Source organism: Microcaecilia unicolor, chromosome 3 (genome assembly GCF_901765095.1).
Source record: "Microcaecilia unicolor chromosome 3, aMicUni1.1, whole genome shotgun sequence".
Taxonomy (NCBI): domain Eukaryota; kingdom Metazoa; phylum Chordata; class Amphibia; order Gymnophiona; family Siphonopidae; genus Microcaecilia; species Microcaecilia unicolor.
The window spans coordinates 248031805-248103893 of record NC_044033.1 but is presented as its reverse complement, the minus strand read 5'-3'; the positions used below and the strand labels follow the sequence as shown (position 1 = coordinate 248103893).

Below are 72089 nucleotides of genomic sequence, written 5' to 3'. Positions count from 1 at the left end.
AGTATTTTTGGAAAGAGTAAACAAGCGATTCATATCTACCCATTCCACTTCACTCATTATTTTCATATCTCCCCTCAGCTGTCTTTTCTCCAAGCTGAAAACCCCTAGCCGCTTCAGACTTTCCTCACAGGGAAATGTCCCATCCCCTTTATCATTTTCATCGCCCTTCTCTGTACCTTTTCTAATTCAGAGAAATTTGGATGCATTCTCTATGGTGGTAATTAAAATCATTTGTAATCCGTTGGGTTGGTCGTGAGCCCTTGGGCCCTGGCCGAGGCCAGCAGGGCGCCGACCCAGGCCAAGGGGAGACCGACCCACCACCGCACACCCCAGCTACACAATACCCCCTAAGCTACCCCTCCCCCCAGTCCCTCAGGAAGAAGGGAAATAGGCATACAGGCGGGCCTCGCGGCCGAACCGGAACCCACGCAGACAGAGCCACTCGTGCGAGCCTCACGGCTGAACTGGAACCCAATCACACACAGGGAGGGGTGAAAGAACCCAGAGGGCCCCAAGATGCCAGACACGCGCTGAACACCAGCAATAGGGCAGAGGGGGAAACAAAGGACCAGAGCGGGCCACGCCCACGCAGGGGACTAGCGCAGGACAGGGGAACTAACACAGCAACCCCCTCCCCACCAGGGTAGGAGCCCCAGGCAGAAGCCAGAGGAACCAAACACAAAGGAAGGCAGAAAGCCTTTGCCTCAAACCCACTGTAGACAGAGGCACACAGAACATAAAGGGTTAAGCTTGTAGAGCCAGCAGAGAGAGAGTGCCATAAATCAACAAACAATCAGAGAGAATGCTTCCCCTCCGGAGAGGGAGTGGGGCCCATCCAAACAAACACACTGGCAGAGGCAGGAATACAATACACACAGTACACAAAGGGTTAAACTCACTGAGCCAGCAGGCCAGGACACTGGGAAGAGAAATCCTTAAAAAAAGCAAACAAAGGAGAACGCTCTCACTCAGCCCAGAGCCCTGGAGGCTGAGCAATGCCCAGCCCCCACTAAACAAACGAGCAGCTGACCCTGATTACAGAGCTACGCACACGCACACACACACACACACACACAGCAGCAGCTAACCCAGAGGGAAGGAAAAGAATACTCTAAATCAACACAGATCCCTGTCAGAACCTAGAGCACGTTCTGAGAGAAACCTATCAGGCTTTCCTGTTACCACCAGATAAGTAACGCAAAAGCAGAGAAACTCTTCAGCTGCAGGCTAAAGTACTATCCCCTGACGTCAGCACAACCCCTGGCAGCCAATCAGAAGAGACGTCCCCCCTCCCCCTCAGCCAAACCGGCAGAATCATAACATCACCCTCCCCTTCAAGGGCCCCCCCTACCCCGTCCACGAGGTTTAGGTTTGTGAGGGAAAAGGCGATGGAACCGTCTGACTAGGATTGGCGCGTGGACATGAGTAGCGTCCTTCCAGGAATTGTCTGCCGGTCCATATCCCATCCACGCAATGAGATACTGGAGATGTCCCCGGAAGCGCCTTGCATCCAAGACATCCCGGACTTCGTATTCCCCCTGGGAGGCTGAGATGGCTGGACTAGCAGGCAACGCGGGCAAAGCCCCTTTTCTCAGAATCACAGGCTTCAGCAAGGACACATGAAAGGTGTTATGTACCCGTAATGTAGGTGGTAACTTTAGCTGATAACAGACCCGATTCACTTACCTCACAATGGGATACGGGCCCACAAATCGAGGTGCAAAGCGGGAGGAGGGAATCTTCAGATGAAGATTACGCGTGGACAACCACACCAAGTCGCCAGGCTGGAAGTGCGGTTCCACTCTGCGAGACCGATCCGCTTGGCGTTTCATACGAGTGGAGGTCACTCGCAGCGCTTTCTGAACTGATGACCAAATTGCTTGGAGCGAGGTCACCGCATCAACCGCTGCCGGGACATCCAAGTTGGTTTTCAAGGGGGCTGGTATCCGCGGGTGTCGTCCATATACGATGTAAAAGGGCGACGCGCCCGTGGCCGAGCTCACTCGGTTGTTATGAGCGAATTCTGCCCAAGGCAGCAGCTGACTCCAGTTGTTGTGGTGCTCATTGACATACATCCGTAGGAACTGCTTCAAGCATTGGTTCACTCGTTCTGTTTGGCCATTGGATTGTGGGTGATATCCCGACGAAAAGTTCAGCTTTACTTCAAGGGCCCGATTCAGGGCTCTCCAGAACTTTGAGACAAACTGTACTCCTCGATCAGAGGTAATAGATTCTGGCAGACCATGGAGACGAAAAATAGAGCTGATGAAATACTGTGCCAGCTTCACCGCCGAAGGAAGGGTAGGCATGGGTATGAAGTGGGCCATTTTAGAAAACCGGTCCACCACTACCAAGACAACTGTGTGCCCTTCAGAGTTAGGCAGATCCGTAACAAAGTCCATGGCAATGTGGGTCCACGGTCTCTCAGGTACCGGTAAAGGCATCAGCAACCCCTGGGGTCTCCGACGGTCAGCCTTATGCTGGGCGCACTCAGGACACGCAGCCACAAACTCCTGCACATCCCGATCAAGTGAAGGCCACCAATACTGCTGGGAGATGAACCGCTTGGTTCCCAGGATCCCGGGATGTCCTGCCATTCGAGAGGCATGCCCCCATTGGAGTGTCTTTTCTCTCAGCCGGGGTGGCACAAAGGTCATACCTGCAGGTACTGCTAGCGTCATCGCGGGCACAATGACATCAGGTTTAATTACATACTGCAGGGGTTCTTCCTCCAGGTCAGCCTCCATGGACCTGGAGAGGGCATCTGCCTTGATGTTCTTCTCCGCTGGACGATAGGTCAGAATGAAATCAAAGCGGGAGAAGAATAGTGCCCACCGGGCCTGGCGAGGATTCAGCCTTCTCGCTTCTCGTAAATAAGTCAGGTTTTTATGGTCCGTGAACACCGTGAAGGGCTCCTGCGCCCCTTCCAGCAGATGACGCCATTCTTCCAGGGCCAATTTAATGGCTAATAGCTCCTGATCCCTGATGGCATAATTCTTCTCGGCAGGGGTATACTTTTTAGAGAAGAATGCACATGGGAGAAGTTTCCCACTGGGGTGGGCCTGGGACAGCACTGCTCCTACGCCAACCGATGATGCATCCACTTCCACAAAAAATTTATTTGTCGGGTTGGGATGGCGCAACACTGGAGCTCCAACAAATGCCTGTTTCAGATTCTCAAAGGCCTGACACGCCTCAGGCGACCAATTGCGAGCGTCAGCGTTCTTCTTAGTCAAGGCAGTAAGAGGGGCAGTCAGGGACGAGTAATTCCAAATAAACTGCCTATAGTAGTTGGCAAAACCTAAGAAGCGCTGTAGAGCCTTAAGCCCCCGTAGGTTGCTGCCAGTGCAGGATGGCTGTCAGCTTACTGGGGTCCATACGCAGCCCGTGGTTAGAAATGATGTACCCCAGGAAGAGCAGTTCGGAGCGATGGAATTCACATTTTTCCAATTTCACATAGAGGTGGTTCTCCCTCAACCGCTGCAATACAGTCTTCAGGTGCTCCTGGTGCTCTTCCTCAGCCCTTGAAAAAATCAAAATATCGTCCAAGTAGACCATCACAAACTTATACAGGAGATCCCTGAAGATGTCATTCATGAAGGCTTGGAAGACGGCTGGAGCATTAGCAAGTCCAAAGGGCATTACCAGATATTCGTAATGCCCGTCGCGGGTGTTAAACGCCGTCTTCCACTCATCCCCCTCCTTGATCCGCACAAGGTTGTAGGCCCCCCTGAGATCGAGCTTGGAGAAGATCTGGGCCCCCTGGAGGCGGTCAAACATCTCAGAAATCAAGGGAAGGGGGTATTTGTCCTTCCGCGTGATGGCATTGAGTCCCCTGTAGTCAATACAGGGGCGCAACCCCCCATCCTTCTTCTCCACGAAGAAGAATCCAGCCCCCGCGGGTGATTTAGAGGGCCGGATGAAGCCTCGAGCTAGGTTCTCTCGAATATACTGGGACATGGCTTCCGTCTCTGGCCGGGATAGCGGGTATACGCGGTGTAAAGGGGATGGGGAAAACCGTAGGGACCTGGGAGAAACAAAAGGAACCAGATCCTACAACCCCCAAAAAGCCACAAAGGAGATTCTACCTTACCGGCCGCTTTTCCCCAAGAGACAACTTAGGGGTAAGAACTACCAATCCCAGCAGCCACCTTGGGAAAAAGAGAGACAAACCCGGGTGCATTCACAAGAGTCACCAGAAGGGGGCTGCAGGAGAAGGAGTAATACTAATTCTCCAACCTGGGGGAAAGAGAGGTGGAACAGGTGGGAAAAAGAAGAGAACAAGCCCGAAAGGGTTAATGAGGAAAATGAGGAGCAGCTGGGAAGAGGGTGGGGCGAGGAGAGTATGGACTGGGCTCCTGAGAAGGAGAAAGAGGAGTTTGGGCCTTGGTCCATGGAGCTGACAGTACCCGAGCCAACCCTGGAGGAGCCCATGGATGTATCAGCTCTGGCCCAGAGAAAGCCACAGAAGTAAGACAATCCCTGGCTAAGCAGGCCAGAGAAAGAAAGGGGTCATGCGGGAGGAGGTCAGAGAGTAAGTAAAAGTCTGACCAAGCGGGTGGGACCCCCAGGCTTTGAGCCCGCGCAAAGCCAGAGGAACTGTGGATTTGAAAAGCCAAGGTATAGTGCTGTTTTGAGCGCTTGGTTACCTGAACTGTGTATTTAAAGAGCCAAGTTATATTGCTGGTTTTGAGAGCATGGTTACCTGAACTGTGGATTTGAAAAGCCAAGGTATAGTGCTGTTTTGAGCGCTTGGCTACCTGAACTGTGGACTTGAAAAGCCAAGTTATATTGCTGTTTTTTTTGAGAGCTTTTCTTTTGGACCCAGGCTGTATGGTGCCTGGGTTATAACAGCCTGGGTGGGACTGAATGAGAGCTTCTTTCTTCTGGAGCCGCTCCGCCCCAGGAAACTGAAAAGGGGAACCAGCGGCTGAAGCCTGGGCTGAGTTCTCCCAAGCTGAATGAGAGAACAATAAAAGGGCAAAGTTTGTATTGGATCCTGATGTGTTTTTTTTTTTGTTTGTTTCTTTATTGAACAAGACTTGTATGCTACAGGCTGCTGAGAAGGGCGGACAGCCCTAGGGGCTGACCCACGCCCAGCAACCTATTACAATTGGTGTCAGAAGTGGGATCAAAAATTTTTTTTTGGAACCTGTCGCTCGAGGAGGTCGAGACCAGCCCAGCAGAGAAGCCCGACGGAGGGGCCAACGCTGATAAAGGCGCAGACCCATCTTGGGTTCCGGTAAGCGGGGCCTAGACAGGTGGGGGCCGGAGGGATCTTAGAAAGACCCAAGGAAGTGGGGGAAATCGCACTTGGAGTGGTCCTCTGTTTTTTTTTCTTCCAGGAGGCGGTTCGGGAGCCAGAGGATGGATCCGAAGGAAATCTTCGCATGGATGACCATGCAGTTCCAAAAACAGCAGGAACTAACAGCTAAGATGGTGGAGGACTCCTTGGCGGCGGCGAGAGACCAACAGCAGCCGGTGCTAAAGATGCTCCAGGAGTTCTTTCAGAGGGGGATCCCCGCTCCAAGGGACATGGACCCAGCAGCCTTAGGACCATGGACTGGAGACAGCGGTGCGGTAGGAACATTATCCATGAACACACTGACCTGGGGAAAGTTAACAGAGCAGGACAATGTGGATGATTTCCTAACAGCCTTTGAAAGGGTGGCCGTGGCTGCTAGTTGGCCACAAGAACAGTGGGCCATGCGTTTAGTCCCTTCCCTGGCAGGGGAGGCCCTGGCCGCATTTAGGGACTTGTCTCCAGGCGATGCTGCCCACTATGGAAAGCTGAAAGAGGCCATTAAGGACCGTTATGGCCTTAGTACCCAGGCCTATAGGCGGAAGTTTCGCGCCACTAAGTGGGAAAAGGGAGAAACCCCGAAAGCTGTGGCCAATAGGTTGATGGACTTATTAAAAAGATGATTAGAGCCCGACCACCACACTATCCAGGAAATTCTCCAAGAATTGGTGGTGGAGCAATTCCTCCAAGGCCTACCCGGAGAAATAAGAGCAGAATTGGTAAAAAGAGGCTGTAAAACAGTGGAGGGAGTGACGGCCGGGTTGGAGTGGTATCTGGAAGCCCAACATTGGGGAGGACCCGAGAGGGAGGGGGGAAAGCCCCGACCCCAGGGGGGTGGGGGTACCAAAAGTTGCTCCTCAAAGATGGGGCAAAAGGAAGGGATACCGGACTCCACTTGGCTGGGGAAAAAGAAAGGAGGGCTCCCATGGGAGGAAAAGAAGGTGGCCTCTTATGGGGTACAGCAGTGTTATAAGTGTGGGAGAACGGGGCATTTCAGGAAGGATTGCCCGGGTCGGGAGGGATGGATCTCCCAGGTTAACGAGGGATTTAAACCCAGGTATACGGCCTCTTTAGAGGTGGAAGGTTTACCGGTAGTGGCCATGTTAGACTCTGGGGCAGACCAGTCCATGATCTCCCGGCGGTTATGGGACCGAATAAGAGGGAGGAGGAATGGAGGACGGGATACCTATGAGGGAGCGGTAGCCATACAGTGTATCCATGGGGCCAGTACACGATACACCCTCCATAGAGTGAACTTAAAAGGGCCCACAGGCGACATAGAAATGGCTATGGCTGTTCTTCCAAGGTTACCCCAGGAGATGATTTTGGGAAGGGATTGGCCCCCTTTTTCCGATTGTATTAGAGAGAGAAGAGTATGGGTAACTACTCGGGCTCAGGCTCTTCGGGACCTAGAGGGGCAAGAAGAGGGAATAGAAGATATCTTTCCTTTCCAGGGCGAGGTCTTAGGGGAGCCGGGAAAAGAGAGAAAAGGGAAGGCCATGAAAAAAAAGGAGAAGAGGGGTAGACAGGAGGCATTGGAGCAGGTGAGGGCCGAAAGCTATCTACCGGTAGCCCCAAAAGAACTGAGGGAACAGTTTCCTCAATTTCACAGGGAACAGGCAAATGATCCAACATTAGAATATGCCTGGGGGAGGGCCCGACAGGGGGAAGATCAAGAGGCTCCGGGGTTCCGGATAGAAGGGGACATCTTATATCGGCAAGTGCCAAACTGGGAGAGCCCGGAGGGGGGGCGACAACTGGTAGTTCCCCAGGCTTTCCGTCCCCTGGTCATAAGGCTCGCGCATGATCACCCGTTAGGTGGGCATAAGGGCACCCAAGCCACCTTGACTCAGATTTTGGCTAGATTTTATTGGCCGGGAGTCTATAGGGAGGTGGAAAATTATTGTAAATCCTGCCCCAACTGTCAGAAGGTGTCAGACAGGTTCCCGCCCAAAGCCCCTTTAAATCCTATTCCGAGGGTGGAACAACCGGGGAAAAGGATAGCAATGGATATTATTGGCCCAGTCACGAAATCAAAAAGGGGTTTCTTATATGTGTTGGTGGTAATGGATATGGCCACGAGATACCCCTGGGCTGTGCCTTTAAGGAGCATATCCGCTAAAGTTATTGGCCGGGAGCTAATAAAAATATTCTGTGAGGTGGGTTTTCCCCGGGAGGTGCTGACGGATAGGGGATCCAACTTCATGTCCAGGACCCTAAAGCAAGTGTGGGAGGCGTTTGGGATACAACATCTCCGTACAGCGGCCTACCATCCCCAAACCAATGGGATGGTAGAGCGGTTTAATAAAACCTTAAAGGGCATGATAAAAAGAGCTCTAGGGGAAGATAGGACCAGCTGGGACCAATTGCTACCTTTTGCGTTATACGCTTACCGAGAAAAGGTGCACGACTCCTTAGGAGTGTCCCCTTTTGAACTCCTGTTTGGCAGGAGGCCCCGGGGCATTTTGGACATACTGCAAGAACAGTGGGTAACCCCAGAGGCCACTGATCAGTCAGTAGTCGAGTACTTACAGGATCTGAGGGCAAGATTGGGTAAGATACAAGAATATTCCCAGGAGAGGTTCGAAGAGAACCAAAATCTCCAAAAGAAGTATTATGATAGGGGTACTAAAGAAAGGGAGTTTCAACCAGGGGATAGAGTGCTCATATTAATCTCGGAGGACCCGCATAGGTTCGCTTCTAGGTGGAAGGGCCCCTGGGTGGTGAAGAAGCGTCTAGGTCCCCTCACGTATGAGGTAGAAAACGAGAAGGGAAGAGTTCAAACGTTCCATGTAAACCTGATAAAACCCTGGGTAGCCCGGGTGGGCTTACAGGCTAGGGTGGAAGAAAAAGAGGGGGAGGAGTTGGGCCCCCAAATAAGGGATATCTTCCAGCCTGGGGAGCCGGGGGTTAATCCCCATTTGACCCCGGTACAAAAAAAGGAGTTAGGGAACTTACTAAGAAGGTTTAAGGACGTATTAACAGCTTGCCCTGGAAGTACCCAGCTAGTGCAGCATGACATAGTAACGGAGAGGGGAAAGATAGTACGACAAAAACCCTATAGGCTTTCACCCATGAAAAGGCAAGAGGTAATAAAACAAGTGCAGGAAATGTTAAACTTTGGGGTGATTGAGGAATCCAATAGCCCCTGGTCCAGCCCCGTGGTGCTAGTACCCAAGCCCGAGGGGGAGTGGCGGTTCTGTATCGATTTCCGCCAGCTAAACACCATTTCTCGGGCAGACGCCTATCCTATGCCTTATATTGAGGAGCTGGTGGATCGGTTAGGAACCGCCCAATATCTCACCACCCTGGACTTAACAAAAGGGTATTGGCAAATCCCACTTACTCCCGGGGCTCAGGCAAAGACAGCTTTTAGCACACCAATGGGCCTGTACCAGTTCAAAAGGTTGCCTTTTGGCCTGAATTCAGCAGCTGCGAGCTGTCAAAGATTGCTAGATAGGGTGCTTAGACCACATCAGGCCTACGCAGCGGCGTACATGGATGATGTGGTCATACACAGTGGGGAATGGGATACCCATGTGGGGCAGGTAGGGGCGGTGCTGCAGGCTTTCCGAGAGGCGGGACTCACCCTGAACCCAAAGAAATGTCACTTTGCGCAATTTCGGGTGAAGTATTTGGGTTACAATGTGGGCCAAGGGGAAGTGAGGCCTTTAATAAATAAGGTTAAAAGCATACAGGAGTTTCCCCGCCCAAACACCAAAAAGCAATTGAGGCGCTTCCTGGGAATGGTAGGGTACTACCGCCGTTTCATCCCCCGGTTTTCAGCTATGGCCACACCCTTAACGGACATGCTAAGAGGGAAGAACCCTGATCATTTAAGATGGGGGGAGGAGGAACTGTCGGCTTTTGAACAGATGCAGAAGGCCCTGTGTCAAGAGCCGGTCTTGAAGGCAGTAGATTTTGAGAGGCCCTTTATCTTGCAAACAGATGCCTCAGGGAGGGGGTTGGGAGCGGTACTATCCCAGGAGCATAACAGGGAAGAACATCCTGTGTTATATTTGAGCCGGAAATTATTGCCCCATGAAGAGCATTACTCCACAATAGAGAAAGAATGCTTGGCCATACGGTGGGCCGTACAGGAATGTAATGTTTACTTGGAAGGGAAAAAATTCAAACTGGTAACGGACCATGCTCCATTGAAATGGCTGAACATGATGAAAAACAATAATGGACGATTAATGCGATGGTACCTTGCCTTACAGCCATTTCAATATGAGGTGGAGCATCGTCCTGGGAAGTGTTTGGCTCATGTGGACGCCTTATCCCGGGTAGACGAAGAAAAGGGAGCAAATGAAAGAAAAGGGAGAGAGGCGAGCTTAAGGGGGGGGGTATGTAAAGGGGATGGGGAAAACCGTAGGGACCTGGGAGAAACAAAAGGAACCAGATCCTACAACCCCCAAAAAGCCACAAAGGAGATTCTACCTTACCGGCCGCTTTTCCCCAAGAGACAACTTAGGGGTAAGAACTACCAATCCCAGCAGCCACCTTGGGAAAAAGAGAGACAAACCCGGGTGCATTCACAAGAGTCACCAGAAGGGGGCTGCAGGAGAAGGAGTAATACTAATTCTCCAACCTGGGGGAAAGAGAGGTGGAACAGGTGGGAAAAAGAAGAGAACAAGCCCGAAAGGGTTAATGAGGAAAATGAGGAGCAGCTGGGAAGAGGGTGGGGCGAGGAGAGTATGGACTGGGCTCCTGAGAAGGAGAAAGAGGAGTTTGGGCCTTGGTCCATGGAGCTGACAGTACCCGAGCCAACCCTGGAGGAGCCCATGGATGTATCAGCTCTGGCCCAGAGAAAGCCACAGAAGTAAGACAATCCCTGGCTAAGCAGGCCAGAGAAAGAAAGGGGTCATGCGGGAGGAGGTCAGAGAGTAAGTAAAAGTCTGACCAAGCGGGTGGGACCCCCAGGCTTTGAGCCCGCGCAAAGCCAGAGGAACTGTGGATTTGAAAAGCCAAGGTATAGTGCTGGTTTTGAGCGCTTGGTTACCTGAACTGTGTATTTAAAGAGCCAAGTTATATTGCTGGTTTTGAGAGCATGGTTACCTGAACTGTGGATTTGAAAAGCCAAGGTATAGTGCTGTTTTGAGCGCTTGGCTACCTGAACTGTGGACTTGAAAAGCCAAGTTATATTGCTGTTTTTTTTGAGAGCTTTTCTTTTGGACCCAGGCTGTATGGTGCCTGGGTTATAACAGCCTGGGTGGGACTGAATGAGAGCTTCTTTCTTCTGGAGCCGCTCCGCCCCAGGAAACTGAAAAGGGGAACCAGCGGCTGAAGCCTGGGCTGAGTTCTCCCAAGCTGAATGAGAGAACAATAAAAGGGCAAAGTTTGTATTGGATCCTGATGTGTTTTTTTTTTGTTTGTTTCTTTATTGAACAAGACTTGTATGCTACAGGCTGCTGAGAAGGGCGGACAGCCCTAGGGGCTGACCCACGCCCAGCAACCTATTACAGCGGCCACGGGGAGGTTCAGTGCCAGGTAGTAGCTCTATGGCACAGTCATAGGAGCGATGAGGAGGCAGAATCTCTGCTTGCTGTTTGGAAAAAACATCTCCAAAGGATCTGTAGGGCCCCGGTAACATAACATTGGCTCGATCCAAAGGAAGCGTCACTGGGGCTGGCGAGACCTTATCCAAACAGACCTTCTGGCAGCCCGGGCCCCACGCCGTCAATTCACCCCGGGCCCAATCAATGCAAGGGTTATGCAGGCGAAGCCAGGGTAATCCCAGGATTATGGCCTCAGTGGCCGACGGAAGGACGTAGAAGGAGATAACTTCTTTGTGTAAGACTCCTACCCGTATGGTCATAGGCACGGTTCTGGAGCGGAGAACTCCCCAAGCCGCTGAGACGGTGATGGGCTGAGGTTAACTCCATCGTAGGAATTTGATGAACCCACACCAGGTCCGCGCTGATAAAGTTGCCTCCCGCCCCCGAGTCAACTAGCGCCTCAAAACAAGGGGTATCCTTAATCGCCAGTAGAACTGGCACCAAAACCTGCATCCAAGGGGAGAAGGACTTTGGCCCTGACCCGGTCTCCCTAGCCGGTATCAGGGCTGCTGGTTTCCCCGACTTCTTTCTCTTCGGGCACTCACGGACAAAGTGCCCTTTCACTCCACAATGCAGGCACAGCCCCTTAGAGCGTCTCCGCTGTCTCTCCTGGGCCGCCCGGTCAACCTGCATAGGTTCAGACCCATCGGGCACACCCAGCGACGGGGAAGCAGGGCTCTTGTGCGAGCTCCTCGAGTTAGCCCCTGCAACCTGCTGACCAGCGCGACGTTCACAGGCCCGCTCCCTGAACCGGATGTCCACCTGGGTACAGAGACGGATGAGGTCATTCAGATCTGAGGGCAGCTCCCGGCCTGTGAGTTCGTCCTTAATGTTGGCCGAGACACCATGCCAAAATACCGCAGTCAGGCTTGGGTTATCCCAACCTAGCTCTGCGGCCAAAGTCCGAAACTGGATGGCGTACTCACCCAGAGAGAGTCGCCCCTGATGTAGGTTCAACAGCTGAGTCGCCGCCGAGGAGGGCTTCCCGGGTTCCTCAAAGATGAGCCAAAATTGTTTCAAAAACTCTGCCAAATTATCCAGGAGGGGATCCTTCTTCTCCCATAAGGGCGAGGCCCAGGCAGAGCGGGGCCTGCCAGTAGAGAGATAATATAAGCCACCTTCGCCCGAGCCGAAGGAAAATCCCGGGCCTGCAACTCGAAGACAATTTGGCATTGATTGAGGAACCCCCGGCAGGTCTTACTGTCGCCCTTGTACCTCGGGGGCGTAGCCACCCGAATCCCTCGGCCACATGCGTGGGAACTAGGCGGAGTAGCTGCTGGCGGGACCTCCGCAGCCCCCGTGACAGTCAGCGAGTCTACCCGTTGAGACAGTGCGTTCACGACTCCCGATACCTGTTGTAGCTGAGCATGCAATTGCTGGAGCAGCTGCATGGGGGATGGATCGGTCGAGCTCATGGCTTTTGCGTTCTGTAATCCGTTGGGTTGGTCGTGAGCCCTTGGGCCCTGGCCGAGGCCAGCAGGGCGCCGACCCAGGCCAAGGGGAGACCGACCCACCACCGCACACCCCAGCTACACAATACCCCCTAAGCTACCCCTCTCCCCAGTCCCTCAGGAAGAAGGGAAATAGGCATACAGGCAGGCCTCGCGGCCGAACCGGAACCCACGCAGACAGAGCCACTCGTGCGAGCCTCACGGCTGAACTGGAACCCAATCACACACAGGGAGGGGTGAAAGAACCCAGAGGGCCCCAAGATGCCAGACACGCACTGAACACCAGCAATAGGGCAGAGGGGGAAACAAAGGACCAGAGCGGGCCACGCCCACGCAGGGGACTAGCGCAGGACAGGGGAACTAACACAGCAACCCCCTCCCCACCAGGGTAGGAGCCCCAGGCAGAAGCCAGAGGAACCAAACACAAAGGAAGGCAGAAAGCCTTTGCCTCAAACCCACTGTAGACAGAGGCACACAGAACATAAAGGGTTAAGCTTGTAGAGCCAGCAGAGAGAGAGAGTGCCATAAATCAACAAACAATCAGAGAGAATGCTTCCCCTCCGAGAGGGAGTGGGGCCCATCCAAACAAACACACTGGCAGAGGCAGGAATACAATACACACAGTACACAAAGGGTTAAACTCACTGAGCCAGCAGGCCAGGACACTGGGAAGAGAAATCCTTAAAACAAGCAAACAAAGGAGAAGCTCTCACTCAGCCCAGAGCCCCGGAGGCTGAGCAATGCCCAGCCCCCACTAAACAAACGAGCAGCTGACCCTGATTACAGAGCTACGCGCACACACACACACACACACACACAGCAGCAGCTAACCCAGAGGGAAGGAAAAGAATACTCTAAATCAACACAGATCCCTGTCAGAACCTAGAGCACGTTCTGAGAGAAACCTATCAGGCTTTCCTGTTACCACCAGATAAGTAAGGCAAAAGCAGAGAAACTCTTCAGCTGCAGGCTAAAGTACTATCCCCTGAAGTCAGCACAACCCCTGGCAGCCAATCAGAAGAGACGTCCCCCCTCCCCCTCAGCCAAACCGGCAGAATCATAACATCATTTCAGAATCCTGAGGTAACATCATCCTAGGCCTTGCAGCAACCTGCCAACAACTTCACTTTCCCTCACTCCACTTCATCCTGCTACTAGGATCCAACCAGCATCTCACAAAAGATGTCTCTTTTCCGTCAAAATCTTAAAACAATCTAGAAGTCCTCAACTTCAAAAACATCCGTAGGAAAGAATCTCTGCATCCTCTACCTTTACTCCTTCCCTATCCTCAGAGCATCTTCCAAATCCCCTCCAAGCTGGGCAATTCTCCAGCAAGCCAGTAACTCTATCCCTGTGAAGGCACCCAGCGATCTGCATCCCTTTGCGATCACCATGCATTCTCACCTTCAGCCGTGCAAGAATCCACTCCCCAACTCCATTCATGCCAGCATCTTGAACTGCCACCTCAAACTGAATCAGTTTTCATCCAGCAAACCAGACTCCTGCCAATGAGCTACACAAGCATCCAATGAATCCCATCCCTAATCATGCAAGCACTCTGCATTCTCACCCCTAGGAAGTATCCCTACAGAAACCCCTTGTCCAAGAATCCTGCATCCCACAAGTTACCCTACCAACCATCCAGAAACATGCACACATCATGTGAACCCCCAACTAGACCTGTACAAGCACTTTGCTATATCCCCAGACTGTAAACATCACCCTGCATGCATCCAACATTATTTGAAGTGTCCTTGCCTCCTGTATCTCTCCCAAACCAGGCAAGCATCTGATAATCAAACATTCTACATTCCTCCACATTTGCCAAAGCCTTAAAAGCACCTTGCAACACCACCACAAACCTATAACAAAAGCTATGAGCCCAACATGTAGTACAAACCTATTCTGCACCCTCTCCTACCCCCTGAATCACACGTACTTGGCAACTCTACCCAGTATGTTTACAATCATCTTGTATTACTATTTCACCAGGGCTGTGCAAGATTGTGTAAATTTTAAAGGCCCTCATTGCGCCCCAGGAATACCGTTCTTCAGGGACAAAGGGTCTGCGCTTCCACTATGTATTAAATTGCCTGCCTAAATCCTTTTGATATTCCATCCCAGTGATATCTGTGTTGTGTAGATACCAGAAGGCATAAGTCTAGGATAATGTCCATGACCATGGCCTTCTGTCTATCAGGATCTAAGTGAATCCTTGGTCATCTATGTAGTTGCATGTATTCTATTAAAATGCCACAGTAATTTATATAGACATAGAGTGTTAGTTATGTGTGTGGCTTAGTTTGTAGTATCAATGAAAGATGAAGAATACTTGAAAATAAAGACAGAGATAGATTTCAGAGAGAAAGCTTTATTCTTACCAAGTTTTTCAAAGTACAGACATCAAACAGATTCTGGGTTCAACAGCACAGGGCCCTGCCGTCCGAGAAGAAGCGTTGGGGAGGACTCCAACTTTCTCTCAAAATCTTATCCCTTTTATAGCCCCAAGTCCCAATACAAGTCTATTGTGAGGTACATTTTTTTTCTAATATTTCTCAATTTCTGAGATCATACTTTCGTATCCGGCCAGATGTACATCTGTACCCAACTCTCTTCCGTTCTATCTATTTCTAGAGTTTCCACACTTCCGTAGATGTCAACATGTTTTTCGAACATTTTGTTTTTCTCGTTTACTAAAATATCTTTATCAGTTTCACATCTTCCTCTTGTAATACCTTTCATAACATCTTATGATCTCTGTGCCATCTGATGGAAAATAAGTCCCACTTTAAAAACCTCATTTTATTCCTTTTACCCATTATTATTATTATTTCATTATAGGTGCTATATTCAATTAGAAAGTTGTACCTGGTTGTGTTAAGACCCATTGTTCTGACCTGCTTTCTGCAGATTCTCAAATATATCATTAGCTTGTTATTTGGCCTAGTCAGTACTTTTCCAGTTGCTCTAGCCTGTGTAGCTTAGCCCACCACTATTCCAGTGGTAGGTCTGAAGCCAGGCCACATATTAACAATTGCATTCCCCCTAATACCAGCCCGGAGACTAACAGGGCAGCTGCCCTGGACTCCCATACCACAGGGGACTCCAAACCCACCAAAAGTTCCACAGTAGATAGACAACTGATCAACTTTGGCATCCCCTTGTATCTAACAATAGTTCTGGGTAGCCTTGTAAGCCCCTCAACTCTGTGAGCTCCTGCATCATCAAAGGCTTTGTTTAGTCAGAGAGGGCAGCACTATATACTCTCACTGACACATTACAAGTTATGTTGAAATTCCATATCTGCCAACAGCATAAAAAAACACTCTGTAAAACTTTAGATCTCTCCAACCTTTCATAACGTAAAAGCCCAGGGGGACACAGTTCTCCTGCCTTCTGCTGGGATAGTCTTCCTCCCCCCACCCTGAATTTGTAGCACCATTTAAATTTTCAACCCTCACAAAGAAAACAGGTTTCTTGTTAAAAGAAAATCCCGGAGCAGGGATCCCCAAACTTGGTCCTCAAGACCACAACCCAGTCAGATGTTCAGGGTTTCCACAACATGTGTGCATGCAATATATTTGTACATACTGGTTCCACCTATGCAGTTAGATCTCATGCATATTCATTGTGGAAACCTTCAAAACTAGATCAAGTTTGGGGACCCTTGTTTTAAGAGGATCATCAGCTGTGGATGGGGTGGTGCGGAGACAGAGGAGTGGGAATAGGCCTTCCTCCTGAATTATTTCTAAGTTTGATTGTGAAAGGATAGGCAGCATCCAGAAAATAACAGTGCCAGAAATCACTTGAGGGGTTGGGGGAGAGTTTAATAGAACTTCCTGAATTATTTCTAAGCTTGAATCTGAGAGGGGAAGGGGGGACAGCATCAGAGAAAGAAATAACAATATCACAAACCACTGGGGAGGGGGGAGTTGAGGAAGGAAACTGATCTTTACCTGTCCCCCCAGCGCTCCCTTTCTCTCTTCTCCAGGGTAGGGGGTACATACAATTCTTGCCTTGTGGAAAAGAAAGGGGGGTTTGTAGGACCCTTCTGCTCTCCCTTCAGCTGTCAATCCCCCTCCCCCTGCTTTCAGGGACTCTCGAAAGCGCCAGAAGACAATCAGCAGCTGATCCTACCCCGGGACAATAGTGGAGAAGGAAACCCAGGGACCAGGCAGCGGCTCTGCCCAACACTCAGAGCTCAGGGAATCAACAAAACGCCACCTAGGCAGCCATCTTGAGTGCCACCGCGCCTGCGCGAAAGGCAGAGCATCGGTGACGTCTTTTCCGGAGGGCGGGAGACGAATCCTAGACCGGATGTGCGCTTTTAGGGTGACCTGGGGTAGTTGGGACTTATTAGTATTATATTGCTTGCAACCCTCCACCCCCTCCCCTATCCCAGTAAACTACAACTCCCTGCATGCAATGGAGTCAAATCCGGTTTTGATTCTGGGGTCAGGTGGATGGAGGGTTGCAAGCAAGGAGGTTAGATTGAGGGCTGTCTGCTTCTACTGAGCATGCTCAGAGAGAGAGGGAGAGAGAGGGAGCGAGAGAGAGAGATCACTGTCATGTTGGGAATTGTAGTTCTGATTTACTTGGGGAAAGAGAGCCAATGAAAACAATCTGAACTACATAAGCTTCCCCCCTCCAGTTTGGAAGCTACTATGTAGGGGTGGTGCCTGAGCATGACCCCAGGATTTGCCTCCATGGAATGCAAGGAGTTGTAGTTTCATTTTGCTTATGGGGTCAGGCAAAAAAATCAAACTGAACTACAACTCCCTGCATGCCATGGAGGCAAAAATTCTGAGGTCAGGCACCACCCCTACATAGCAGGTTTCTAATGGATTGGATTGGGTAGGAAGGGGGCGGGGTCTGTTTCTTTTGAGCATGTTGGGACAGAGAAAAAAAGGTAGTGAGAAATCAGCTGTTGTTTTTGAGCATGCTGGGTATAGAAGAGTGGCTGGTGTTAATCCCAAATTTCAGTTCTCTAGGTTGTACAGCTTCCTAAAGACACCTTACGTTATATTCAGCAGATAGGATGTTCGGGGGGGGGGGGTTAATTTTACAGTCTCAGACCTGAAATGCACAGAGGGAGTGGAAGTACTTTTATGTTGTATCTAGATACTGCAAAGCTGTCCCAGATTTCAGACCGGATCCCCAGCCCCAAAATAAGGAAAGGGTTCAAGTGAGCACTGACATGTGCATCTTGAGTTGGTTGACATCCACCCCCAGAAGAGGTGGAATTGATCAGATTCCTACAAACTACAGAGAGCACAGGGGGAGGCTGGAAAGAGGCAGGGGTTGAGAATACAGAAAGGCATTCCAGGAAATGGGAAAGATGCATTGCTCAATGAAAATTTTTAAAAGGCTTATTTTATTTATTGGGATTTTGCATGCTTCTCTAGGCCACAACAGACGATGACAGCGGTGTGACCCCTCTTCACCCAGCGTGTCCTCAACCGCCTTCAGCTGTGGAAGAGAAAACGCAAGGGACCATGTCTAAGAAGGTTTTGGCCAGGGTGAGCCGTTATGACATTTTGTCACTTTGTTTAGTAATGTAAGGCTCACTTAAAACAATGTTTGAACTGCTGTATTAGGCACAGCAAGGAATGGATGCAAATGACATCTCCCAGGGATTCCCATTTATGTGATAACATTCTTGATTGGATAGCTTTTGTGACTGGGTTTCCATTTACATGACCAAGTGAGGAAAACATGCAGAGCATGGTACATGGAATTCTTTCCAGTTCTTCTGCATGTGTGTGTATGTACATCTGTGTTGTCTCTGTGTGTATCTTTGATCTGATGGGGAGAGGGTCAAGGCGGTTTGAATGGAGCTGTTTTCTGTGACTTTCATGGTGCATTTCTTTTGTCATCTGTTGTCTTTTCCCCACCTTAGTTTACAGTTAGCAGCCTAGTAACCAAATTGTGATAATGCAGAAAAGAAAGGGGAGGGAGACCATATACTTTATAATAAAGATTTTGTCTTCACTATCCTTCTGCCTACAAGCTGTATAGAGAGGTTACAGCACAGAAGCCAACGTACAAAGTCATGGGTAGAGCTGCACGTGGATATCCACTTTTGCCGTGAGCTTAATACTGTGACAGGCAGCAAAATTTATGCATTCATATCGTGGGGAGGGAAGCCTGCCAGATGCATGCCCACAAAGGTTTTGTGGTAAGTGCATATTGGAACAAAAATGAAAAAAAATGACTGTTTCAGTACACATCAGCGCTTGTTCTTCAACACATTAATATAATATTAGCCTGGCAAAACTTTCTTATAAATAAAAATTTTGCAAGGCTGATATTTATGCGCAGAACAGGTGCTGATGTGTGTTGACACTTTCGTTTATGTTCCCGACATGTCCACAAGCTCTGTTACCTCCCCTCAGTCTTTTAAACTTGCAGGTACTTCGTTCTGGTTGCAGAAGATGACAAAACTGGCAGTTAAATCTTAAAAACTAGCATCAAGTCTTCTTCTAGAACCCTTCTCCACCGCCCCGGACATGGTGAAAAATTTCTCACGTTGTCCATGCAGCAAAAGCCACCGTTTCCTTTTATGCATTGCCCGGAATACTTAATGGCCTTGTTACCACACATTTTAATGCAAAGTGTGGCCACCCGTGCGCAGTCCTGAGTCTCGGAGAGGGCAGGAGCTGGCAGGCCTTGAGCATCAGCACCAACCCAGCGCACGGCTTTCTTTGTCAGCGTCAGCCTGAGGTAGGAACTGCAGTGGGGGTGGGAGAAGAAATGCCAGCAACTGCAGAGAAGGGGGTGCGGACAAAGAGATACAGGTAACCGCAGGTAGAGGGGTTGGGGAGGGAGAAAGAAATGATGGTCATGGGGGTAGGGAAGTTACTGTACACTTGAATATAAACCCGGTTTATATTTGAATTGGGGGGAGGACTGTTGGTTTATATTTGAGTGTATACATTCATTTCTAAGGAACAGTTACAGGTTTAGACATGAGTATAACAGGAATGTGTTGTGAGGTTGTATATGGAATTTGGACTGGAGGAAGATATCTATTTAATTTTCTGAATATTTCCTTTCATTTCTTTTCTAGCTCTTGGCCCGTATTACCTCTATGATTGTGGACAGACAAGATTGGTTATTTTTCTTCTTTGTTTTTCTGTTATGTGTACATTTTACCTATTTTGTCACAAGTGATCTGTGATTTTGCTATTTGAAAATCAGAAAAATACATTTATGAGAAGATCTGGGACATTTTTTGAAAGAAATAAAGCACAGTGAACCTTTATTTTGATAAAAAGGGTTCAGATGCCCTGTTTATCTAAATGTAATTCATGGTTCCCCTTGCAGGTCCCTCCAGTGACCTTCCATGATGTGGCAGCTTACTTCTCTGAGGACGATTGGGAGGCATTGGAGGACTGGCGGAAGGAGGTGTACACAAATGCCATGAGGGAGATCCATGGGGCCCTTGTCTCGCTGGGTGAGAATCACATTCCCCCTCCACTTTTACACTGGGAGTCTGCACAGTCTCCAGGCAGGGAAGCCCCAGTCCAGGTCACCTTGTTCCTCTTCTTTCTCCTGCCCCTGAGTGGGTACCACAACCTTCTCACTTTTTGCTTATCTGTTCACCACCACCATCTCTTTGCTCTCTCCCCCGTCTTCCAGTTTTACTGCTAAGCTTTCTGGAATAGTCAGTGTACCATATTCTGCAGAATTCTAGCCAGCCAGGGATTTGTTATTTATTATTTTAAATCAGGTGGGGAATGGCCCAAATCAAAGGCAGAGGGATCCATTTCAGATCATTTACCTGCCTAACTTGGGGAGATAGCCGTTAAATCATGGTGGTTCAAATACCCCCCATGACAAAATTAAACAGATTAAATGGAGACTGATTAGGGGAAAGAAGTTAGCTCATTAGCATGGCTTCTAGTGCTAACAAATTAGTTTAAAACACCTAAAACCAGGTCAGTGAATTTCAGGCTTATATCTGGGGTACTGTGAAGGGAAATAAACTCAAGTTGCATCTTCCTCAGCTAACTGTGCTCTGCAGTGGCCAAGACGAGTAAATAACTTTTCTCAGAATGAGAAACGTGTGTTTCACATTCAGGGCCTAGCTTTGGCGGGCAGGAGGGCTAATGGTGCGGTCAGGGAAGAAGTTGCGAGTGACTTTTTCATGCCTGCATGGAAGATGAACTTTGAAATTAAGCTGTAAATCTGGTGTGCTGGGGCTTTCTTCCTGAAAATCTCAGGGCCTCTGCTCGACAGGGTGAAGTCTGCCACTCAACTTGCAGCAATTTGTAAGTGGGGTCGACAGTGCTTACACCCTCACACCTCTGGCCACAGTTTGAGCAAGCATTTCCGGAGGCCTGTGTTGTTCAAGAAGGGAAAGAGCATGCTTAGTTCTGCATTTTAAAACCTATGCATGTTATTTTCAAGAGGAAAAGACAGCCACATAGAAAGCATCTTAATCCCAAAGCATATTTAAAAGGGAGAGCCATGGTACAACTCGTAGACTGTTATAGCCACGTGTATACTTTGAAAATCCCCTCCCATTCAACTCCAGTTGCTCCTGCCAATGCCAGCACTGGGTTCTGAATGAATCAGGTATTTTTTAAAGGTAGAGTTAGGAATATTTTTAGCCAATGTGGGAACTAGCATATTTCATCTGCCATTTGGTGCTGGTCCTGTCATTTTTCACAAGCGATTTAACAACTTTGGATAATGCTGTGTCATCTGTAAATTTGACCACTTCACTTGTAATCATTTATAAATATGTTAAAAAGCACTGGTCCCAGTACAGATCCTTGTGGAACTTACTATAAGCCATCTTGACATCTCCATTCTTTTAATGAACTGCTCTCCCTCCCCTGCCCTGCTTGCACTCCTCATTCTAACTTTCTTTGTCCCTCTTTTCCTCATGAATTAAGAGAAGAATCAGTATTTCGTTAAGTTTAAAACCAAACTTAAGTACTACCTGTTTACACACTTCTCCAAGGCAGGACTCCAGGGTCTGCTTGCAATAGACAACCCCCCCCCCCCCCCCCCCAATATCTGCTGTCTGCTAATATTGAGTGGGGGATAACCGGCTGTCCCCCTGCTGAATATCCGCGGTTAGTGGCTAGCAGATAGCCGCATGAAAACCAGTTTAAAGATAACCAGCTAAGTGTGATTATCAACTTAGCCAGTTATCTTTAAACCAGCCAAAAATAAACCAGATATTCAATGCCGGTCACCAGAAACAGCCCAGCATTACATTTCTGGTTTTAGCGTCGACTGCGGGACTTATCCAGTCTTAACTCTCACAGTCTGAATGTTGACCTCATAGACATTAACGTAAATCATGGTATGTGTTCCCTTTTGACTTGGTTACTTTCATGCGTTTTCAATTTTGTTGTTCCTTTCTGCCTGTTTTTAATAATTTAATTTGTTTTTGTTATATCAAGTATTAAGAGCAGTATATTAAACTTTAAATAAACCGTACTATTCCCCTTCTTCCATTGAGAAATGTGCCCATTTAGCTATACTTTCTTTTTTTTCTGTGTTTTAATCAGCTCCCAGTCAATAATTGGCCATTGTCTTCCATCCCACTGCTTTTTAATTTTTTCAGGAGTCTTTCATGAGAGACTTTGCTGATATACTACATCATCTGTAAAACGTAGCAGACTGAGGCAAGGTTTCTCTTGACAAAATTCATGTTGGATTTTCCTCATTAAATGACATCTGTGTACACATTCAGTAATTTTCTTTTTTATAATAGTTCTACTGTTTTGCTCAGCAGTGATGTTAGGCTCACCGCTTTGTAATTGCCTGCATCACCCTTTTTAAAAATAGTTGTTAGTTGGTCCATAGGAGCCGGCTTTGTGGGTGCTTGAGCACCCCCAATATTGAGAAAATTCCTTGTATGTGTCCATGGAGGGGTTATTTCCATTGGGCTTAGCACCCCCAATAATTTTGAAAAGTTGGCTCCTATGAGTTGGTCACCCTCCAATCTTCAGTTACTGCAGATGATTTTAACAATACGGTTCAAATTACTAATAGAAGATCTGCCATTTCATTTTTGAGTTCTTTCAGTACCATCCATACCAGGTGACTTGCTACTCTTTAGTTTGTCAACTTGCACTGTCCCAAACTATGTGACATCAAGGGCTCATTCTGTTTCAACAGGCTATGGGATTGTGAACACAAATGTTTTATTCCGGATTAAACAAGAGGAAGAGCCATTTTTCAAGGATCCTGGAGCCTCAAAAATAAGGGAAGGCACCAACAGCCGTGCTGCTGGTAAGCAAAGTTTGTGTTCAAGCTGGAGGTGGAAGTAGATTCATATAGCTGGGAGATTGCTGTTATGTAGGTATCAATCATAGCTGTCTGCTTCTAGTCTGGCTGTTATCAGTGAGCCATCCTGATACGCTTCCCCCCTTTTGTGCAGTACTGATACCCTTGTATAGCTAGTGTATTACAATTTCACATTCCCCTCCTCTATTTTTGTTTTTGGAGCAGGTAATGTCAAGGCGCATTGACGCGGCCCAATTTTCCTTCCCATAATGCCTCTGCTTTACATGTCACCGACTGTCTGGAGGTGAGGCACTATTGTCCCCTCCCCCCCCCTCCGCGAGTGGTCTCGCTGCTTTGCAGGACACAGGAATGATTGGGTTGGGGGAGAGACGGGGGAAAAGCACAGACCGCGGATGTCGTTTCCTGAACTGGGGCCTTTCCTCTCCTCGCAGGTTCTCCCACTGTTCAGCCTGACATCCTGTTGCGAATCAAGAAAGAAGAGGACGAGCAACTCCAGGCTCTCAAAAACAGTTCCCCCACAAGTGAGCTTATGGTTGTGGTATGAGCAGGAGGAATTGGGGGGGGGGGGGGGGAGAGAGAATAGGAGGATTGTTGGGTTGGGAGGGCACACTCATTAAACTGATAGGAGAACCTTAAACATTCCTTCGGAAAGCAGTGCTATTTCTGTAACGCTGCTACATTGAACTTAAAACCCTGAAGATTAAATGGCTTGCTGAAGGTCACATGTGAGTGGATTTCATGTCAGAGCAGTCTGTATATATACGTCATGTTGGTAATGATGGAGAGGATGTTTTCTGGGACATGGTGCACTTGGGGGAACCCTGAAGATTAAACAACTTAGTGAAAGTCACGTGGTGAGTGGTCTTCATGCCAGAGCAGTCTATACATATGTGTCATGGTGGTAATGATGGAGAGGATGTCTCCTAAGGCGCAGCACACTTGTGAAAGTACTGTTTCCTGGCAAGACTTATGAGCGAGTTGTTACTGTGTCTCTTCCATGCCTTCGGCAAAAGCTAAGTTGTGTGCTTCTCATGCTAGGTGACCGGTTCTTCGACGCCAGCATGTCGTTGTGGATAAAGCAGGTGGATGAACCCTACAGGAGTTACAGGGATGATTCTAATGAAGAGGATGATAGTGATTTCCTCACAGGTAAGAACTTGTACTAACTTACTGATGGTGCGCAGATGGTAGGCTGTTTTTCCTCCCCTGTTGTGAATATCCTGGCAAGTTTTTTCCTGGATCATGCAGAGTCAGCTTGGCCAGGAAATATCAGGCTGTATTTTCTCTCCTTTCTCTCTCTCCTCTCCTACCTGTGTCTCTGCCAGCCTGTCTCTGTGTTTTTCCTTCCTCTGTTTGTTTCTGCTTCCCTTGCTTATCTGGTCAGCAGGAAGAACGTGTCAGCATTCAGTTTTTTGTTGTTTTTTTTACTGGTAGTCTCTGAGGATCACCTGAAGCAAGCATTGGTTATATGAAGGGAGATAAACTCAGTTGCATCTTCCTCAGCCAATTATGCTCTGCAGTGGCCAAGACAAGCAAATAACTTTTCTCAGACTGAGAAACATGTATTTCATGTCTAGGGTCTAGTTCTGGTGGGCAGGAGGTCTAATGGTACAATCAGGAATCTCAAAAAAGATATAGTGGAATTAGAAAAGGTGCAGAGAAGGGCGACAAAAATGATAAAGGGGATGGGACAACTTCCCTATGAGGAAAGGCTAAAGCGGCTAAGGCTCTTCAGCTTGGAGAAAAGGCAGCTGAGGGGAGATATGATAGAGGTCTATAAAATAATGAGTGGAGTTGAACGGGTAGATGTGAAGCATCTGTTTACGCTTTCCAAAAATACTAGGACTAGGGGGCATGCGATGAAGCTGCAATGTAGTAAATTTAAAACGAATAGGAGAACATTTTTCTTCACTCAACGTGTAATTAAACTCTGCAATTCGTTGTCAGAGAATGTGGTAAAGGCGGTTAGCTTAACGGAGTTTAAAAAAAGTTTGGACGGCTTCCTAAAGGAAAAGTCCTTAGACCCTTGGGGAAAATCCACTATTTCTGGGATAAGCAGAATAAAATATTTTGTACTTTTTTGGGATCTTGCCAGGTATTTGTGACCTGGATTGGCCACTGTTGGAAACAAGATGCTGGGCTTGATGTGCCTTTGGTCTTTCCCAGTATGGCAATACTTATGTACTTATAAGCTGTGACTTTTTCATGGCTGCACGTAACATAAACTTGGAAATTAAGCCATAAATCTGGAGTGTGTTTGTACAAAATTCAACATGTTGCTGGGACTTCTGAAAATTTCAGGTGCTCTGATAAAGCAGGATGAGGTCTGCCACTTAATTTTCTTTTGGCAAATTCTAAGCTCCATTGTAGCTCCTAATTGAAGCACCAAGTTATCAAAATGCCTCCTAGGTGTTCAGATTTTGTCTTAGCGTGAATTCTTTCTTCACTTGGTTCCCATTGCCCTACAGATCTTCTATGCCTCCCTCCCCCCATCCCCCTCATGTAGAGGGACAGAACAGGTTGCATCTGTATTCAGTGTCGATTTGCTTTTCAAACCGTAGACACCACCATGCTGATAAAGGTGAAGGAGGAAGAGGAAGAACCCTCTTACGGCAAATGCCAGGTATCGGAGAAGGAGAAACCGTTAAAACCTCAGATAGGTGAGTGCAGGGCGCGGGGATAGCAAAGGAGGGGAATCCTGTTGTAACCTTTTAGTGGCCTTGGTGATCATGGAGTGATGTCACATTTCCAGGGACGCTAAGAGGGGGAGGGCAAGGAGGACCTGACACTGGCATTTGAGAGAGACTGCTCTGCTGGGTCCTTCTTCCTGCCACATCTTGCCTATGTGGAAATAGGAAGTTACTTCATAGGAGGTGGGACGTAGCAGGAAGAAGGATCCGTGGCCTGTACAGCAGTCCCTCTCGAGCATTCTGCAGAGTGGGGGGGCAGAAGCGGTGGTGGGACCCTGAAGTTGTTTGCCCCAGGCCAGTCTTTGTCTCTTGGCAGCCTTGCACCTTTCTATATGTGAAATCTTTATAGATGTTTGATTCCATATTCACCCCGTGGCAGTCAGCAGTTTTTAAGCCGCTTACAGTGAGGCTGAGTTAAATCTGGATATTCAGTGCCGAGCCTTGTCTGGGCTTCGGCATTGAATATCTAGCTGTATGTGGTCATCCAGAAGTTAACTGGGTGCTGGCCAGTATTCAGACCTGTGCACGGTTAACTCAGCGGATAAAATTGACAGCTTTTTTACTGTCAAGCTGACTAGCTGTTCAGCAGACTGAATATCACCACTAACTGGTTAAATTCTGACTTCGCACCTAGGCCACCCCGGCACTAACTGGACAGTGGTTGGTTGGTCACAAGCAATATTCAGTAGTACTATCCACTTGCCAGATAGCCATCTCAACAAAGTTTAATTGGGCAGGAGCTTCTCCTGCCTGCTTAAACCCTTTTGAATATTGTCTCACCTCTTTCACCTGAGAATCTGCTCTAATCCCCGGCTCTTCCCTAACTCTTTTGGCAATATTGAGATCAGTAGTGCAGCACAGATAAAAGTGACTTATCTCCAGCTCTCCAGACCTTGGGTCCCCGGTGGCGGGCTAGTGAAAGTGATAAATGGTGGTACCACGATACAAATGGCCTTATCTTGTCTCCCCAACCCAGGAAGCTCACTTGCAAAATTTGTGACCAACCCTTGGAAAACAATTAGATGGAACTTTGTCCCTGACACTCTGGGAGTGTGCGGCCCTGTGATGAATCATTTTCCCTTGCTGTGCCTTAGTGCTGATCTCTAAAAGCACCCCGAGATCCTGGGACATTCCACTTTATTTCCTTATGCCTCCAATCACCCAACTGTACAAGGACACACTTAGGCGCTGTTTGCCTAGTGTTTTGTATTACATTAGATCATTTATATTTATTTACATCATTTATACCCCACAATTTCCCACCACTGGCAGGCTCAATGTGGCTTACAACGTTTAGTTAACAAACAGGAAATTACAATACATGGAAAGTGATACAGGGTTAAGAGAAAGTAGTTACGTCCACAAGGTCTTCAGAGGAGTTGGAGTCCAGGAATCACAGAGGCAGGACGGGATCTTTAGGGTAAGCTTGCCCAAATAAGTAGGTCTTGAGAGACTTCCTGAAAGTCAGATGATCTTGAACCGTTTTTACAGATTTAGGTAATGCATTCCACAAATGAGTGCTGATATAGGAAAAGGTGGAAGCATGTGTGGTTTTATACTTGAGACCAGAACACGCAGGGTAATGGAGGTTTAAGTATGAACGAGAAGATCGAAGCGAATATATTCCGCCTTTAACCAGCTTGGACCATTAAGCACAGCTCCCTTGAATATGTAATCATGGGAATTCAGCCTGTAGGTATTGCCAGCCCTCATCTATCTACCACCCTCCTGTTCGCTCTCCCTCTCTTCCAGTTCCCTCTAACCCTCTGTCTCTCTTCATTATTTTTTATTTTTCTTGATACTTGTATCCCACATTATCCGAATACAATTATTCAGCTCTATGTGGCTTATATAAGTAATAAACAGTATTAATGTATAATACATGTTATGAGAACCGTAAGAGTTAAAAGAACATTCTTGAAGAAGTATCGGCAAGGAGAAAGATTTTGGCTATAACCAATTTCAATATCTAGTGAAGGAAGTTATTGAAAAGAAAAGCCTTTAAGAATTTGTGAAAGGTCAGATAGTTATTGAATTGTCTTATTTCCCTTGGGATAGAATTCCACCATTTAGTGCCTAAATGAGAGAAATCTCGAGTTTGAGTGGATTTGTATTTGATATTTTTGTAATTAGGGAACCGTAGAATGAGATAATCCCTTCCACACACCTCCCACAAACATCTTCCCCAACCATCGTCTCTCTCTCAGGTTCTCCATTACTCACTAACACCTTCGTGACACTTGCTCTTCCTTTCTTTCTACCACCAGGGGGAGGAAGAGGACAGCACTTCAAAGCTACATCCTTCAGCTACCTGGGATAGTGGGATGGCAGTCATTTGCTGTGGGGGGAGGGGGAAGGGTGGTGAAGGGGTGTTAGGGAAGAACCCAGTACTGGGGATCAATGTAGTGCAGGGGTTCTTAACCCAGTCCTCAGGACCCAGCCAGTCAGGTTTCCAGGATATCCACAATGAATATGTATGAGATAAATTTGCATGCAGTACCACCATTGTATGTAGATCTATCTTATACATATTCATTGTGGGTATCCTGAAAACCTGTCTAGCTAGGTGTGTCCCGAGGACTACATTGAAAACCCCTGATGTAGAGAGAAATGGAGTCCAAATTGAAGGGAAGAGGGGGCAGGGTCTGCCCATGAGTTCAGGCCCAAATGCAGGCATGACATTGTACGAGTTTTCAGTTTGTATCATCTTTAGAGTGTTGACGTTTACATTTGTCATAAATCGACATGTTTTGAAATACTTGTTCAGACTGCACATCTACATTTCAAGGATAATCAAGTGAGATAAAATTCACTAATAAGGTGAAATAGCTTGGGAGGACTTTGCTGGAAGTGCAGACAGAGCATAGCAAGCATTAATGGTATAAAGGCTGCTGTTTTTGAACCTTTCCCCAAGATTAGCTTTGATCTTTATCCCAATTGTGATTGTGCCAGATACACTAACTCTCATTTTGATCTCTTTTTCCATATTGAGCAGCGGAGGAGGAGGTGAAGCTTGCCAAACCCCCAACAGACAAGCTCAGCCGGACTGCCATGCAGAGTGTGACCTCATCACAGCTGACCCAGCGCCGGAGCGTCTTCCCAGGTCAGGGGAAGACCTTCAAGTGTACCGAGTGTGACAAGAGCTTCAAGAGTTTCCACTCCTTGACTGTCCATCGGCGGACTCACACTGGGGAGAGACCTTACAAGTGTTCAGAGTGCGGGAAGGGCTTCAGCCACAGCTCTAATTTGGTCCAGCACCAGCGCATTCACACGGGCGAGCGACCTTACATGTGCAACGTTTGTGAGAAGAGCTTCATTATGAATTCTCACCTAGTTACACACCAGCGGCTGCACACAGGGGAGCGGCCATACGTCTGTGAGGTGTGTGAGAAGCGCTTCACCATGAAGTCACACTTAATTACCCATGAACGACTGCACACCGGTGAGAGGCCCTATAAGTGCAATCAGTGTCAACAGTGCTATCGCAAAACCTCAGACCTGGTGCGCCACCAACGTATCCATACGGGCGAGAAGCCCTACCACTGCAGTGAGTGTGAAAAGCGCTTCAACAACCTCCAGTGCCTCAAGATCCACCAGCGGGGCCACCGGGGTGAGAAGGAGTTCCAGTGCCCCCAGTGTGACAAGAATTTCCTTCAGAATTCAGACCTGGCGCGCCACCAGAAGACCCACTCCGGGGAGAGACCCTTCCAGTGTCTGGAATGCGAAAAGAACTTTAACCTGAAGTCGGCTCTGGTGCGTCACCAGAAGATCCACTTGGCTGAACGGGAGCATGAGTGTGCACAGTGTGAGAAGAAGTTCACGCTTAAGTCCGGCCTGGTCCGGCACCTAAAAATTCATGCTAGGAGGTCAAAGACAGATGATCTTTATCAAGCCTACCCTCCATAGGCAAAGCCGTGGATCCACAAACTTTAAGGTGTCCCTTTTGTTGGGGAGTAGGGGACGGAAGGTACAAAGAAAGAGGATACCCATCCATTAAAATAAAATGTATTCTAAGAATGACAGAGTTGGAAGGCTGCAAATCATCTTGGTCATATCTCATTCTCCATTTTCTCAGTGGTCTCAATAATTGAATTACCTAACTGACTACTGCAAATCAAGGGTAATGTAAAATAAATTCTAGTTCTCCACTCCCCCTAGACTTGAACAGCAAGCATGTTTACTTAGTTGTGCAAGAAAACATAGTTTACATTTTTTTGGTTTGCGTCTGTAGGAATCAGGATATGTTTCTTTCAGAGTCTCTTGTCTCTTTTTTATGCTTAGTTCATTGCTTAGATGTGTTCTTTGCTTCGTTTTTAGCTGTGCCCACACACTACGTACAGGAATAGAGATTTTTTAAAAAGATATACCAGTAATTGCATCAGACTTTTGTCATAGGGAATTCTTGTGGAATTCTCTAAAAGACATGGTCAGGGGCCCGCTTTCATTGCATGGTTTTGTGGTTATCGCCAAGGGATCTGGTATCGCTCCAAACTGAACTTTCTCTCTTTCTGGCCTAGTATGGGGGCTAATGTGATGGGAAGGGCAAAAATGAATCTGCACTGTTGCCATCCCTAAGTTGCATCACTATGGGGATGACTCTGAAGTTCTCATGGTGTGGTGCAACTGTCTTCTATTTGAAACAGACAAAAACACTTTGCGTAATAAAACCCTTTACAATTATTCCCCCGGGAACAGATCTCTGTGGAACAGTAGGGTGTGTGACAGCAGTGTAGTGAGGTTAAAAAAAAAAAGTCCAACCGATGTATTCCAATCTCTTCTTTTTCATTGTGGATATCTAATAAACCGAACTTACAGTTGGAGAAGTCAGATTCAACACAGCCATGTTTCGGCATGGATACCTGCATCAGGAGTCCACTGTTCTAGTTGTTTATAAGTTTTAACATGGAGAACAATTCCCGCTTACAGTAGGCAGTGAGTGTTATTGCCATCATCTTGTGCTGATCTTGCTGTAGCAAATTCGAGACTTTGTGGGATATCCTTTCAAGGCAAAAACATTTTGCTGTTTGTTGGCATTAGAGATTACATTAGCCTTTTGTGCGCTGGAATTGTTTCAGTACATTGAGTTTTAACATGGAGGACATTGGACTCCTGATGCAGGCATCTACACCGAAACACGGCCATGTTGGCCTGACTTCTCCAGTTGTGAGGTCTTTTTCATTGTGGATATTTAATAAACTGAAGAGATTTGGAAACATTGGTTGTACTTTTTATTTTTTTTTCACCTCATATTCCCACGTGTGATAGCATCACCATAGTTGCTGTGGAATCCCCATTGATCCAGAGTTGGTCTGGACAGTCAACATCACAGAACAAAACAAGAAGATAGTATCATCCAAGGTGGTCAAAATGAGAAGACAAGTCAAAAAGAAAGATGAAACACCAGTATGGACTTTATTGCTGAAGTGGTTTATATATAACTGTATAACAACCCAACGTGGTTATGTTTCGGCAGTTGCCTGCATCAGGGGTATAGTGTCTTTGCCTTTTGTCTTTGCCATACTGGTATTTCTTCTTTCTTCATTGTTTCCTCTTCACTTGTTGTCTTCTGATTTTGACCACTCAACATCACAAGCCTTTCAAGGACCAATCTAGTACCAGTATCCCCTCGTTCTGTAATGTGAGCCTTAAATGTAAGCGCCCTTTACACACTCAAAACGATTTTGCATGGCTGTTACTGCCAGGAGCCCTTATCGCATGCCAGCTAACTGATTTGCGTGGGTATGCCTACTCTCCACCCCCAGACACGTCTCCCATGCCAAAAAATAAAAACATTTTAGGCACAGGATTAGCGTGTGCTACTCAAAAAAAAAAATACTATGGGATGCATCGGCATGTCCCATGGTAGGGCTCTTTAGTGCATTAGGCCTACTGTGCCTTAATAAAAGACCCCCCCTAACTGTAGGAACATGTTAATTTTTATATTAATAGCTAACACAGCTTCATAAGTAGCCTCCAAGTATTACCATTGTTTCCCATTGATTTGATGAATGGAGGAACACTCTGAAAAGCTACTCACATATATAAGGTTAATCAAATAATAAGTTATCCCCGACAAAATTGTTATTGACCAATGCATTTACTTAAATTTTATTTTCAAATTGTGTATGACATCATATTTTAGTTATAATAAAGAAAATATGTGAAATGTAGGATGGCCTTGACTGATGCACTTTCTGGCAAAAACACAGATCATTCACTTTGGACTTGCCCAACAACTGATAACAATAATAAATTAGTCCATCATTTGCTTCAATTTTAATCATTCCAGTTTTTAGTTAAGTATTTTCTGCTGTTCCTTTCAGGCCTCAGCAGAATAATGTAGCACTTAGGGAGAAAGATACAGCCCAGAAGTCCAGCACTGGAGGCCAGGATAGCAAATATTTCCACTGCCACCATGTACTTGCCCTTGGTGCTCAGATACGTTGGGATGAAGGAGATCCAGACGCTGCAGAACACCAATGTGCTGAAGGTGATGTACTTGGCCTCATTGAAAGTGTCGGGGAGATTTCTTGCTAGGAAAGCTACGATGAAGCTGATGCCAGCCAGAAATCCCAGGTAACCCAGAACACAGTAAAATGCAACTATTGACCCTTCATTACATTCAATTAGAATTGTTCCAGTTTCTGATATCATATTAAGATATGGGAACGGGGGAGCAGTACACAACCAGATAAGACAGAGAAGAGTCTGAAGAAGGGAACAGGAAAAGACTATAGAGTTTGAGAACCTGGAACTCATCCATTGCCGGAGCTTGTTGCCAGGTTTGATGGCATGGAAGGCCATAACCACAGTGATGGTTTTTGCTAATACAGAGGAGAGTGAAATGGAAAACGTGATCCCAAAGATGATCTGTCGGAGAATACAAGTCACCTTTTCAGGACGTCCAATGAATATGAAAGAACAGAGGAAGCAGAGCATGAGTGAGATGAGGAGAATGTAACTGAGGTCTCGGTTGTTGGCTTTCGCTATGTGTGTGTCTCGGTAGTAAATAAAGATTCCCAGAATAACAGCAGTGATGAGAAAGAGGAAAATTATGATGAAAGTCAAAGTTATCCCCAAAGGCTCTTGATAGGACAGGAATGATATTACTTTTGGGATGCAGGCATCTCTCTTCTGATTGGGCCATTGGTCCTCTGGGCATGTTGTACAGGTATCCATATCTGAGAATGAGGCATATTGTCTTATTATCTCACAAATAGTGTCTGTCAAGCAAGCCTACACAAATGACCTGACTTGACTATGAATTCATCTACACTACCCGAATCAGATTATGAAGACTGAACCTGGAATATGCTCCCTATTTAACCCTTTCTAAAACATCCCTCTTCCTACCCTCCCTATACATTCTACCATACTTAACAACAAGCTAATCCCAATATACACCCTCCTCCCATTCCCCTACCTTTACCATCCTTTTTCCTGCCCATCTTATCTATCCACATCTAAACGACCACCTCATTACTTACTATATTACAGCTGCATCCACTCTGTTACTTTATTAACTTGATATATTACGTAAGCCGCACTGAACCTGCTAGTGAGTGGGAAAGCGCGGGGTATAAGCATTACAAATAAAAAATGAATACATGAATGCCTATGTTGATTTATAAAATAAACTCCCAGGCATCTTCTAGGCACCTAATTATTGGTGCCCTTTTATAAAATTACTCTCTATGAGCCAACCCTTTACAACCACACCTCAAGTATTATGTAGTTTGCTTGTGGCTTAGAAAAGGTACAGTGAAGGGTGACGATAAGATTAAGAGGGTAGATCAAATCTCATATGAAGAAAGTCTAAAGAAGTTAGGACTCTTCTGCTTGTAGAAGTAACTGCAGAGGGGAGAGGAACAGGTAATCATAAACTACTTTTTAAGATGCTGCTTTGTACGTGTGACTTGGATTGACAACTGTTTTTCTAACAGGATACCAGGTTAGACTGACCTTTGGTCTAACTCAGTATGGCAACTCATCTTCTTCTGTTTGCAAATTTGGACAAAAATCCTTGATTACTCAGACAGTAGAACATTTGATGTTCTAAAGTTCTGATTGAAATCAATAGGAGTCAGGAGTAACAATACCACATAACAGAATTTTTCCATCATATTGACTTCTGTCTGCTACTTGTGTCCCATCTTTTCAAATCCAAATGTTCACATAAAGCAGCTTACACTAAAATTTCCGTATTAGCGCATGGCCATTAGCGTTGTTGAATCCACACAAAAGACCAACTTCACTAATAGGAATAGGTCTGGTAGTGGGGGGGGGGGGAGGGGGAGTAAAAACTCAAAAAAGGAAAAACCGGCTGTTATCTGTTTGTTGAGATGGTTGCATGTTATGCATAATGTTGATTTTCTTGCTGCCAGTGTGAATTGGCAATCAATCTCTACTAGATGACCTGTTATTAAAAAATGATATTTCAAAAAAACAACACAATGTCTGCTAGTGAAGACCAAAACACGTGACTTCTCAAAAAATGGGGAAAATGTCTCATACACTCCTGTGGCAACACTCTCTTTTCAGGTGCACACAGCGCAAAAAGTAATTATGGACATAAAAAAAACCCTTCAATACTTTTTTTGCTTTTTGAATATGCAAAAAAGTGTATTAAAAAAAAATATATATATATGTAATTAAATTCTTCGCTTTTGAACACCCAAACTGACAGCAAGAATTCAAATCACTTATCTTAGCCTGCTGTCCAGTTCAAATGAAGGGTGGTACTTCCTTGCTTCCAGAAAAACTGTCATTCACTTACCAACACCTACTTAATCTTATAGGAACCACTTCTGCCTTGCTAAATAGTGCTAAATATTAGATCAATAGATTATATAATACATAGCTATGTGAGTACTACGTTTATCTGGATATTGGCGATCAATACCTTGATTTTTTTTATAGCCATGGCTGCCAGTATTTTTAAACTATGCTGACTGTAAAGGCTGGAAACAGGCTCAATGATGAATAACCAGTGCCCAAGGGCATGCCTCTACTACTACTACAAATCATTTCTATAGCGCTACCAGTTGTACGCAGCGCTTCACAATTGAACATGAAGAAGAGACAGTCACTTGCCAGTTTGATTGGAGATATCTCCCTCTGAACAGCAAATACAGTCATAACAGCAGATGGACTTTCCTTTTCTAGTTAATTTCCTGAACCCAGGAAGGCAAATCGGGCTGCATCCAGACTGTGGAGGTGCCTGAGGATTGAGAAAATAATCTGAGAAAGTTGAGATAGCACTGGATTTTGACTTTTCAGATGCACGTTTTAATTTTCTTTGTAAATGTGAGCTGGTTCTCTCCTTTTATGATTTTTTTGTTTCATTACCAAGCTATTCAGTAGAATACAGGGTGACATATGTGCATTATTTTGATTGGAAATATAGATATATTATAAAACAAGTTTGACCTGGAATCAGTCAGTCAGGTTCATTGGAGAATATATTGAGGAATGTTCTTGTTCTGGTCTCCCTGAAAATTAATATCTTGATTAAACAGAATGATGAAATACATTTCCTCAATTGACTTTGAAATTTCCCTCTGCTCATAAGACTCAGATAGATAAGCTCCTTGTTTAAATTTGTTGCCTCACCAAATAGATACATTTTGACCATATAAGTCAACATATTGCCAAAATTCATCTGCATATCTGAAGAAGGGAGCAAGGGTGTTCCAGGGGCAGGCATACAATTCTATGGACAGCAGCAGTACTCATTTAGTTCTCATATAACTTATCCACACATAGCAAATTATACCCAGAAAGAGCAGGTCTGCCTATATGGATATTACCATTGAATACAGCAAGAAGATATTCAGATAAATGATCATTTACGCAGTCATTAAGAACATAAGAATGGCCCAAGCCCAATATCTGTTTCTAATAGTGGACAATCCAGGCCAAAAGTACCTGGCAGAATCCCAAATGTAGCAAGATTCTATGCTACCTACTCACAGGGATAAGTAGTTTCCCCAGATGTACAATTTTGGTTTTGAAAACTTACTTTAAGAGAAAAGATATTTCCAAAGATTTAGGGCCCTGTTTACTAAGGTGCAGTAGCATTTTTAGTGTGTGCTAACGCTAGAGACACCCATAGGAATATATGGGTGTTTCTAGCATTAGCATGAGCTAATTTTTAGCATGCGCAAAAATGCTAGCACGCCTACAGTGTGGTTTAGTAAACAGGGCCTTTAATGTTTCCTGACATGGGTGCATATAGGTCTGCAATGTGATAGATAATGTGATGGGATTGTTAGCTGCAGATCTGAAATAAATCAGAATTTTCCTGTTATATTTTTGATAATGTTTTCAGGTTCTCCCTTAATGTGAGTTACATGCACTAATTTGATTAATATTTGTTCTTCATGATTTTGGTCAATTTCCTTGTAAAATGCAATTTTACTTTTTTCTATTCCTAGTATAATACAATTAAGAATTCCAGTTAAAAATATACATATAAGACTGCATGAAAAACCAAAATTGTCTTAGACAACAGGTAGGTGAAGACACATAAAGAAAAACAATAGATACTAGCTCCTGGCAGCCCCAGGATCCTAATCCTGATAAGAGAGAAGAGTGGACTAGAACTTGAGAAGGCCTGGTTAACGTTAGTGGCCTTGCGGGTGAATTTAAGATGGAGAAAAAACATTGGCAGCTTAGCATTGAATTTCACCACAAAGTATCAAACTTCAGGGCAACAATGTAAGCAAATGAATAGTGATCAAAATGTATAATCCTAGGGGATCAATATTAAAATAATGTATGCAGCTGATGTTGGTTTCTTGCACTGGCCAGTGCATTTCACTGTATGTTTGGAAAATATAATACTCACTTCTACTATACGGATCATTAGTGGCCCTCTGGGACAAACTGGTACTCATTTCCTACCAATATTGTAATTTGTGTTATATTCTGTATATTATTATGTTTTAGTCACTTTATTGTTTATAAGCCACATTGAATTTGAGTCTATTTCAGGCTAATGTGGAGTATAATTGTCATGAATAATTAAATAAGATAAATAAATTTTGCACCATCAGACATTCGGCATTGGAGCACAACAGCTATTTTGCTCACTCAGATCCAAAAAATCCCCGAGCCTTCCACTTCACCGTGACATTTACACCTGCTGTTGAGAAATCCAATCTAGGTTTACCTTCAAGCCTCACACTTGACTGCATGCAGTCTGTGGTGGAAGAGATGGCTGATCAGAAGATCTAGTAATCTGGCAACTTTAAAAATTTTCATGGTTATACCAATTTCAGTCAGGCTGTGGTCAGCTTCAGAGGTGATCCACAATACTCCTGTGGCATCTACCAGTTAATGGAGCATATCATCAATACGTGTTCACTCTTAGCGTCTGCCTGGAGGTCTTGAAGCCCCCACTATCACCACAGCCACTGCTCAAGTTAGTGGGAACAGAGATCAGCTTTATTATTCTTACATGTTTGAAAGGAATGTGCTTAATATGTGCAAAGTTCAGTGGTTTCCATCTTACACCTCACCTGGCTGAACAAGTCCTCCCACACAGTCGCCTTCTCATTGATAGTAAAGCTCTTCTCTGGTGAAGCATAAGGATTATAGCTTCCAACAATGTCATTAATCTGTGTCCCATTGGGAAGAAAGACAGTGCTTATAATATCATATCCAATGGCGAGATCACCATTCTCATCAAAAAAGATTTCTTCGCCCAGAACATTCTTAAAATGGAGGTTCTTCAGGTAATGATGAAGCTAATGGGAAACAAAATAATTGTATTAGTGAGCTAACTGCAGGGATACACCCCTAATGGCAAGCACATACAATCTGCTCCTCATTGTAGGGATGGGCATTCATTTCAAATGATGTAAGACACATAATCATGTACATGGTTATCTATCTATCCCTATATACATTTATAGCTAGAACTGTATCTGTATCTCTATACAAACCATATGTTCAGCTCAAGTTATTAGGTGAAAAACAGAAGACACAGTTGATTACATGTAACTGGCCAAAACAATTAATTTTAAAGCATTTTAACCCTGAAAAAAAATAATCCCCTGATATTCAGCCAGCAGTGTTTTTTCAGTCAGTGTTTTTTCAAACGCTAACCATCACCAGCTAGATTAGCCTCAGATATTCAGTGCCGGGCAGTGTCCAGCACCAGCATTGACTATCGAGTGCTAATTTCTGTGGGTCCTGGTCAATATTCAGCCCTGTCCATATAAGACAGTTACACGGGTCCTGGCCAATATTCAGTACTGTCTATATAAGACAGTTATATGGGCCCCGGCTGAATATTGAGTGAGACCCATATAACGTTTTTTATTAAAAACCTTTTTTATAAAAAAATTCCCCCCCAAAGCTCCCAATCTCCCCCCCCCCCTCCGAATATACCCTCAACTGCCCCCCAGGCATACCTGTATCCCTGGTAGTCCAGTGGGGGGGGGGGGCAATGGAGGCAGAAGCAAAGCCCACTCACTCCTGCCCCTTGTGGCTGCCTTTTGCAAATGGCTGTCATGGCCTTTCACAGCAGCTCATCATGGTACCTGTAAAACACAGGCAAGAAATATCCAAGACATTCTATGTCGGGCAAAGCAGCACAACAAGTGAAATGAAGACCCCACGGCATGGAAAGAGGTTCAATACAACGCCAACAATAGCAGAGCACTGGAAGAGGAGTAAACAGTCATTTGCATTGGCAGCGTTTATGATATAATTGTAATGTGTGTAAACAAGGGGTAAATATTTAGCAGGCAGAAGTCAGCACCTTTTTTGCTGCTGCCGGCTTTATATTTAATGCTGGGCTACGTCTGACCATCAGCACTAGACCCAATTCTCTAAAAGTCTCCAAATATTACGGGCCAAATTTAGGCACGGTCCCAATTTGTGCATGTAATTTAACAGAATAACAAGCCAATTAGTGGCAATAATTAGCTTTATAACAAACAATTGCTAGCATTAATTAGATTTAATTGGACACGGGATCTACACCTAAAATTTATGCACAGCCTGAAAAAGAGGTTTCAGAAATGGGTGGGTCATAGGCATTTTGGGGAGGATTGGGGGCATAGTTTTGAGTTACGCACATAATTATAGAATGATGGTGCTCCAAGCGTAAATTTAGGTGCAGGCTTTTGCACCACGTTTTCATTGGTGCAAATGGCCATGCCTACATTTGCAAGCAAACTGTTCTCTTAAGCATTAATTCTATAAAGCGGTTTTCTTCAGGACTGATTTTTTTTCCACGCATAACTGAATAACATGGTCTGGTCCTTAGCTATGATAGGGTGCTGCATGCAGAAGCAGTGGCGTAGCCAGACTGCCAATTTTGGGTGGGCCTGAACCCAAAGTGGGTGGGCACAAAATTTTCTCTCTACCCCCTCCCCCAGCAAAATTTAGTCACACTTTTCAGTGAGCTTTCAGAGGCCAAAACCTCCTGCCTCAGGTCAGTATAATGCTGTTACGGTATCGTCTCCTGACCTAAGGAAGGAAGTATTGGTCTCTGAAACTTTATTAACACAGGTACCATATTACTTTATCCTAAATTAAACATTATCTTAAATTTACATTTGTTGTATGGCCATTTACTTTTTCTCATTGTGTTGCTCCCAGTCTCTAGATTCTGCTTTCCTTCGTCTTTCTCTTGCCAGGGTTTCCTGTCCATTCATCACCTATGGCTTTTCATCTTTTCCTCACCCTTGTTCTCCACATGCCCCTTCCTCTTATTCTCCAGTCTTTCCCTACTCTGTCCTCTCCCTCTTTCCATCCAGCAGCTCCCCTCTTTCTCTCCCCATCCTTCCAGTGTCTCCCCTCTTTCTTTTGCATCCAGCGTCTCCTTTTTCTCCCTACCCTTCCATCCAGAGTCTTCCCTCTTTCTCTCCTTATCCTTCCACTCATCTACCCTCTCTCCTGATCCTTCCATCTAGTGTCTCTATCTCCCCTCTCCTTCTATCCAGTGTCTATCTCTCTACCCTTTTCTGTTCAGTCTCCTCCCTCTCTCCACATCCTTCTAGTTTCTCCCCTTTCTCTCTGCATCCTTTCATCCATCTCCCCTCTTTCTCTCCCTATCCTCCCATGTCCAGCAGCTCTCTTCCCTCTAGTCCCTTCTTCCTCTTTCTTCCTTGTCCAGCAGCTCTCCAGCCCCTTCCTCCTCTCCCTCCCATGTCTAGCAGCTCTCTCCCTTCCATCCAATACCCTCCTCCTCTCCATCCCATGTCCAGCAGCTCTCTCCCTTCCCTCTAGTCCCTTCTTCCTCTTCCTCCCTTGTCCAGCAGCTCTCCAGTCCCTTCCTCCTCTCCCTCCCATGTCCAGTAGCTCTCTCCCTTCCCGCCAGTCCCTTCTTCCTCTCTCTCCCATGTCCCAGCAGCTTCTCCCTTCCCTCCAGTCCCTTCTTCCTCTCCCTCCCATGTCCCAGCAGCTTCTCCCTTCCCTCCAGTCCCTTCTTCCTCTCCCTCCCATGTCCCAGCAGCTTCTCCCTTCCCTCCAGTCCCTTCTTCCTCTCCCTCCCATGTCCCAGCAGCTTCTCCCTTCCCTCCAGTCCCTTCTTCCTCTCCCTCCCATGTCCCAGCAGCTTCTCCCTTCCCTCCAGTCCCTTCTTCCTCTCCCTCCCATGTCCCAGTAGCTCTCTCTTCCTTCCCTCAAGTCCCTTCCTCCTCTCCCTCCTATGTCCCAGCAGCTCAGCCACTTTCCCCCCAGGCCCGCGAATCCACATCCTTCCCACGCTGTCGCAGCCCTTTTGTCCCGCGGAGGCAGCGTTCAGCGTTTCCTTCCTGCTGCTCTGTCTTCTCCCCAGGCTCCGCTGCATCGTCCCTGCAAGTGGAATCGTTTTTCTTTTTGGCCGTCGCGCTGCGCTGCCATACACACAGGCAGCTTCGCTCCTCCCCCACCGCGTTCATCCGGCCCTAACAGGAAGTGCATCAGAGAGGGCCAGAATGGTGGAGAGATATTACTTCAGAAACGGCGGAGCCTCTGTAACAGGCCCAAGTCCAGCTGGCCCTCATACAGAAACATTTGCCAACATAGATGATTTGGAATAAAGACTGCGCAAAAGCAACCTGTATTTTATGGGCCTACCTGAATCACTGATTTAGAACTTACTGTTTTTTAAGAAACCAAGTTGGTACAAGAGCTAAGGTCAGATATGAGGCTGCGGGATTTTCGCCTGGAACAAACCCATTGCCTCAGATAAAGGAAAGACAATGTGATTAGACCCAGAGTCGTCATATCAAAAATAATTATACCCATAAAATACTCTTGGTGTTTGTATACAAAAAAATGAAGAATGTTTGGCATTATGAGAATAAACGAGTACTAATGTTCCAGGACTACTTAGCCCAACTTACCACTCATCAAAAGGAATTACATACTATATGTGCACAACTGGCAAAAATGAACACAAGATTTGCATTGATATACTCAGTGTTTTTATGAGTTCACTGTAGAGGAACCAACCACAATTGAACCTCGGCACGATAAGCAGAGAAAATGTTACAGCGGGGCACAGACTGATGATGGTAAGGGAAGATGAAGGACCGAGAGGAGAATGAGAAAGTCCATGGTCTGGCCACAGATTGGAGAAGACCAAATACAACAGTACACATTCTGGTTTCCTTGAATCAACCCAGTTGTTTTACATTGAGAATAGTGGTTCATCTTCTGTTTGGAGTTTAAAACTGTTGTTTAGTGTGGGACTCTAGAGACCTGGAAAAGCATGAGGAAAGTGGACACCCAACACTGAAGAAGAATATTATAGAGAGATATTTTATGAGTACTCAAGGAATCAGAAAAGAGTCTATTAGAAGCGGCAACCTATAACAAAGAAGTGACCCTTTTTACATATACCATAAGACTGATAGTTTATATTTACTTTTATGTATTTTATATATTAAGAAGATTTTTTAAAAAGACAAAAAAGTAATATTTGCAAATGAAGTATATATAGAAATACTGGTTGATGGATGAAGACCTGGAACGAATGGCATATATCCCAGGGTACCGATGCAGACGATTTGACAAACTGGAAAAAGAATTATCTGCTGCAGAAGTAAATTATAACTAAAGCAATTTAAAAGAAAACCTCTGACAGCTCTGTAATTAGTACCACCATCATAATTTGTATATATGCTTTACATTCCACTTGTATCTTTCAAATTAGTGCAAATCTCTGATGGTGAACAGGAAGCATAAGTACGGGAAAAGACCAAAGGTCCATCAAGCACAGCACTCTGTCTCCGACAGCGGCCAATCCAGGCCCCAAGAACCCGGCAAAAACCCCAAATTTAATAATGATCAATGGACTTTTCCTTCAGGAATCTGTCCAGACCCCCTTTAAACTCGGCAAGGCCAGCTGCTGTCACTACCTTCTCCGGCAATGAGTTCCAGTCTAACTATGTGCTGAGTAAAGAAAAACTTTCTCCGATTTGTTTTAAACCTACCACATTCTAGTTTCATCATGTGGGTATACAGATTTCGCTGCATCCTGCAATTATAGACCATCACTTCTTTTTGAAAATAGCATTCCTCCATCAAAGAATATTACCTTCCATGGTGAAAAATCCAAAATGCTCTCCCTTTCTCCACTTAACAGGATGGTATTTCTAGAACCAGAAGTGATCATGTCATGCAGCGCATGTGCCAGGCCGTAAACAGCATTATATATATTATAACTATTTCCAAAGTTTATGATATTACAATGTATGAAGTAAAAAAATGGTTCATTACTGCTGCAGGATCTTTGGATGCTCTTGGGACACTGGTTGTTACACAGGTCCTTCCACCACATCTCCATGAATGAATCGTTTGGAAACGTGGCAGGATTCACCTCACGGACAAATTTGTGAAAGCTTGCAATATTCTTCTTTCCCACAGTGAAAGCTAAGGTGTATTTTGTATCAACGCTGTATAAGGGAATGTTAAATAACCATTCAGCTGTGATGATCCAGACCTTTTTAGGTACATCCCAAATAGGTGTATATCTTACTTCCTCTGTATAGTCTCTATTACAGTGCAAAATAATCACTTTAGTTGAAGATGTAATGATGGTCTTGTAAATATTATCTATATTTTGAACCATGATTGACTTGGACTGACGGAAGGTTTTTATGAAATCAATGCAGCCTCCACTCTGCTCAATCCCTTCTCTCAGGATCTGCACAGCCCTCATGCTGTTTTCATCATCAGATGCAATGATACCGACCCAGGTCCAGCCAAAATGTTTCAATAGTTTAACTATCCCAGCACAGAGGTGCAGCTCACTAGGGACAGTCCGGTAGAAATAAGGAAACTTAACTGTGTCGCTCATGACAAGATTCCCTGAGGTATAGCTGATCTGCTGAAAATAAAAGATTGAATCCATCACCATCTTGGTCGTAAGATTACATTTCATTCACATATCAAATAGTTAGAACGTAATTATACTGTACAGGGTGGCGTAAGTGGATGCCTACATGCAGTAAGGACATGCTCCGTCAGCTATGGGCATCAATGTCAGCCTCACTTATGTCCCACCCCTGCTCCTCCCCTGTGGATATCTCCCTTGCATGCACATAGCTAGCTAAGTGTATTCTATAAAGTGATGCACGTATATTGGATTGCATTGATCTCAAAAGGGGTGTGGCCATGAGAGGGGCATGGACTGGTCATGGGCATTCCTAAAAATTATGTGCACTGTTACAGAATATGCCCAATCCGCACCTAAATAAGACGTTGGAATTTATTCCAGGTTTTAGTTGGTGTAAATGGCTGCACCTAAAGTTTAGTCATGGGATGATCTTTGACACCAAATATAGAATGTAGTCCAAAATCTATAACTTCTGTTTAAAATTTGGGATAAATCACTTGACTAAGAGCTGTTTTGGGGTAATGCAGAAATTCAGAAAAATTAGAAAATATATCAATCGTGAACAGTTTCAACTGGTAGTTCAGTCTTTAATTCTGAGTACATTAGATTATTGCAATATAGTTTATTTAGGGGTACCTAAGAATCTTTCAAAATGGTTCCATACTATACAAAATATTGCCATTCCTTTGATTCACTGGCTCTGTTTCTGGGACTGACAGAGCCAGCTGTGGAACGTGCAGGGCAGTGTCCCCGTGCCTTCCTTTCATTTGTGGTGCTGTAACCACCACCACCACCACGGAGACCTGGGGAAGCAATGGGCCTGGCAGAGTATCCGGAAACGAAAGGAAGACAAATGGGGGAATGCAGGATGGCGGTGGTGAGGGCGAGGAAATGGAGAGATGGGACAATGCTGGATGGAAGGAGAGAGGCAGAAAAACAGGCACTATTGGATAGAGGTGGTATGGGGAGGAGAGATGAGACTATACTGGATGGTGGGAAGAGAGACAGAGAGGTGGTGCTGGATGGTGAAGGTGTGAAGTAGAATTACAGATATCCCCTGACCTGTGGGTAGTGGTATATCCTGGACAGACCGGAAAATTCACTCGAGTGCTCAGCTGGAAGGCCTTCAAGAATAGCAGCCAGTGGTGCAGATGTTTTGCAGCTATAGTTTGGGATCCCGGTGTCCATTCCTGAAAATATATTCATGGCAGCTGTATATGTTAAGAGTAAATTGTTGCAAGGGTTATAAATGTGGAACCCCAGTGTGAAGTTGGGTAAAAGCTCCGAGCTGTTGTTAATCTCCTCCACCACAGACACAAAGGCCAGGAAGTTGTAATAGTACAATGAAACAGGACTTAAAGGATAATAAATGATAGATAATACAAAATTAGCATCACACTAAAAAAATACAGAAACAGAGACATTGGCAGTGGACAAGAGTGAAATAGGGTTAGAATCAGGGTTAGAAAAGGAGTTTGTTACATTTTTATCTGCTAACATGATGGAGAAGGGCACACTCCAGGTTTAGCACAAAATAAGCACATTTCTTCCCTCTCTCTCTACCTTCTCCCATGCTGTTCCTATTCTTCAGTAGGTACCTGCCATGGTCTAGGGCTACAATGGGTCCAAATGAACTATGTCATCTCGAGTCCATGGTCATCTGAATGCGAAGAACCCCAGGGTTCTCCTATTTACCCAATTTTGTTCAACATCATGATGGCCCCATTGGGAATTAAATTAGCAATGATGGAGTTCAATCCTTTTATTTACGCAGACGATGTTACTATCTATGGGGTCCTTTTACCAAGCCACGGTAGAACGTGGCCTGTGGTACAGCGAGCGGGTCTTTTGGGCGCTTGCTGGGCCATTTTTTTACCACATCTAGGAAAAAGGGCCTTTTTTTAAGGGGCCAGAAAATGGGCATGCGTTAAAATTGAAACCAGCGCACGTCCATTTTCAGCCTGAGACCTCAGTGCCACCCATTAACCTAGCAGTAAGGACTTACACACTACACGCACGGTGACCGGTTGGCACGCACCAACTGCCAATTAATGCCTGAAACGCCATGTGTGGTAGGAAATAAAAAAATAATTTGTCCCAGCGATATAGGCGCGCTCCAAATCCAAAATTACCACCAGGGAGGCATGCTAGCCTGGCGGCAGTCTCATTTTGGCATGCGCTGCATGTGCGTGAGCCTACCACACCTTTGTAAAAGGGTTCCTATATTCCTTTTATAAATAACTAATCAGAAATATCGGACACAATTAAACTAGGCCTAGACATGAAGGAAACATATAAGCTTAAACTGAACAGAGGTAACACAACAATTTTAGTTATATCAAGCTCATATTCCTGTATTTCCTATCCAGATTTCAGAATTAACCAAATCAACTACCCAATCAAAACCCAGCTATAAATTTTAGGAGTACTCTTTGATCGGCACTTATCAATTTTGGTTACATAGCATCTGGTGACTCACAGCTCTGGAGGAGGGGCAATTTTGTTTTGAGCTGTGTAGTAGAACCTAAATTTACCTTGTGAGCTGGGAGGTGCGCTGGGCATTTTCAGACTTGGTTTGATTGGTAACTGGGGTTACCTGTGCCCTGCTCTTAATATCTTCCTGATAAACTATTGACTCCTTTATTCTATTTCACCCCCTTTTTTATTCTATCCTATTAACACAAAAAAAAAAACTGTCCTTTCACTTGCAGAGGGTATGACCTCTATAAGTTCCTTATCTGTCTCTATCCTATTGCCTATATTGCACTGTGATTTTGTATTTTTATGCTGGTATTGTCTTAAAGTGATTTTAGAGAATTGTGTTTTGAATATCTGTGCTAGTAATTTCATCTTTTTATGCTGGAATTGTCTTAAAGGTGTTTTCATTGGAACTGTGTTTTAAACCTGTGACTTAATCTGGTTACATTGAATCTGGTGTCTGTTTTCATTAGAATTGTGTGTTGAATCTTCACTGCCAGAGACTTAATTCAATCAACGTAATATTAACGAGTATGTGAACAGTGCGGTGACGGATGGCATTTTAAATAGAAAGGAACAAAGATTTTTATGTCGTCCCAATCCAAATACACCTTATATGTACTTTGTTTCTAAGATTCATAAATCCACAGTGGATCCCCCCGGGCGCCCTATAGTGTCTACTCGTGACTCAGTATTAGGGCCTCTTTCTAAGTATTTGGATAGCATTTTTAAAAAGTTTGTGCATTTAGCAGACTCGTGTTCGCGATTCTTCTCAATTTATTCAAATATTGGAGGCAATTGATTATAATATTATAGACCATGCTAATTTTTACATGGTCTGTCTGGACATCACAGCATTATATACCAATTTGCCGCAAGAGGGGGGGTCATTCAAACAGCTTGTGATTATTTATCAGAAGTAGGTATTACAGTCCCCAAACTTTCTGTGATGCGCCAATTGCTAGCATGGGTAGTTTGTCATAATTATTTTGAGTTTCAAGTGAAGTTTTACACACAGAAATGAGGTGTGGCAATGGGGGCCACAGTAGCGCCCTTATTGGCCTGCCTCTTCATGACTAAGCTTAAACAGCAACATGTGTATACCTCCCCACAGTATAAGCATGTATTACTGTGGAGAAGGTATATAGATGATATGATCATGTTCTGGCAGGGGTCTGAAAGTGATCTGCGTATGTTTATTGAAGCCCTCAATGTGGCCGATCCTTATGTTGGCTTTACTGTAAGGACGGCAAGGCAGACTATTGATTTTTTAGATATACGTATCTTTAAGGTCAACGATGCGGGTTTTGAGACTACCATATTTCGGAAGTCAACCGACAGGAACACCCTACTTCATTAACTGACCAGTTTGGTTTGGCGGTTTTGTTGAGATCCTATCCTCGTAAAAATGATCAGTCGCATATGCGACTAAAATATGGACAACAAACAACAGTAGCAGTTGGTCTATTACATCTGGTAACGGCAAGAGACTTTTGATATTTGAACTATTTTTATTTCCCAGTGCAAGTCAAAGGTGCCTTATACTCGAAGGAAAGCAGGTGTTTTTTAAACCCGTTTTGATAATGAACTATTCAAGGACATGAAAGGCAATTGACATGAACTTAAGACAAGTGCCTGGTGAAGATTGTATGAATGTTAAGCTGCTGAGATGTTAAGTGACACGGGAAAATGTGATTTTTACAAAACCTGAAGTGGGTTTTAGTATGTAGCACAGAGATGTTTTGGTAATTGAATAGATTAAATTGATAAAAAAGATACTTTTCAAACAACGAGTGGAGTACATTTGTTAGAGTTAAAATTTAATGCCAATAAGTGTAGAGTGATGCACTTGGGGTGCGGAAACCCAAGAGAGAGATACCGGATAGGAGGGGAGAGATTAGTAAGCTTGACTCAGGAGAGAGACCTTGGGGTGTTGGTGTTGGAGGATCTGAAGGTGAAGGAACAATGCCATGGCCAGAAGGATGCTAGGCTACATAGAGAGGGGCATAAACAGCAGAAGAAAGGAGGTGTTGATGCCCCTCTACAAGTCGTTGGTGAGGCTCCACTTGGAGTATTCAGTTTTGGAGGCCGTATCTTGCTAAAGATGTAAAAAGACTGGAAGTGGTGTAAAGAAATGCTACAAAAATGGTATGGGATTTGCGCTGCAAACCGTACGAGGAGAGACTTGCTGACCTAAACATGTATACTTTGGAGGAAAGGAGAAACATGGGAGATATGATACAGACGTTCAAATATTTGAAAAATATTAATCCACAAATGAACCTTTTCCGGAGGTTGAAGGGGGGCAGACTCAGGACTAATGTCAGGAAGTATTTTTTCACGAAGAGGGTTGTGGATATGTGGAATGCCCTCCCATGGGAGGTGGTGGAGATGAAAACAGTAATGGAATTCAAACATGCGTGGGGTAAACACAAAGGAATCCTGTTTAGAAGGAATGGTTCCGTGGAATCTTAGCAGAGATTGGGTGGCGACGCCAGTACTTGGGAAACAAAACGGGAGCTGGGCAGATTTCTACGGTCTACGCCCTGATCGTGACTGAATAGATAGGGATGGGCTGGAGTGTAAATTTTAAGGGGCTTCGATGTTAGCTTCAGAACTTAGTACAAGAACAGTACTGGGCAGACTTCTATGGTTTGTGCCCTGAGAAAGGCAAGGAAAATCAAACTTGGGTATACATATAAAGTATCACATACCATGTAAAATGAGTTTATCTTGTTGGGCAGGCTGGATGGACCATACAGGTCTTTATCTGCCATCATTTACTATGTTACTTATCTTTTGAAGCTCAAGCGTCTCCCAACATAGCAAAAAGTTTTAAGATCCTTTGGAGATTACAAAGGTTTAGAGACTGTTTCACAAATCAATCTTTCTGACTGTTAGTACAAACAATGTTACAGACAGTTCAAAACACAGCAGCCTTTCTTTGGATGTCTCCATTATATTGAATACCTCAGAATGGTTATTCCAAATTTTTTCTTAAAAATACAAATTGTTTCTAGGCTTTAAGATTCAATTATTTCCTGATGTATCAGGAGACACTCAACGTAGACGTAAGCAGTTCTTACTATTAAAACCTGGAGTTCTGCAAATAGGTGGAACTTTTTTCTTAAGATATCCATGTAAATGTATTATTAGATATCATGCTGTTAAATATGTCTTCTTTGAACATTCTCACTTGTCATCTTTTATAGCAACTAAGAGAGTTTCAGGAGATTGAGTAGAGCTCTTTATATAATTAATGCTAGCTCAAGTTCGTCGGGTATATTATGGCCTTTAAAATATTTTTTCTTTATTTCTTCCTCTTATCAAGTCTTGTAGCCCAATATTGTGGACTTGAGTGTTTATTATATTCTTTTAAAGAATGTTTCTTTATAAGAGGTTATAATTTCTTGTGTAACACTTTTCTGTACAAGTGAAATTGATTTTCAGTGTATCAGAGTACAACAGAGTAACACTGTTATTCCGGAAATTACACCGACTCCCAATTAAAGCACGATTGATGTCCTAAACCAGTACCCTCATCTATATAGTTTTGTTTGAAATGGCATCAGGTTATATAGTGGATTTAATTGATCTATTTAGAAGGAATGCAGACCCCAAAATAAGAGACTACCTACTTCCCCACCTCCCCAGTTGTAAAAACATAACCTATAAGTCAGCTCACATAGCAACTCTAATGGCCCTGTTTTACTAAGGTAAGCAGCATTTTTAGTGCATGCTATAAATTAGCGTGCACTGTGTAGACGCCCATAAGAATATCACAGGCACTAAAAACACTACTACACCTCTAGCATGGCTTAGTAAACAGGGCCCTAAGTTACTTCGGTTCCAAATGGTGGAATCAAATTACCATGGAAATAAAAGATATAAATAATTACATACTATTTTGCAAAAACCTGAAAACTTATTTTTTAAAGAAAGTCTTTAAGAATGAATTGTAAAAATGAGAAATGTATCTTTATGACTGATTATTGTTTATTCTAACTTTAGTTGTTATACAGTTAATGTAAGTTACATTGAAATTAATTTTTGGGATAATGTGGGATATAAGAACAACTAAATAAATAAACATAAGCACTGGCAAGATAGATGCAAAGCACTGATGAAGATGGCTAAAAGAATATGAAGAGAAACTTTCTGCAGAGGCAAAAACTCATAGTAATAAGTTTTTCAGGTATGAAATTACAGACCAGTAAGCCTAACATCAGTGCCGGGTAAAATAGCTGAACTTATTATAAAGCGTAAAATCACTGAACACATAGGCAAACATGGTTTAATAGGACAGAGTCGACATGGATTCAGCCAAGGGAAATCTTGCCTCACTAATTTGCTTCATTTCTTTAGAAATCAAACAAAATAAAACATGGAAAAGAAAATAAGATGATACCTTTTTTATTGGACATAATATATTTCTTGATTAGCTTTTGAAGGTTGCCCTTCTTCGTCAGATCGGAAATAAGCAAATGTGGTAGCTGATAGTATATATACACTACTCCAGGGCTCTGCATGCTGCTCTAATGGACTTGAGTATTACATCTGAGGCTGGCAAGTAATGTTTTAAATTACATTTTTGGGGGGATGGGAGGGGGTTAGTGACCACTGGGGGAGTAAGGAGAGGTCATCCCTAATTCCCTCCAGTTGTCATCCGGTCATTCAGGGCACTTTTTAGTGTCTCGTTCGCTATAAAAACAGGTCTAGCTCAAAACGTCTTCATTTTAGTCCTGGATGGTTTTGTTTTGCTCCATTATGGCTGAAAAACATCTGAGTGTTAAGAATGCCCAGATTCTGCCCTTAACATGCCCCCTTGTGATTTGAAAGCACTTCTGATGGACTTCATAGAAAAATGTCTAAAATATGGTTTTGAAAATACCAATGTGGATGTTTTTGTGAGAAAAATGTCCAAATGCAGAGTTATGCCACTTTTTGAATGTTTTTCTCTTTTGAAAATGAGCTCCAAAATCTCTCGTAAGAGATTCCTGAGAAAATTAAAAACCCATGGGATAGGAGGCAATGTTCTGTTGTGGATTAGGAATTGATGGATGAATAGAAAACAGAGGGTAGGGTTAAATGGCCAGTTCACTCAGTGGAGGAGGGTGAATTGTGGAGTACCCCAGGAATCTTTGCCGGCACCAGTGCTTTTTAACATATTTATTAATGATCTGGAAATGGGAATGACAACACAAAATTATTCAAAGTTGTTAAAATGCACATAGATTGTAAAAAATTGGAAGATGGAAGACTAGGCATCCAAATGGCAGATGAGATTTAATGTGGATTAGTGCAAAGTGTTGCCACATTGGAAAGAATAACCATACTTATTTGATGCTAGATTCCATCCTAGGAGTCAGCATCCAAAAAAAGATCTAGGTGTCATCATGGACAATATGCTGAAATCTTCTGCCCAGTGTGTGGCGGTGACCAAAAAACCAAACAGAATGCTAGGAATTATTTAGAAAGGGATAGAAAATAAGACAAAGAATATTATAATACCTCTGTATCGCTCCATGTTGCAACCTTACCTTGAGTATTGTGTGCAATTCTCGTCACCGTATCTTATAAAAGATATAGTAAAATTAGAAAAGATTCAAAGAAGGGTGACCAAAATGATTAAAGGGATGGAACTCCTTTCATATGAGGAAGGCTTATGAGGTTAGGGCTCGTCAGCTTGGAAAAGAGACAGCTGAGGGGGGATATGATAGAGATCTACAAAATACTGAGTGGTGTGGAAAGGGTAAATGTAAATCAATTTTTTACTCTTTCAAAAAGTACAAAGACTAGGGGACACTCAAGGAAATCACATGGTACTACTTTTAAAATGAACAGGAGAAAATATTTTCTTTATTCAACAAATATGTTCTAGAACTCATTACCAGAGGATGTGGTGTCAGCAGATGGCATCTCTGGGTTTAAAAAATGGTTTGGACAAGTTCTTGGAGGAAAAGCTCATAGTCTGCTATTGAGATAGACATGAGGAAAGGCACTGCTATTACTACTATTTGGGATTCTATCAGGTACTTGTGACTTGAATTGGCCACTGATGGAAGCAGGATATTGGGCTAGATGGACCATTGGTCTGACCCAGTATGGCTATTCTTGTTCCTAATTGAAATACAAGGTGCAATCAGCTGACTATCTGGCAATAACTAATATGATGAAATAGATACAATATATGCAGTGCTATTAAAAGATAAGAAAATGGGCTTCCAACTATCCAGGTATTCAGATGTGTCCTGGAAATTAGAATCAGTGAAAGCTCATTGATTAAGATTTTAGGAAATTACTGTGCTCAGAAGTTCAGTGATGCAACATAGAATAATTTTCTTATAATCCAGTACATATAGGGTTAGATGGAAGATTTAGTGACAAACAGAATTTGAATACAGGAAATGACCTTTGTGAAGGTGAAATTGAAGACAGTCTGTAAAGTTCTATGATAAGATAAGCCCTTGGGTACTGGAGACCTAATGCACAAATGGACATCAATATAGTGGAGGTAATTTAAATGAAAAGTGACCAAAATGGTTCATAACCTGAATAGGTCACACAGAGAAGCTGAAGGAGCTAAAGATGTAATCTACAGAAGAAGACAAGTGAAGATGTATTGCAAGTTTTCAAATACTTATCTGTTTTTAATAAGGTACAAGTAAGTAGTATTTTCGAAAGAATGAAAACCTCAATGTTAAGGGGATGTCAAAGGAATTAAGTAGGAGTGAACCTCCAAAATAAGTATGAATTTTTTCACTCATAGAGATTTTGGTAAATATCTGACGTAGTTCAATATGAAACAGTGTCAGAATGCAAACGTACTGTGGATAGACGTAGGGAGAGCACTTTTTACAATATGTTTACTCATGATTTAAGGCTGTCTGAAAACTTTCCACTCTATACATTGGAAAAAGTGTGCTTCTACCTGCCAGAAAGGTATGAGGCCTTGAGAGAGACGGTAGCATATCTAGTTCTGTACTTCTATGATTATTTTAAGGGGAAAAATATAGACAGAGAAAAATGAAAGTCTTAGCAGGTAAAATTTCCCCAGGGTAACATTCATATGGAAAACACTCATACTTTATCTGTGAGAACTGATAAAACATCCACAGGTCATATTTGCAGTTCATGCAGTGAAAACTACCAGCCTGTCTCAGATAGGAGTTAAACCATGATGTTACTTACATCCCTTGTCCTTCAAATGAGGGAACACTTGTGAAGGATGGAAGAATATATGGGAAAATATTTTCTATAGTTACAAGTCCCCCAATCATGATATCCCCATCTCTATGGAATCCTGGTTTTAGTTCTCTTGATAAGTAGTTTCTAAGTGTACACTGACACTCATCCGTCTTCCACAGGGTGTCACTGAGCATCAATACAATCAGAACCAGATCAACTTCCATCTTTAAATTTCTCCTATGATAATTCTCGCTCTTCCCACTCCAGTTGTTACACTTGGGTATTATGGGGATGATGTACAGTTCTTGATAGAGCTATCAAATTGAATATTTGAATGAAAGGCAGAAAATATTAAGTATTAATTAGACCTGTGCCTTTATACACAAGGAGAATGAGGAAAGAAAGTGAAATTGTATGCTTATGGTGAGGTGACAGCTCTATTTCTAGTTGAGCTCCAATGCGTGTGAGGACACTGTGTGGTCTCTGTTGGGTCCTGTGGCTCAGAGGTTCAGACTTAAGGGATATCTGCTCCTGACATCTGCATTTACCATGAAATATAGGTTGTTTCTTTTAAATATAATCTTATGGATCGTGTATCTTCATTAACATAAAGACAAATATTAATTTGATTGAAATTCTTGTGCAGGACACAATGTAATAGCATAATAGTCTTACGTATTTGATAGAAAAAGATGAAATGGCTCATCCACAGTGCAGTTATTCTGTTCATACTGCCTTGAAAACATCTGAGATTCCAGTCAGAGATTATGACTGATACAAAGGAGGGAAATTATCAAGGTGCGGCAAGAAGTGAGCTGTTACAGCACCTAGATTTAATATGGGAGTCACCATATGGGAGCCCAGCATCCTGTCCATGACAGCGGCCAATGCCCTTGGCCTGGATTGGCCGCTGTCGTGGACAGGATGCTGGGCTTGATGGACCCTTGGTCTTTTCCTAGTGTGGCATTACTTATGTACTTATATATGTAACATGTGGTACCTCTGCACAACAGGTTCTTGACTCCCGTGGTAAAGGACTAATGCTTCTGGGCCACATTACTAAAGGGTCAGTACTGGCCAAAAGTATCATTGACATAAGGCCCTTCCCCAAACCATATTCTCCTCTAAGGTGTTCCCTCCCCACAGAGTGACTTCATAATCTGTCTAGCCCTCCTAGTGGTGGAGGTCAAGTGAAAATGGCCTTCCCCCAACAACCCCTGGTGATGGAGGTAAGGGGGAGGGTAGGCAAAGGACGCAAGCCCATATATAGAAATATGACCCCTAGTGGTAGTGCCGTGAGAATAACTCTAGAGATCGCCAGCACCATTTTAGTTTTAGGCATCAACAAGGGCAGGAGCAAGTGGGCATTGCTTCTTCCCACACCACTAACCGCCACCAGTTCCATCAAATTAGGCCCAGAGGTCCTTCATGTGGGTGAGGAGAGGGGTTGTGGGTTGTTGCCTAGGTAACTTGCCAGGGGTGGGGGGGGGGGTAATTCTGCCTGAGCCCCACCACTACTAGGGGCTAATTGGGTTGGGGGTCATTTTGTAGGAGAAGTGCTCTGGAAAGCTTTTTTGTTTTCCACAAAACCTCAATAATCATAAGCTACAATAGTTTTCGTCAGCTCCAGCCTTCAATTGTCCGTAAATGCCTAGCCACCTGCCTGGGGTTACCCGCGGCCACTTAGAGGGTCTATCCCCAGCACAGCTCAGGTCCGCCTGCACCTGCCGCTTGTTCTCTACACTAGCAACCTCCTCCCACCGACTGGGTCTCAATCACCTCTGGGCGAATCTCCCACTCTCAAATTATCCCCAGTGATTTCTAGGTTGCTGGGGCCACACTCCCAGTGCTCCCACTGTTCCTAGAAAGCACTCACAGAGCAAACACACAAGCCACCAGGATTATTAATCAGTACAGACAGGCAGAGGAATCATTTCTGTATTCCTGCACAAATGGTATAAATATTACATTCAAAATTTTATATTCTTCCAACATTCGTTGCCATATAAAAATTAATTAACTTAAAGTTTGCATATCGGGTAAGTTTTTCCTTCGAGTTCACAATCAGTAACCATCAAAAGACATCAAACCCAATATTGCTTATATTGACTTCTAAATGTCATAATAATCTCAATTTTCAATCAGTTGAACCAAATTACCAAATGTGTTTGTAAACCTCCCACTATGATCATAATGTCATCCATTCTATTTATTAATTGAGATCATTTAAGGTAACAATATTCCCCCCATAAATAAATCACTGCTCTTTCGAAAGTAAAGCGAAGATACTTACCTGTAGCAGGTATTCTCTGAGGACAGCAGGCTGATTACTCTCACAACTGGGTCGAAGACTGCATTGGCCCGGGAAACGGCATTTGCAATACCAAAAAGAAAAAACTTTTACCAGAGTCTTCTGGCATGTGTGCCGCACACGAGCAGAATGACTTCCTGCCCGTCACGCGACCCTTCAGTTAAGGTCTAAAGCAAAAAAAGAAACAAAACAACTCTAAGGGGAGGTGGGCGGGCAACTCTAAGGGAAGGTGGGCGGGTTTGTGAGAATAATCAGCTTGGTGTCCTTGGAGAATACCTGCTACAGGTAAGTATCTTCGTTTTCTCCGAGGATAAGTAAGCTGAGTTGTTCTCACAACTGGGGTATCCCTAGCATCCAGGCTCACGCAAAACAATAAACATTGGTCAATTGGGACTCGCAATGGCGAGCACAAAATGTAGATTAACCTGAAACTATATACAGCTAGCTGACAGTGCAGCCTGGAACAGAATAAAATGGGCCTAGGTGGGTGGAGTTGGATTCTAAACCCCAAACAGATTCTCAAGTACTGACTGCCCAAATCTAATCTATTTGGTGCCTCCTGCTTCTGTTAATTATGTTCCACCAGACTAACACAGTTACCCCTTTTAATGTTTCTATTCCTGCTTGACGAGTTCCACAGAAACCATAACAGCAGCCTTCAACACATGGACCATAATATCATACTTACATGGCTGACAGAAATAGGAATCAGTGCCACAGTATTTACATGGTTCAAATCCTACCTGTCAGACAGACAACAATCAGTTCTGCTCTGCAAAGCACATCATCAACTCGGGCAGTGAACCATGGGGGTACCACAGAGATTCATACTGTCATGTATTTTATTTAATATCTACCTGATGCCTCTAGCTAAGCTGCTTTAGTTGAGGGACACAAAATTCTATACCTATACTAATGATGTGCAGCTATTCATACCCATTGTCATACATCTCACCTGACTCCCAGCCAGTGCCTTTGCAACAGGCTTTACCCAGTAATCGGTCCAAATGTACCCATACTTCAGGTTTAGGGTCATACCGACCCAGCCATTTTTCAGTCAATGTTTCCAATTCCCCCAACAATTCAAGTTTAGAATGCCAATTAACTATTGTTGGTCCAATATTCCGCTTCCAATGGGCTGCTATAACAGTCTTTGCCAATGCCAGGCTCTGCAGCGTGGTTTTATAGGCTCTGGTGAGCATCCACATAGGTGCCGCATATGTGCTGGAGACTTGTAATTGGGTCTTTCATATGTGCTGGAGGCTTGAAATTGGTGTCCTTGCCATACCTCTTCTCAGTAAATTACATTTGTAACAAGTTATACCAGGTAGCTGAGTTGCCCTAGCAATGGGAGGCACCATCAGAGTTTGTGACCAGCCAGAAATTCCTGCATGTGGCTGACAGCAAAGAAAGATGGGGGATGGGAAATAGTGCAGCATACCTGAAGTAGAACTTTACAGCTAAAAATTATAGGACAGAAGTAAGAACTTCCCTAAAATCACAGGTTAGGAATCTTGGGATACTGTTGGACTCATCCTTTGCTTTGATCTCGTAAATTGAAGCAACCTTTAAAAACTGCTTCTATCATCTGGGACAGCTATAAGATCTCTTTTCATATATCAAAAAGATGAGTCAGTCACCATGGTCCATGCCATGATCACGAAAAACCAAAATGAGTTTGCAACATCTAATTCAGAATGCTGCAGTATGACAGATAGAGGGATGCAAGCGGTTTGATCATAGCACACATTTCCTTCAAAAAACCATATTGGCTACTAGTACCCGATAGGGCCAAATTTAAAACATCATGTTTGATTTTCAAGGTCCTCAGACAAAAATTGGCCAGAGTACTCAATGAATGTTAGCCCTCTACACAACTTTGAGAGTACAGATTCTCTGAAGCAGGAGTGGAGTGGCAGGGATCTGGGTCCCCGGGCAATAAGGGTCATGGGCCCCTAATTACCTATCAAGAATGATTCTTTATAGAATAAACTTAAAGTAGACACCATAGCCAGTGTCATGGACCTTAGCTGTTTTCTAAAGTTAAACACAGTTTACAGAACATCCTTAAACCTGTGTACGTGGGTAGAATTTAGACACAGCAAATTTCTCCAATGAAATCTAATATAAACGCCCATGTCTAACTTAAAGCACAGAGTGGGTTATTCTGTAGCACTGCACGTAAATTTTAGGAATGACCACAACCCACCCATACTCCTCCCATAGTCACGCCCCCTTTTGTAATCCACGTGGTAAAATTTACACAGCCTACTTTATAGAATAAGCTTAGTGAGTAGTGCACATAAGTACTAATTATTGCCAATTAGTGCTGATATTTGCTTATCATCCAATCAGCGCTGATTAGCTCATTATTAAATAAGTTACCCAAGCAAATCAACTACACATGCCAATTTGCGTGCAAAACTCAAGGTGCTGTATATAGAATCTGGGGGCATGAGTATAAATGAACTGTCAGCCCAACTTTACCTTAGGGAATCTCTATCCTCCCTGCCTAACATGAACATAGATTTATGTGTAAATGTGTACGTCTTTTACAATTGTGAAATGCCCAATTTCTGCTTATAAAACCATGTGTTATTTGTGGGAAAGCGTTTGAAAATTCTATTTTACTGTCTTGTCACCTGACTAATGTCCTTTACCGAATTTTAAAAGTTATATGTAGGCAATGAAAATCCAGAGCTGACTCTGCGCTATTTATATAAAAGGGGCCATTTTGTAAACTGCCTAGAGGATATCCACTTACCAGAGGGCATTCTCACAATTAAGATGCAATAGTTGCTGAAGTACCTCATTAATTGCTGGCACATGTTAACTTTTATGTTTCAACATTTTTTATTGATGGATCAACCAAAGATATACAACCATTAAACTTCCAATACATTACACATAAGTAGCCCCCAGATGCAACTACTGCTTCCCATTGATTTGATGAATGGAGGAAGAAAGACCCTGAAAAGCTACTCAAATGTATATGGTTAATCCAGTAATAAGGTACCACTGACAAAATTTTATGTTCAAATTGTGTATTACATCTTATTTTAGCTATAATAAAAAGAAATATTTGTGATATTTAGAATGGCCTTGAGCCATGATGCAGTTTCTGGCAAAAACAATGATCAGTTACTTTGGACTTGCCCAACTAATGATAACAATAATAAATCAATCCATCATTTGCACAAATTTTAATCATTCCAGTTTTTAGTTAAGTATTTTCTGCTGTTCCTTTCAGGCCTCAGCAGAATAATGTAGCACTTAGGGAGAAAGATACAGCCCAGAAGTCCAGCACTGGAGGCCAGGATAGCAAATATTTCCACTGCCACCATGTACTTGCCCTTGGTGCTCAGGTACGTTGGGATGAAGGAGATCCAGACGCTACAGAACACCAACATGCTGAAGGTGATGTACTTGGCCTCATTGAAAGTGTCGGGGAGATTTCTTGCTAGGAAAGCTACGATGAAGCTGATGCCAGCCAGAAATCCCAGGTAACCCAGAACACAGTAAAATGCAACTATTGACCCTTCATTACATTCAATTAGTATTGTTCCAGTTTCTGATATCATATTAAGATATGGGAACGGGGGAGCAGTGAACAACCAGATGAGACAGAGAAGAGTCTGAAGAAGGGAACAGGAAAGGACTATAGAGTTTGAGAACCTGGAACTCATCCATTGCCGGAGCTCGTTGCCAGGTTTGATGGCATGGAAGGCCATAACCACAGTGATGGTTTTTGCTAATACAGAGGAGAGTGAAATGGAAAACGTGATCCCAAAGATGATCTGTCGGAGAATACAAGTCACCTTTTCAGGATGGCCAATGAATATGAAAGAACAGAGGAAGCAGAGCATGAGTGAGATGAGGAGAATGTAACTGATGTCTCGGTTGTTGGCTTTCACTATGTGTGTGTCTCGGTAGTAAATAAAGGTTCCCAGAATAACAGCAGTAATGAGAAAGAGGAAAATTATGATGAATGTCAAAGTTATCCCCAAAGGCTCTTTATAGGACAGGAAGGTTATTACTCTTGGGATGCAGGCATCTCTCTTCTGATTGGGCCATTGGTCCTCTGGGCATATTATGCAGGTATCCATATCTGAAAATGAAAAATATTGTCTTATTATCTCACAAATAACATCTGTTGCAGGATATACATGAATGTTTATGTTCTTTTACAGAAAATTATCCCCTATGAGCCAAACCCTTTTCAACTACACCTCAAGTATTCCATGGTATGCTTGTGGCTACATAGCATTATTAGAAAAGGTACAGAGAGGGGTGACTAAATAATTGAGGATAAATTGAATCTCATATGAGGAAAGGTGAAAGAGGTTAGGGCTCTTCAACTTGGAGAAGTAACTGCAGAGGGGAGATATGATAGATGTCAGTAAAATCTTGAGTGAAGTGGTACCGGTAAGCATAAAATTGTTTATCGTTTATTAATTTGATATACCGCCTCTTTAAAACATGAGTCAAGGAGGTTTACTTACAATTGTACAGGTACTTAAGCTGTTCCTAATGGGCTCACAATCTAAATAGTATATTGTACCTGGGGTAATGAAGGGCTAAGTGACTTGCCCAGGGTCACACGGAGCAACAGAGGGAATTCAACCTGGTTCCCCAGGATCTCAAAATGGTTGTTTACTCTTTCACAAAGACTAAAGGACATGCTATAAAAATATTAAGTAGTATATTTAAATCAAATTGGAAAAAATATTTTTTTCCCCTCAGTGCATGTTTAGGTTCTGAAACTTGTTCCTGGATGATGTCACAAAAGTAGTTAGCTAGGTTTTGAAAAGATTTAGACAAATGGTGATGGAACCCATGGAGGGAAGGAGCAACTCTGGATCTAGTGCTCACAAATGGAGGAAGTGTTTCCGGTGGGTGCCCACCTAGGCAACAGTGATCACCGCATGATATGTTTTGATATAAGAGCAAAAGCGAGTGAAGACGCATAAAACTCAAAGCACTGGATTTCAGACCTACTGATTTTGGTAAAATGGGAGAATACCTGAAGAAGGAGATGATGGCATGGATAAAGATAGGTGAAGTGGAAGCGCAGTGGTCCAAGCTGAAAGCTGCTATATATATGGCAACTGGGAATGGGGGATGACCTCCCCGTAGTCCCCCGGTGGTCACCAACCCCCTCCCACACTAAAAAAAAAAACCAAATAAAAACCTTTTCTGACCAGCCTATATGCCAGCCTCAAATGTCATACCCAGCTCCCTGATAGCAGTATGCAAGTCCCTGGAGCAGTTTTTAATGGATGCAGTGCACGTCAGGCAGGCAGATCCAGGTTCATTCCCCCCCCCTACCTGTTACACTTGTGGTGCTAAGTGTTGAGCCCTCCAACCCCCCCCCCCCCAAAACCCACTGTACCCACATGTAAGTGCCCCCCTTCACCCATAAGGGCTATGGTAATGGAGTAGAGGTGTGGGGAGTGGGTTTGGGGAGGATTTGGGGGGCTCAGCACCCAAGGTAAGGGAGCTATGCACCTGGGAGCTTTTTTTGTATTTTTTAAACATTTTTAGAAGTGCCCCCTAGGATGCCCTGGCATGTGAGGGGGACCAGTGCACTAAAAATGCTGGCTCCTCCCACGACCAAATGCCTTGGATTTCGCTGGTTTAAAATGGCCGGCATTTTTTTCCATTATCGCTGAAAAACAAAACCGGCGATCTCAAACCCGGCGAACTCTGGCATTTGGCCGGGCTAAACCGTATTATCGAAAAAAAAGATGGCTGGCCATTTTTTTTGATAATACGGTTCCGGCCAGCTGTTGCGCCACTGCCAAAATAGATAGCCGGCGATCTATTTCGCTGGCGACATTCGATTATGCCCCTCCAAAGAACCTGGATAAAGGACATGCACTAGATGTAATCCATTTGGATTTCAGCAAAGCCTTTGATACGGTCCCTCACAGAAGACTCATGAATAAGCTGAGAGGGATGAACATAGGACCCAAAGTGGTGAACTTAATTGGAAACTGGTTGACCGACAGGGTGACAGAGGGTGCTGTTAAATGGAATCTGTTCAGAGGAAAGAAAGGTGAGCAGTGGAGTGCCTCAAGGGTCAGTGCTGGGTTGATTCTGTTTAATATATTTGCGAGAGACATTGCTGAAGGGTTAGAAGGAAAAGTTTGCCTCTTTGCGGGTGACACGAAGATAGCCAATATTGTGAATACCACGGAGGGAGTAGAAACCATGAGAAGAGATCTCCAAAAATTAGAAGAGTGGTGAAGGGTCTGGTAGTAAAATTTAATGCAAAAACGTGCAGAGTGATGCACTTGGGATGCAGAAATCCAAAGGAGATGTACCAGATAGGAGGACAGAGATTGAAAAGTTTAGCTCAGGAAAGGGACCTTGGGGTGATGGTGTCTGAGGATCTCAAGGTGATGAAACAATGCAACAAGGTGGTGGCCATGCACAGAAGGATGCTAGTCTACATAGAGAGTGGTATAAGCAGCAGAAGAAAGGAGGTGTGGATGCACCTATACAAGTTGTTGGTGAGGCCCCACTTTTGATTTAGGTTTTAGAGGCCATATCTTGCTAAGGATTTATTTATTTACTGCCTTTTTGAAGGAATTCACTATTACAGCCAAAAGATTGTCCTTCAAAGAATGGAAAAAGGATCCAAATGAAAATAAGAAGCAACATAAGCACTGGCAAGTCAGATGCAAAGTATTAATAAAGAAGGAAAGAGAATATGAAGATAAACTTGCTGCAGAGGCTAAAACTCACAGTAACAACTTTTTCAGGTACATCAGAAGCAGAAAGCCTGTGAGGGAATCCATGGAAATGTTAGATCACGATGGAATAAAAGGGAGGACAAGGTCATAGCGGAGAAACTGAATGAATTCTTTGCTTCTGTCTTTACAGAAGAAGATGTAAGAGATCTGCCTGCACCGGAAATGGTTTTCAAGGATGATGTTGTGGAGGAACTGAAAGAAATCTCTGTGAACCTGTAAGATGCACTGAGCCAAATTGACAAATTAAAAAGTAGTAAATCACCTGGACCGGATGGCATACATTCAAGGGTACTCAAAGAACTCAAGCATGAAATTGTTGATCTGCTGTTAGTAATATGTAACCTGTTGTTAAAATCGTCCTCAGTGTAGTACCTGAAGATTGGAGGGTGGTCAATGTCACGCCGATTTTTAAAAAGAGTTCTAGGGGTGATCCGGGAAATTACAGACCAGTAAGTCTGACATTGGTACTGGGCAAAGTAGTGGAAACTATTATAAAGAATAAAATTACCCAAAATTACAGAACACATAGACAAACATGGTTTAATGGGACAGAGTCAGCATGAGTTCAGCCAAGGGAAGTCTTGCCTCACCAATTTGTTTCATTTCTTTGAAGGCGTGAATAAACATGTAGATGAATAAAGGTGTGCCAGTTGATGTAGTGTGTCTAAATTTTCAGAAAGCTTTTGATAAAGTTCCTCATTAGAGACTCCAGAGAAAATTAAAGACTCGTGGAATAAGAGGCAAGGTTCTGATGTGGATTAGAAATTGTTTATTGGACAGAAAACAGAGGGTAGGGTTAAATGGTTATTTCTCTCAATGGAGGAGGGTGAATAATGGAGTGCCGCAGGGATCTACATTGGGACTGGTGCTATTTAACATATTTATAAATGATATGGAAATTGTAGCGACAAGTGAGGTGATTAAATTTCCAGATGATACAAAACTATTTAAGGTTGTTAAAACTCGTGCGGACTGTGAAATATTGCAGAAAGACCTTAGGAAATTGGAAGACTGGGCATCCAAATGGCAGATAAAATTTAATGTGGACAAATGCAAGGTGATGCACATTGGAAAGAATAATCTGAATCATAGTTACCTGATGCTAGGATCCACCTTGGGGGTTCAGCACAAGAAAAAGATCTGTGTGTCGATGTAGATAATACACTGAAGTTGTCTGCTTAGTGAGCGGTGGCAGCCAAAATAGCAAACAGGATGCTAGGAATTATTAGGAAAGGGATGGTGAATAAGACCAAAAATACTGTAATGCCTTCGTATCGATCCATGGTGCGACCACACCTTGAGTATTGCGTTCAGTTCTGGTCGTTATATCTCAAAAAAAGATATAGCTGAATTAGAAAATGTTCAAAGAAGAGCGACCAAAATGATAAAGGGGATAGAACTCCTCTCGTATGAGGAAAGGCTAAAGAGGTTAGGGCTCTGGAAAAGAGACGGATGAGGAGAAATATGATTGAGGTCTACAAAATCCTGAGTGGTGTAGAACGAGTAGAAGTGAATCAATTTTTTACTCGTTCCAAAAGTACAAAGACCAGGGGACACTCAAGAAAGTTACATGGAAATACTTTTAAAACAAATAGGAGGAAATATTTTTTCACTCAATGAATAGTGAAGCTCTGGAACTCTTTGCCAGGGATGTAGTAACAGTGGTTAGCGTATCTGGCTTTAAAAAAGGTTTGGACAAATTCCTGGAGAAAAAGTGCATAGTCTGCTATTGAGACAGACAAGGAGAAGCAACTGCTTGTCCCAGGATTGGTAGCATGAAATGTTGCTGCTAATTGGGTTTCTGCCAGGTACTTGTGACCTAGATTGGCCACTGTTTGGAAAACAGGATACTGGGCTAGATGGACCACTGGTTTATGGCTACTCTTATGTAAGGTGGTGTACAGAATGTAAAAAGGCTTCATGCAGTTCAGAGAAAAGTGAAGAAAATGGTATGGGGTTTGCCTAGCAAGATGTATGAAGTGAGACTTGATGACCTCAACACGTATATTCTGGAAAAAAAACCTTTTCCAGAGGTGGGAAGGTAGTAGAACTAGAGGTCATGAATTGAGATTGAAGGGGGGCTGACTCAGGAATAATGCCAGGAGGTACTTTTTCACCGAGAGGGTTGTAGATACCTGAAAGGCCTTTCCATGGGAGGTGGAGGAGATGAAAACGATAACAGAATTAAAAAAATGCATGGGATAAACACAAAGGAATCCTATTTAGAAGGAATGGATCCAAAGAAACTTTGCAGTGATTAGGTGGCAACACCAGTAATTGGGAAGGAAGTGCTGGGCAGACTTCTACTGTCTCGTGCCCTTGTAGTGGCTGAATAGATTCAACTTTAGAAGTTGGAGAACAAGGCCAGTGCTGGGCACACTTCTACAGTCTGTGCCCTGATCGTGGCTGAACAGATTTGGATGGGCTGGAGTGGGGCTTTTCATGGGCTTCAATGACAATTTCAGAAGTTTTAGATCAAGGACAGTGTCAGGCAGACTTCTATAGTCTATGCCCTGAAAATGGCAAGGACAAATCAAGATTAGATATGCGTATGAAGTATCACATCATACCTTATGCTATGAGTTTATCTTGTAGGGCAGACTGGATGGACTGTAGAGGTCTTTATCTGCCGTCATCTACTATGTTACTACTGTATGTAAAAGTCCATAAACCATTAATAAGGTAGTCATGGAGAAAGTCACTGCTTATCCCTGGAAATAAGGGGCATGGAGTTTATCTACTTTGAGGGATAACTGTTGGAAAGAGAATATCAAGTTAGATAGACCTTTGGTCTAACTCAGAATGACACCTCTTATGTTATTATATTTTAAAATTTGGACAAATATCCTTGATTACTCACACCACAGAACATTTGGGGACCCTTTTAATAAGCATGACAAGTCTACCACAGGCTTGCCACATGGCTATTCGGCCCCCACTGTATATCAAAATTTAATCTTATAGGAACCCCTTCTAATCAGTTAATTAGCGATGAATATTGGACCAATAATTTATATAATACATAGCTATGTGAGTACTAAATTTATCGTGAAAAGGTGATCAATATCTTCATTTTTTTATAGCCATGGCCGCCGGTATTTTTAAACAACGCTTTTTTTAAATTTTATTTATTTGTATTTGTTACATTTGTATCCCACATGTTCCCACCTTTTTGCAGGCTCAATGTGGCTTACATATTACCGTTAACGGCGTTAGCCGATTCCGGTCTGAACAAATACATGGTATGAATGAATACAAAGTGATATTGTGGTAGAATGAGGTACATGTATAGTAGGTACAATTGGGGGGAACTTAGAGAGGGAAAGGGGGAAAAAAGAGTCAGGTAATGTCTGTTATGGTCTTTGGTTACATTGTGTCGCCAGTGTCCAGGTATTTTTATGTTGGGTCGGTGGGGTATGCTCTTCTGAACAGGTCTGTCTTTAATGTTTTCTGAAAATTTAGGTGGTCGAGCGTAGTTTTTACTGCTTTTGGCAATGCGTTCCATAGTTGTGCGCTTAGGTAGGAAAAGCTGGATGCATAGGTGGATTTGTATTTGAGTCCTTTGCTGCTTGGGTAGTGGAGGCTTAGGTATGACCGTGCAGATTTTGTGGTGTTTCTGGTTGGCAGGTCGAAGAGGTCTGTCATGTATCCCGGTGCCTCGCCATAAATAATTTTATGAACAGTCGTGCAGATTTTGAAAGTGATACATTCTTTGATTGGTAGCCAATGCAATTTTTCTCGGAGTGGTTTGGCGCTGTCAAAACCCGTTTTTCCAAATATAAGCCTGGCTGCTGTGTTTTGGGCAGTCTGAGTTTCTTGATGGTTTGATCCTTGCATCCCACATAGATTTCATTACAGTAATCTGCGTGGCTTAGTACCATTGACTGTATCAGGTTATGAAATATTTCCCTCGGGAAGAATGGTTTCACGCGTTTGAGTTTCCACTTTGAGAAAAACATTTTCTTTATGGTGGATTTCGCTTGGGTCTCTAGTGATAGGTTATGGTCGATTGTTACTCCGAGAATTTTCAGGCTGTCTGAGATAGGGAGGGTGTATCCTGGGGTGTTAATGTTTGTGGGTTTGTATGTATTGGGATGAGATGATGAGACAGTGTGTTTTTTCTGTATTGAGTTTTAGTTGGAATGCATTTGCCCATGAGTTCATGATGTTTAAGCTTAGCTTGATTTCGTTGGAGATTTCTGCCAGATCATGTTTGTAGGGGATATATAATGTAACGTCATCAGCGTAGATAAATGGGTTAAGGCCTTGGGTGGATAAGGTCTTGGCTAGTGGAGTCATCATGAGGTTGAAAAGGATTGGTGATAGTGGTGATCATTGCGGTACACCACAGCCTGGTTTCCACGGTGACAATATGTTTGTTTTTGATTTCACTTGATATGTTCTTGTGGTTAGAAAACCCTTCATCCAATTGAGAGTGCCACCACTGATTCCGAAGTATTCTAGGAGTGTCAGCAGTATGTTATGGTTAATCATGTCGAACGCACTTGACATGTCAAATTGGAGGAGGAGAATGCTCTTGCCTATTGCTATTTCCTGCTTGAATTTGGTTAGGAGAGTGAGTAGTACTGTTTCAGTGCTGTGTAGGGGTCGAAATCCTGATTGTGACTCATGTAGTATAGTGAATTTGTTTACGTAGTCATTGAGTTGTTTGGTCACCAGTCCTTCCATTAATTTGACTACTAATAGGATAGATGCTACTGGGCGGTAGTTGGTAATGTCGTTTGTTTTTTTCTTTGTGTCTTTTGGTATTGGAGTGAGTAGGATGTTGCCTTTTTCTTTAGGGTAGATACCCTGCTGAAGCATGAAGTTTAAGTGGGTTGTGAGATCTATTATGAAGCGGTGGGGGGCAGATTGTATTAGGTAGCTGGGGCAAGATGTCCAGATGACAATGGCTGTTGGAGTATTGTTTAATCACCTGGGTAACTGTCGGCGCTGAGAAGAGCAAAATTTGAGCATATTCGGTCAGCAGGGTATTCACCAGGGGTTGGGTCTAGACCATTAATGAAGTTTTCTATGTCCATGTTGTTCTGAGGTAGGGTTTTGCGTAGGTTTATGATTTTTTCATTGAAATATTTAGCAACACTGACTGCAAAGGATGGATACGGGCTCAATGATGAATAACCAGTGCCCAAGGGCATGCCTCATTATAATGTCATCACTCACCAGTTTGGTTGGAGATCTCGCCTTCTGAACAGCGAATACAGTCATAACAGCAGATGGGCTTTCCTTCCCTGGTTAATTTCCTGAACCCAGGAAGGCAACTCGGGCTGCATCTGGACTGTGGAGGTGCCTGAGGATTGAGAAAATAATCTGAGAAAGTTGAGATAACACTGGATTCTTACTTTTCAAATTTAATTTTCTTTCCTTTGTAATTGTCATCTGGTTCTATCCTTTTATTTTTTTTCATTTCATTACCAAGCCATTCAATAGAATATGGAGATGATGTATGAACACTATTTTGATTGGAAATACAAATAAAATATGCAACAAGTTTGACCTAGAATCACTCATTCTGGTTCATTGGGGAATGTGTTAAGGAATATTCTTGTGCTGGTCACCCTTAAAATTAATATCATGATTAAACAGAATGATGAAATACCTCTGTTTCCTCAACTGAGTTTGAAATTTCCCTCTGCTCATAAGACTCAGATAGATAAGCTCTTTATTTAAACTTGTTGTCTCACCAAATGGCTACATTTTGACCATATAAGTCAACATATCGCCAAAATTAATCTGCATATCTGAAGAAGGGAGCAAGGTTGTTCCAGCGGCAGGCATACAGTTCTATAGATAGCAGCAGTACTCATTTAGTACTCATATAACTTATCCATACATAGCAATTTATACCCAGAAAGAGCAGGTCTAACATTATATGGTGTGATATCCCCCTTCTCACTCAGGGTGACCTGGTTCCCAATAAGCAAATCATATGCAGATTAGTGTGCTACCCCTTCTCACTCAGGGTGACCTGGTTTCCACTCAGCAAATTAAGCAGGTCTCACCAACTGCATATTTCTCAGGCAACTCTTTATTCCAGCCCCTGGGTACACTTCTTCTAGCTTAACACTTTATGCTTTCATAGATCTTCACATTGAGCCTCCCCACACAGATACATGGGCTCAGTACTACACCAATACTTTGGGGACTCTCAACCCCAGGCTTTGCAGCCTGCTTAGTACTTCGGACACACAGTCCCTCTTTGAACACACAGTTCTAGACACACAGTCAAACTCTAATGCTTTAGGGACTTCTTACCCCAGGACATTCAGCCTGCTGATCTCCTTTGGACACCCAGTCCACCCCCAAGTCCATCAGGTTAGCCCATATCTTTCAGGGGCTCTCTCTTCTTCTGCTGCTAGCTCACTTCCCTCCTTTCACAACTCAGGTGGGGTATAAAGTGGTTAATTAGCCACCCAGGACCTAGCCCATAATCTCCTACACCTGTGGGCCTCCCAGGGCTCTCCCCGGTCCTAGCGACCTCCATCTTCTTCTAGCGCCCTCTAGTGGCCTACACCGTATAGGACACCCCTTACTTATCACAATGGATAACTTATCTGTACAAAGTTCGGTCTACATATTCAGCAGGTTTACCTATATAGATATTACCACTGAATACAGCACAAAGATATTCAGATAAATGATCAGTCATGCAGTCATTAAGAACATGAGAATTGCCCAGTTCCAATATCTGTTTCTAATAGTGAACAATCCAAGTCAAAGGTACCTGGCAGAATCCCAAAACTTAGCAAGATTCCATGCTACCTACTCACAGGGATAAGCAGTAGGTATGTGAGAATAAAAATAGTTCCATACTGGGGTCTGAGGCTTTTCCTCCCACTGTTTAGAATTTGTTAATAATGGTTTATGGACTTTACCTCAAGGAATTGAAACCTTTTTGAAAACCTAGCTATCCTAAACTTCTTTTAGCAGGGACTGTCTTCTGTGTATGGTGTACAGCACTGTGTATGCCTTGTAGCGCTATAGAAATGATAAATAGATAGATAGATCCTCCAGGACTGAGTAGAGCTTAAGTTGCACAAAGGGGTCCTTTTACTAAGATGCACTTAAAGGGTAGTACTGCGGGATTTTTTTTTTTTGGTGCAGGAGGTGTGTCAGAGTAGGCATTATTGCATGTTATTCGATTAGTACGTGAGCAGCACGGGAACCTTTACCACATCTTAAATAGGTGGTGGTAAGGACTCCCGGCAGTAATGGCCAAGCGGGCCACTTTTTAACACACTTTAATAAAAGGACCCCTATTGAAAAAATATTTTCTCCTAGTTGTTTTAAGTATACTGTTTAGTAATTTCATGGCATGTCATCTAGTCTTTGTACTTACTGAGGGGTCCTTTTACTAAGCCGCATTAAAAAGTGTCCTGCAGTAATGTAGGCACATGTGTGGCCTGCGGTATGAAGAAATAGCAGCACGGTTATGGATCAAGGGATGTTGTTAAAGGTGAAGGCCGACCAAACTAACAGACATGATTGTAGCTAGAATGGTATGTGAACAGGAGTTCAGGAAAAAGAAAACGAGGTAATAGACAAAGTAGCAGGGAGCTTTTGGCTGTAAAACACAAGAGAGAAAGTTGATAAGTGAAAAGAACGAAGTAATGTCTTTTATGAAAAGGCTTTGTGTAGAAACAGTATATTTTTAGTTACATTTGTACCCTGCACTTTCCCACTCATGGCAGGCTCAATGTGGCAATGGAGGGTTAAGTGATTGCCCAGAGTCACAAGGAGCTGCCTGTGCCTGAAGTGGGAATTGAACTCAGTTCCTCAGGACCAACGTCCACCACCCTAGCCACTAGGCCACTCCTCCTGCAGCCTGATTAGTAAATGTTTGAGACAGTCTCAGCCAATACTTTTGTATAAGCAGAACTGTACTCCTATAAGAAAATGTATTTTAATCCTGTATACTCTATTGGTAAGTTAATAAATTATTTTTCTTATACATTACGAGGCGTCTTTTATCATTTCAATCTTTTACCAGGATATGTATGATTATTGGGATGGTGGTAAAAAGACCGAAATCTTTATTACAGGTAACCTAGGCGCCTGTTTTTGGCAAATGTCAGGCCAGTTTTTACCGCATCTGCCAAAAGGGATTTTTTAAATGAGACAGGTAAAAGGGTATGCGGTAAAACTGAAACCAGTGCGCACCTAAAACTGGCCTGAGCCCTTAACGCCACCCATTGATCTAGTGGTAAGGGCTCATGCGCTACACGTGCGGTGACCGGTGGGTGTGCACCAACTGCTGATTATCGCCAGAAACGCCGCACATAGGAGGAAATAAATAAATCATCCAAGCGTTATAGGCATGCAGCAACTCTGAAATTAACACCAGGGGGGGTGCGGTAGCCTGGCAGCAGTCTCATGTTGGCACATGCTTCATGTGCGTAGAGCCTAACACTACACACCTTTGTAAAAGGGCCCCTGAAAGACTAAGCAATGGATTTGGATTACTGTTCCACTCCATACTGGAACCTCTATCACATCTTTCTTCAGTTGTTTATTTACAAGCTGAAGAGTCCCAATCTCCTTAGCCTTTCCTTAAATAAGAGTCATGCAATCCCCTTAATCATTTTCGTTGCCTTACTCTGAATCACTTCTACTATATCTTTTTTTGAGATGCAGATGACCAGGAATAACATGTATAGAATGTTTATACTTTGGGAAGCTTGCCAGGTGCCCTTGGCCTGGATTGGCCGCTGTCGTGGACAGGATGCTGGGCTCGATGGACCCTTGGTCTTTTCCCAGTGTGGCATTACTTATGTACTTATGTAGAATTGCAGACAATGGAACTGATTCTATATTTGGCTCCTAAATAACTGGCGAAGAAGTAAAAAGCGCCTATGTGTATTCTATAAACCACACCTAAAGTTAGGCGTGGTTTATAGAATACACATAGCGTGACCACATGACTAAAATTTTTGTGCAGCCATTTACACCAATGAAAAGCTGGTGTAAATGCGCATGCCTAGCTTTATGCACGGAACAGGTTATTCTATAACCCTACATGTAAATTTTAGGAACGCCCATGACCTGCACATGAGCCTCCCATAGCCACGTCTGTTTTTGAAATCCGTGCGGAGGAATTTACGCAGACTACTTTATAGAATAGGCTTAAGTGCATATAAATTCTAATTAGTGCCAATTATTATAATTGCTTGTTAACATCAATTCTGGGAGCTCATTGGCTTGTTAACTTATTGAGTTGCGCATGTAACACTAGTCACACTATTTAGAATTTGCAGGAATACTCATTGGACTAATGAATAACAGCTCTTATGTGTAGAAATTGAAAGGCTAAGCTTCACAAGGTTTAAGAGCCATATTTTTGGAGTCAGGATCCTAAATTGACCCCTTTGAAAAATGACAATTTTATTTATTTATTCATTTGATAAACTTGTCTTTATATGGTTACAAAAGGGCAGTATATAGGGTTGAACAAGACATGTAGACATATGACACTGCATCTTTTTAAAAAAAAATGTGCTTAATTTGGAGGAAGGAGCTTTTGACTCCTTGGAGAGTAGTGACTTTAATTTGACTAATTTCTTAGAAACAACTTCTGTTAATATTACTACTAGAGTCACTCTCTTAGTTACTTTTATTTTGCAGAAAAGGATAAGATTATGATTTTGAAAACTTACTTCAAGAAAAAAGATATTTCCTTACGTGGTCAAGAAGTTTTAATGTGGCCCTGGCCACACAGCTTGGGAGAAAATGATTTCTTCAATTGAAATCAAAAGGTTCTAAAGTGGGTGGAATACTTTTTTTAAGGTTCCCTTGTAAATACTTAATCTCCTGGCAAAGGAAACAATATATCTTTTTTTACCTTCTCCATTTGGAGAATTGTTTGAGTGATAAAGTTCCCTTATAAGATTATATCTTTGTGTGTAGGAGTAGGATATGGATCCGTAATGTAATGGATTGTTAGCTGCAGATTTGAAATAAATATAATTTTTCCTGTTACATTTTTGATAATGTTTTCAGGTTTTCCCTTGATGTGAGCTACATGCACTAGTTTGATTAAGATTTGTTTTTCTTTGTGATTTGATGGTTAATTTCCTTGTAAAATGCAATTTTTCTTTTTTGTATTCCTAATGTAATGCAGTTAAAAATTCCGATTAAAAATAAGACAAATGAGACTGGTCAGCAGTGGCGTAGCCACAGGTGGGCCTGGGTGGGCTGGGGCCCACCCACTTAGAGCTCAGGCCCACCCAACAGTAGCACATATTTAGCGGTAGCTGGTGGGGATCTCAAGCTCCACCAGCTGAAGACTTCCCTCTGATGGTAACGAAAACGCTACTCTCCATGATACCGGCACCTGTGCATGCTCAGTTTTCAGCGTGTGCCTGCTATAGACTGCCATGGTGGAAAGAAGCATTTTCCTGCCAGCTGAGATATATTTTTGGTGGTGGTGCTGGTGGTGGTGATGGGGGGGGGGGGGGGGGGGGGGGAGAAAACATTTGGTGCCCACCCTGGTGCCCACCCACTTCTTGCCTAGGCCCACCCAAACTCTGTTGTCTGGCTACGTCCCTGCTGGTCAGTATGCATTCAAAGAATGACACTGGGGCTTCAGATGTGATCCACAATGTCCCTATGGCATCTACCAGTCAATGGAAGACATCATCAGTACATGTCCACTCTTATGTCTGCCCCCTCTCCCCCCCCCCCACCCCCACCCCCACCCCACTGGCTACAGCTTAGAGGGAA

The 72089-nt window shown here is 43.8% G+C and overlaps 2 protein-coding genes across 4 annotated transcripts; one reads left to right on the top strand and one right to left on the bottom strand.

Annotated features, from left to right (window-relative positions):
* Positions 1-17111: 17111 nt before the first annotated feature.
* Positions 17112-31397, top strand: LOC115466447 (zinc finger protein 501-like). Of its 3 annotated transcripts, none has more exons than XM_030197667.1 (8): positions 17112-17168; positions 17720-17833; positions 19641-19770; positions 22455-22568; positions 23015-23104; positions 23622-23732; positions 25145-25243; positions 28269-31397. In XM_030197667.1, exons 2-8 carry the CDS (start codon positions 17810-17812, stop codon positions 29177-29179), a joined length of 1479 nt encoding a protein of 492 aa, XP_030053527.1. In that variant the 5' UTR covers positions 17112-17168; positions 17720-17809; the 3' UTR covers positions 29180-31397. The 3 variants fall into 3 exon arrangements, with proteins under 3 accessions (XP_030053527.1, XP_030053526.1, XP_030053525.1); XM_030197666.1 differs by lacking the exon at positions 17112-17168 and adding an exon at positions 17179-17223; XM_030197665.1 differs by lacking the exon at positions 17112-17168 and adding an exon at positions 17241-17305.
* A 108-nt stretch (positions 31398-31505) lies between these two features.
* On the bottom strand, positions 31506-55627 carry LOC115464568 (vomeronasal type-2 receptor 26-like). Its single transcript, XM_030194933.1, has 5 exons — positions 55547-55627; positions 43677-44012; positions 36796-37023; positions 34367-34493; positions 31506-32454 (listed from the first exon to the last, which is right to left on the bottom strand). Exons 1-5 carry the CDS (start codon positions 55625-55627, stop codon positions 31550-31552), a joined length of 1677 nt encoding a protein of 558 aa, XP_030050793.1. The 3' UTR covers positions 31506-31549.
* Positions 55628-72089: the final 16462 nt, after the last annotated feature.

Coding starts and splice junctions, on each gene's coding strand:
- LOC115466447 (XM_030197667.1), top strand. CDS start 17,810: ATGTCTAAGAAGGTTTTGGCCAGG. Junction 19,771..22,454: donor TGGGGCCCTTGTCTCGCTGG/GTGAGAATCACA, acceptor CTGTTTCAACAG/GCTATGGGATTGTGAACACA. Junction 25,244..28,268: donor ACCGTTAAAACCTCAGATAG/GTGAGTGCAGGG, acceptor CATATTGAGCAG/CGGAGGAGGAGGTGAAGCTT.
- LOC115464568 (XM_030194933.1), bottom strand. CDS start 55,627: ATGACCCTAAACCTGAAGTATGGGTACATTTGGACCGATTACTGGGTA. Junction 44,013..55,546: donor AGGCACTGGCTGGGAGTCAG/GTGAGATGTATG, acceptor GTATTTTTTTAG/TGTGATGCTAATTTTGTATT. Junction 34,494..36,795: donor GGGAGGACTTGTTCAGCCAG/GTGAGGTGTAAG, acceptor CTCAATCCTCAG/GCACCTCCACAGTCTGGATG.